The sequence below is a fragment of the Podarcis cretensis genome (genome assembly GCF_951804945.1).
Source record: "Podarcis cretensis genome assembly, chromosome: 1".
Classification (NCBI taxonomy): domain Eukaryota; kingdom Metazoa; phylum Chordata; class Lepidosauria; order Squamata; family Lacertidae; genus Podarcis; species Podarcis cretensis.
The window spans coordinates 28,296,444-28,362,854 of record NC_137170.1 but is presented as its reverse complement, the minus strand read 5'-3'; the positions used below and the strand labels follow the sequence as shown (position 1 = coordinate 28,362,854).

The window sequence follows — 66,411 nt, the reverse complement described above, 5'->3', positions numbered from 1 at the left end:
TTTTCCTCCTCTAAAAACTATGTGCGTGTTATGGTCGGGTGCGTGTTATAGAGCGAAAAATACGGTAGGTACTGCTGCAGCGGGAAGGTAAACGGCATTTCCGTGCGCTCTGACTTTCGTCGTAGTGTTCTCTTGCACCAGAAGTGGTTTAGTCATGCTGGCCACATGACCTGGTAAAGCTGTCTGTGGGCAAACGTCGGCTCCCTCAGCCTGATGAGTTCTTTGGCTTCAACCAGGGCCTTTTGACAGCAGCATTCTCAAGCATTGAGGGGTGGCTCCACCTCCTCTGTTGGATCCAAGAATTCTTCCACTAACCTCCCAAAAGAGGAAATCCTCAGGACTGGCTCCAGGAGTTCCTGCCCGCTCCTCTAGGTCCTTGACCTGTGGCATGTCTGGATCATTCTCTGAGGACTCCGTGTCTAGTGCCGGGTCATGGCTAAGCATAACGCATACCATACGCAACATTTTATTTAGCACTCGTAACTGGGCTACTTGCACTAGGTGAGAGTGCAGGAGAAGATGATGACTTCATGCCTAGTGAGCTAGAAAGGTGCCATTGCTCTGAGGAACAGCATGTTTTTGCATGTTTAACATTTCAGCAATTCAGATGGCAATTCACATCAAGTAGCAGAAGCTGTGGAAAACTGTATCTGCAAACCCTCCTGCTTCATTTAACCTCAGTTCCCTGAGATTGGGCATAATGGAAACTGTGGTTAGTTCAGTAGTTAAGAGGGGAGGTGGTAGGTGTTCAGAATTTTGGAGATTCTCTAAAGGAAGTGCTATGCACAATGCATTGGCAGTAGTCTAATGTGACTGCTACTACAGCACAGATAACAGTGTCTAGGAGAAGCACAGTTGGTGCACCAGTCTGAATCTGTGAGAGCCAATTCATGCCACTTTGGCATGGATCTAGCACTACCTCAACCCAGGGCTGACCCAATACATGTTGGCATGTACTCCCCCCGCCAGAGAAGGAGTGAGTGAAGATCTACATCAGGAACAAGGGTGGGAGGAGATCAGCAGTGCCTCCTATTTGCCATGAGGCCACTATAGAGGGGACAGATCTGGCCTCCAAGGAGCACACCGTAGCTGTTGCTGCTACTATGGCAGCAGCAGCAGCCAATGCATTCTTGGAGGCCAGATTTGCTGTCCCAGGGGATCCTGTTGCCTGAGGCAGCTGCTTCACCTCATGGGTGGGCCGGTGCTTTCCCATACCTAACTGTGAACCTGATCTTTTAGGGCGAGTGTATCATCTACAATATGCTGAACACTATCTTCCAGATCAGCTGGAATCTTACCAACAGTACCTCCGTCTTTAGTTTATTGGCCTTCATCCAATAATTAAGCAACTTAAAACATTGCTTTTGCATGTCCATTGCTTCACCTGAACCTGATGAAAATAATAAATAGAGCTGGGTTACAAAATGCGCTTGATTCAAGCAGAGACATTAACAACAATGAAGCCAATGGGTCTAGCATGTGACCTTGCTACACAGAGTCTGCATACTGGATATAATACTCCCCAGAATAGTCATAACAGGTCTTTTATGTTGTGAACCACCCTATTATCTTTGGATGAAGGGCAGTATACACATTTAATCACCATCAACAGGCAAGTGTTTGTGGGAAAAGATCCTTGTAGGCCAAAAGTTCAAAAACCACTGAATTAAATAGTTATTGCCATTGTGAATTATTAGTGTAGGTTGAAAACTGTTAGTCCACAACTAAGGCTAGTTTGCCAGTTACCCAGCACCTGGAGACAATCAGCCACGTCGTGTATCCACAGCAGTGACCAGAGGAGGAATGATGCCCCACCTGCCCCACCTGCAACAAAACATGTCTCTCCCATATTGGTCTCTACAGCCACAGCAGGCACTGCAATTCTCCAACGGTTTGACTTCACCTCCCAACAGTGCACCCTTCCATTTTCTCCCAAGACAGACGGAGGCCAGCCCAGGTTCACCTGAAATAGAGACTTCCCATCACTGCTAAATACTTCTTGTTTGCATTCCTGCGTTCTCAGCCCAGCTTGAGGAAGAGCTCAATTAAGCTGGAAATTATATGTTGTCTCCAACACTTCTCAGCCACCACACACAATTAGAGCATTAGCTAACCATCTGTTTGGGTTTGTTCATGCTGGAGATGGAACAGGCAGCAATACTTTGAGATTAACCTCCTGCTAATTCGGGGGGTGGGGTGGAGGAGAGAATCCACATAAGCATTATTACTACTTTTAGGAGTATTTTTTGAGTACTGGACAGCTAAGAACCTCAATGGGGAATCTTTAGCAAAAGCGGGTGGGGAAGGCAGACAGCTGTAGAGTGAGGTCATATTATGTCATTCTTTTCAGCATTCTTATATCCCACTCCCTTCTGTGCATTTTTCTCTCCAGGCAGGAGCAAAGTCGACACATATTCATGATTAAAAATAAAGTAAGACTGGTTGGCACAATCCAGTTGAAGCTGAGCACCTTTCAGTCACGTTCTTTTCTCTGGAAGAGGCTTAAAGCAGATGCTTAAATCTCCCATTTCAAAGAAAAGCACCCAGAAAATGCCTAGCATTAGCTGATTTGTGCCTATAGATTGTTTTGCACAGTCCTAACACATCCCAAATCACTTTTAAGAATTCAGTTCCTCAAAAGATATTAGTCACAAATACAATCTAACAACACTGGAAACCTCAGACCGGCGTAAGCCAGTCCAATAAACAGAACCAAAACAAACAGGAACACAAACTCACCCAAAGCCAATTTATTTTGAGTGGAAAGCGCCAAAGAAAACAAGACAGACAGAATTTATGGTCAGCAAATCTCAGCAATGCAAGATTATTATTTTTAAAAAACCACAAAACATTAGCATTGCCACTATCTGGCTTATGTATTTAGGCAATTGATAAACAATATACATTGATAATGTGTTAGTTTGAGCAGTTGGCTAACAGCCCTCCTTCAGGTGTGCTGGGGCTGGAAAATGTGCAGCCGCATTTCTCAAACTGTGCTCCAGAGACCACCAGGACACTTCAGTGCTGCATCCCACCTGCCTTGTCATGCCGTGGCTTTATTGTTGAGCGGTGGGTAGCAGCATTTCCCTGCATGTCCAATGCACAGGAATATGTAGGAGATGGAACTGGTGAGAGAGTAAAGCTGCACCATGCAGTGTGTCAGGGTGGGAATTAGGGATGCGGGAGAAATTGTATTCAGTTCACATTTAAAGGTGAATTTACGTAATCCACACTTTGCAAAACAAGATGCGAACCTTCAGCCTCTGAAATTCACACTTCTCCGATTTCTGCAGTGTAGTTCTCCAGACAAATAATGGGTACAAAAATGTAAAAGAATGAAATTTATTGTCTCCGCCTTTCCATTCCTCTCTCTCTTCTCTCACAATCTCTATATTGCCTATAATAGCAATGTCATGCTTTGGGTATGGCTAATTTGTCTGAACAGTTCTAGGATTTGAAAACTGAGTCTCTGTATGTTCTATTGAGAGAGGGATTTTTTTAATAAAAAAATGCAAATGCTATGGTAAAATGTGCATTGAATACATACATAGAATCATAGAACATGGTAAAAAACGTATTCAGGGAATTTGCAGGAAAACTGCATATCAAAATGCATCAAAATGCAAAATGCATCAAAATGCATCAAAATGCATCAAAATGCATTAAAATGCAAAATGCATACATTAGGATAAATGAACACTAAACGCTACTGAATTTCAATGGTGTTTTTTTTTAAAAAAAGAAATGTTTTTCTACAAGCTGATGTAGAAATGTAGAGAAGTGAAATTAAGAATGTGAAGAAACTGAAAGAAAACTGAGTTTGACATACCCGCCCATCTGAGAAGCAGAGGAAACGGATGTGGCAACAAGTGTCAGGGAAGGCAGACAGCAAACAGGAAGGAGGGAGACAGAATGACTGACTGAGGGAGAAGTTGTCCTGTGATCTGCTGCTGATCCTTTTGACCTTTCCACTTCACGCAGACTCACTCCCCACATCCTAATTCTCTCCCCACTCTCCATCTCCTGCCAAACCCAGAAGCTTCTCCACCCTCCCTTTAGGGGCAAGGGCAAGAGACAGCATTGAAGGAAGATAGAGAGCCAAAAAGGTTACTATTTTTAAAGATTAATACTAATAAACTGGGAAAAGAAAACGAAACTGGGGACAAGAGAAAGATTTCATAAGAAAAATGTGAATGTGAAAGAAGCACGTTGAAAGGAATGAAAGACACCGGCAGCTTGCGGGGGTCAGAATAAGTGAAAGCTAAGTGTGAAAAGAACAAGGAGACAAAATTACAGGAGCTCAGTTAAAAGCAAAAAAAAAAAAAAAAAAAAAAAAGCCAACCACTTTGAGAGGAGTATGTGTATATTGGGTGAGGGTGGTGGTGGTGGAGGGTAGATAAAATAAAAAATAAAATGCCCTCCCCACTCAGAACTTCTGGGTCAGCAATTCTGCATAAAATGGGGAGGCTGAGTCACAGAATGTCTCATGCAGTCTGTACTTTTCTTCAGGAAAGATGAACTGTGGGCAAAGAATTTAGCAATTTAGCAAAAGGGATTACCGTAGTTAGCAATGGGGGTGGGGGGAGGGAAAGATTCTTTAATGGCCAGCTCATTCTGCCAACCTCTTTCTGCTGCCATTTTGTTATTGGCACCGCCATTTTGTGATGGGTGGGCTTCAGTCTCATTTTAGCCAGCTCAAGTGGATCCTGGGAGCAGAAAACTAGAGAACCCCTGGCTTTAAGCATAATAAAGTGGGGGGGGGGAGGGAGGTGTTGCAGGGATGTGCATGCTACTGTTGCCCTCCAAAAGAGGCAGGCAACTGTGTGAATTAGTAAGCCATGAGTATGTGGAGAGTCCCCACATGTTTTGGAAAGCACCGTTCTAAAACATGCCTCTTCACACAGTTGCTCTCAAACTTATGGAGGGCTACAAAAATGAGAAGGGTGGAGCTAACATGTTCATTCATGTGCCTCTTTCCCTGTGTTTGCTATACACAGTTCCAGAATTCCCGAACAGAATTAAGGTGAGCTAACAGGCTTCATATTTAACAGTGCAAAAAGGCAGGTTAAGCTTCTTTTCCAGTCCAGAGCATCAATGCCTAGGGGGGAAGTAGTTAAGGAGAACAAGTCAGCAACACATCAAAGGAAGATCCTTGGAGTTTGGACAAACGGGGGTTGCCAGAGCCAGTGTGGTGTAGTGGTTAAGAGCGGTAGATTTGTAATCTGGGGAACCGGGTTTGCGTCTCCACTCCTCCACATTCAGCTGCTGGTTGACCTTGGGCTAGTCACACTTCTTTGAAGTCTCTCAGCCCCACTCACCTCACAGAGTGTTTGTTGTGGGGGAGGAAGGGAAAGGAGATTGTTAGCCGCTTTGAGACTCCTTTGGGTAGTGATAAAGCAGGCTATCAAATCCAAACTCTTCTTCTTCTTTTTCTACAGCCGTCGTTATGTCACACAGAAAAAAATATTTTAAAAGCAAATGTTTGGAGGATATGGGGCAAGTGGAACTTCTTAGCAGGCTGGCCAAGACAGAAGGGAAGGTGTTTTCTGCAAGTGCTGCTGGGAAGGAGAAGCCCCTCTTGAGATGTAAATACCGTCAACTCTCCACAAGCCCCAGGTGTAAATATGTGTGAATAATAATATTTCATGAAGACTCTAGCCTCCATTGTGCATTTCCTCCCAAAGAAACACAAACCCTGGTTAAGTGCCAAGACTCCTGCAATCTCCCCACTTGGCAGAGACTGGAGTGGCCTGAAACATTATGTCTTGAAATGAGCAAGTAGTATTGTAATTCTGCTCTACTATGAATTCCTCTTATTGTATTTCTTGGGGTGGATGAATCTTCCCATTTTGGTTTCTCTCAGGTTCCTCACTTTTCCAATCTTCAGTTCTCACCATTTCCATATCAGTTTGTGGGTTTTTTTCAAAAGTCCACCAGCATTTTAGTGTTAATTTCTTTTAATATACACACTTTTGCAAAGGAATTTCTCCCAATATAATGCATTTTGATATGCTATTTTTGTACACATTACTTGGCTGGAGAATTGCATTGCCAAATTCAGAGATGTGTAAATTTTGATGCATGGCTGTTTTTTTGCGTCTCGACATTGTTTTGGAAAGTAGGTTCATATTTAAATGTGAACTGAATTGAAATCCTCCCCTGTCCCTAGTTATAAGCCACTTTAGGTATACCTATGTAGAAAAGTGGCAATCATTACCATCACCATCTTAAAAACATCAACAACCCCAGAACAGTTCATTATTACTAGCTAAGCTTCCCCCAAATAAATTGATCTTAAGATGTGAATGAAGGAATTCTACACCAAATGCAGCATGGGATCTTTTAGAAGATATTTGCTCTCTTTTCAAGTGTCAATTATGCCTGATTTGACATGCCAAAATAAATGAAAATTGCTGGCCACAAAACCAGCGATAGGGGTTCATAACAGTCACACAGCTTTTATATAATAATAGAGCACTTGTAATAGCAATTTTCCTGTGCTCAGACAGTTTCACGTACATCACCTTTATAGCTCTTTCAACTTTGTAAGGTAAGTCATTACATTACAGTATTCCAGATTGGAGGTGATGGAGACTGAGACAGTGGCTTACCTGAGCTCAGTGAATTCACAGGTGATTTGCTCCTGTGCTTGACTGCTATCCTACTCCCTCTCAAAGCCAATCCTAAATATTCTAGGCATTTGCAGGAATCATATTACATTCTTTCTGGCAAGATTTAACAAAACCCCTTTCTGCAATGTAATTCTAAAGGTACAAACAAGGCTATACAACAGTGCTTATTTTATTGGGTGGGAGTGGGGGTGGGGAGATTGTAATAGGTATTGAATCATGGCATCTAGTTCTCATGGTGATTGGCAGATGAACAGCAACATGTACAGAGAGATGCATATAGAAGTGTGTGTGGTGATGTTTCTCCCAATCTTGGCCCCATCTCCATGCACACGGTCATATTCCTTCTGCCACACCCATTCATCAACTGTGTGCATACGAGGAATATATTCTGTTGATGCATAGCTGCATATGTGCAGGTCATGGACAGTAGGTGGAGGACATATTCCCGTTCTTCTGCACATTACTATGATAATGTGACAGCGCTCCTGACTCTTCTCTTCCTGTGCTCTCTTTACATGCAAAAAAAGCACTCTTCACAACTTCTCTTCCTCACAGTGCACCTGCTGCTTTGCAGAATATAAGGCAGGCACCCTGCCTCAAAAAATAAAAGCTCACAAAAGTCACAATCTAACATTCAACACAGGGGAAGCAACAAGAGGAGGGAAGAAGAAGAGGTAGGTGAAACAGGGAAGCAATACATAGGCGTTTCAGTCCTCCCAAGGTGGAAAAGTTGACTCAGACGGTAACACTGCAGTCCTATGCAAGTTTAGGCATACATAAAGCCCCACTGAGCTCTGTGAGACTTACTCCCTGGTATGCGAGCATAGTATTGTACCCTAAGGTTGCAATCCTATGCATATTTACTTGAAATCAGCATTTACTGCCAAGTAGGCAAAAATTTTATTGTATTGTTAGGCACTAAGTGTATCTGTTCAATTGGAAAAAAAGGGGGTGGGGATTTCTCGTTCAGCTGCGTGGGTCATAGTTTTTGTCAGAACTGCCAGTTCTTTTTAAACGTAAAAAGGAAACACAACTTCTCTTACATCATTACAGGCCAATCACAAAAGTGGCATCTTTATTCAACAAGATATAGTACAAAATGAATCTGTACATCTTTCTATTAACAGGATGTGTTTACAGTTATATTACACTTTTCCAGCCTTTATACTGCATCATCTTAAATACAAAAGAAAATTTACAAAACCCTTTATTCACTTTGTGATTTAGGCCAGCGTGAGACAAAAGGACTCTTCTCACTAGCCTTCTCCAACTGTATGCATTCAGTTGCAGCTCTCAAATCATGCCAACGCTTCAAAAAAGAAAAAGGAAAAACAGTGGAAAGTAACCTGTTTGTAGTGCTGTTTAAAATATTAAAGAATTGCTAAAGTAAGCTTCCGTTCTTATAACTGGGGTGTGTGGGTTTTAGAAACAGCAAATTAACAGGGTGCAAGCTGTTGGCCCCAATCCATCTTATGTTGGACTTTCAGCCTGATCCTATGCTTATTTACTTGGAATTAAGTTCATTCGGTTCAACAGGGCGTATTCTTAGGCAAGCGTGCATAGGATTGTAACTTAAGTTTCACTTAAATCAGTGGAACCAGTCAGTTGCACCAGGGATGTGTGGCCTAGGGGTACATGACACTGGTGTGCTGGTGCTTTGTGTGCAAGCACAACTGCCTTGGTTTATACATACCACCCAGCCTCGTGTGTAATGATCAGTCACAACTAACTTCTTATTTGTTGGTTTAAGCAAGGGCTTGTTTAAAATACCTTGTGTCAAAGAAAACCCGAACTGGGCTCAACAGTGATGGCTACCTTGAGATGATGGACTGGGTGCTCTGTATTGTCTGGTTTGTTAAAACATAGTGGGGAAACAACTCTCTTTCAATTTTTCTCATCCCCCAGTAAGTAGTTAAAATATTAGAAGGCAAGCTTCCCCCACTTTATTTCCCCAAGGATGTCAATCACAGAGTGAAGTATTTTCACACATACAGCCACATTATGGAAAAGCCGATTAAGAAGCATCTGTGACAGCTACCATGAAGAGAAAGGCAGAGCTCAGCTAACCCAAGACAGATTTGTGGTGGGACATCCATTGCTACTTCAAATATGCTGTTTATTCCTGGTTTAGTGATTTAAGACTCGAGTAAACCCTTCACTCAAACACTGTCACTTAACGTGTGAAAGGAGAAATTTCTCATACATATGGATAGCACTAATTACATCCAGGGAAGCAAAATTCCAATGATATATAATTATAGTCTCTGAAACATGCTGCTGTTCACGTTCACAACATCTGGTACAGTGACAATTTTCAGAAAAGAGATGGATTAGAAAGACATAAGTTTTAGCAGATCCTTAGCCAAGTCCATTTATGTTCTGATCTATCTTGGATAAAAGAATCACAATTTGAATTCAACAATTTGATCCATGTCAAGCAATTCCATTTAGCTTAGATAATTTAAATCCATCTGCCCCTCTAAATAGCAAGAGGATGCTCTCTAAAATCACACCCCATGACAAAAAGTTTAAAAGGCAAAGCCTGCTTTACTAGCACCAACTGAATGCAAGCAATTTTATATTGATAGATGCTAGTCTGAATTTAAAAGGAAAATTAAAAGGTTAGATCAAAACAAGAGGATGTTCAAAGATACTATATATGGATAACCTAGACCTACTGATCTTTTCTTAAATCCCTGAGTTTGCTTGATGGTTCCCCCATGTAACCTGCTATCAGCTACATCAAATCTAAATGGATGCTATTTAAATAGCTTCAGCAATGGCAAAATCCATAAGGGAAACACGCTTATTACTTATCTTGCATTTTAAAGGAGGAAAATAATTCAAAAGGGGAGATCATGTGTTTTGCTTATCTCAAGGTTTAGCTTTAGTATGGATGTGGTTATGAAGGCTATAGTTGCTACATCAAGTGGAAATTAAAGAGTTAGTCAACTATTATGTTCTTCAAGTGAATCAAAACAAATTTAAAGTGGTACAATTAGCAATTCTTTAAAAAGCTCCACAGAAGCAATAAAATGAGATAGCGGAGGGGAATATTTTGGAAATTTTGGTTATTTTGAAGAATTATGCAGTTACTAAGCTGTTCATTCCAAAGAAAGTATTGATTTTAACGTAGGAAACAACTGTATCACAATTTAGTCTCGTTTGAAATCAAGCACACTTTTCTGGATTTTACCCTGTAGCAATTAACAAATGCACGAATAGAGAGACCATCACTTGCAACTGGAGCCTTGAACATTTTCAGTTACAGCTCCCCCTTCCGAAGAGACAAGCAGTTTGCTAAAGCTGTGGCTTGCCTCCAGGGCTGTGAAAGCTACTGAAATGCCAAAGGAATACCCCCCCCCCCACAACCCTGTTGTTCCTTTGAACTGTAGCCTGTATGTAGGACCCAAATTATGGTAAGGTTTTAGTTTTCGTTTGCACCTTGTCTATCTGATGTGCACATTTTGGAAAAGAAAAAAAAAGCTTTCGGACCACCTACTAAGTTGTCCAACCTCATAATACTGTTAAGCCGCACAACACCCAGCTTCTAGAAGCTCTTCTCACAGATTCCAAGACATGTTAATGGAAGAAAATCTTGCTCAATAATATTCTAACATTTCAGAGCCATACGGTGTCTCTCTTTTAATGGAAGCCCTTGCTACTCCAACTAGGCTTGTCTACTTGCTTACTAACGAAGACTGTTGGCATTTGAACAAGGCAAGATAAAGTGCTTTTGAGAAGCATGCAACGTGCGCAGTCCAGACTCTAAACAACATTTAAATACCACATTGTTTTCAATGGTACCAACAGCTTATATAATGATGCTCTAGAAACAGACACCTGTAGTAGTTAAAAAAGGAACATGTTTCTGTGCATCCATTCAGCCAGAAAATTATCCTTGCATCTTTGCTTCATGTAGTGACTTACTAAAAGAGCAATGGGTTAAACAGCAAGTGTCCATAGTTGCCTTATAGCCAGGAACATGTTGTTTGATTTGAGGCCAAAGAAAAACATGTTGAGATTTGTTTTCGTACTACAACAGCTCTTATATGACATCAGAGTCTGGGAATCCTCTCACCCCTGAAACATATTCCTACTCTCTAAGGAGCTTAAAAATAATGTGTGCTGGAGCCAAACTGGTATAAATGGTGTGGGTGTTATTAACTGATACATTTAGAGTCGACTACTATATGCTAATTGAGTGCTTTGCATCTCACGATAGCTAATGCAACAGAAATGGTAGTAACCAATTTTTAGATATGTTAGATTGAGGTTACATTAATAACCCAAAGTTGCACAGTCTCCTACACCTACTGCAATCATCCTGTTTGGGCATTTGAAACCTGTGGGAATGCCCTCTTCACACAATGTATGCCAGCGTTGTCTTGCCATTTTCAGCTCAGTCTGAAGGGGGCTGCTTTCTATGTGCACAGGTTTTCCAACACAGGGACAAGATTGGATTCCCGCCTCCGAGGATGAAATCCTATGTGCGTCGAAGAGATGATCACACATGAGCTGTGGAATGCTGCAAATGCCTGTGTTGCCATGGGGCCAGGGCTAGTGCCATACATTCCTGCAGGGGCCCTTCATGCATTTAGAACCGAATGCTTGAATAGAATTTGCAATATCAGGTTAAGACAAAGCCGGCTCATTAGACCTGAATTATGATGGACTGGAAAAGCAACAGAAAAGAAAGACTGCCATAAAGATGCCTTCCGAGCTTAACAAAGCACTGGCTTTTTCTCCAGCCCACTGTTCGGCTAATCTTGGCATATTTGTGGAACAAGAAAAGAAAAGAAAAGAAAAGAAAAGAAAAGAAAAGAAAAGAAAAGAGGCTGAGTGAGCTTGGGTGGGGGTGGAATCCTTACACGTCTCAGACAGGCTCTTGAAGTGTACATAATTCAAAAAAATCAGAATTCTGCACACGTTGCAGAGGACTTGTTCGTTAAATTATTTGTCATTTTATAAGTGCAATCATACTTCATCCACTGCTGCTAGGAAGAATTTGCCCAAGTGGGGAGGGGTAAGTACAGATCACTGAGAATAAGTATATTCATATTTACTGGTAGTCTTTTTATCTGCTTCTTATGGACTGATATATCCAAATGAAAGCACCCACAGACACTCAAGGGTGGGAAATACTATTAAGGGATTAAGATGGTATCGAAAGAATTGGGAAGAGAACCAGAAAAATAAATCAAGTTTATCACAATTGCAAACATACTCACATGGCCTTTTTTTTACTTAGAAGAAAAGCAGAGGCTTGACTTTCTGGAACAAAGACTCGACTATAAGTTTCCTTACTGTGTAGGCCAACCTCCACCACAATCATCACCTGAACTATTGAGACACAACTGAAAAAGGGCACTGAACAATCTGGTACAGCAGGCATCACTTCTGAAGTAACACACTCATGTTTCACAAAAGCTGTTTCGTTATTCCACTGGCACTGAAATAACATTCAACTCCGCATTGAGAAAACATACATATCCCTGAAAAAAGAAAGGTAAGAGTCTTAAGCGACTTTCGGAACGCAACACTCTTTTGCACCTCCCTTGCAGATGTGGCCCATTCATGGGGTGTCCTAAAACCACGCAAAACAGTCCCGGCTGGAAAATCCAGTTCACTTTGCTGAGGCTCCTGCTATTGCGGTGGCTGATGCTCTGGGGGAGGATCCTGGAGAGGCACAGCTGGCCGGGGCCCTGCCGGCCTGGGAATTGCCTGGTGCTGCCTCTGCCTGTAAGCAATGACTGTGCCCAAGAGTAAAGCAATGATGGTCATGAGGTAAAGGTCCCACTCAGGTCCCAAGAGCTGGTCCATGTCAAGGTGTGAGAACACTTCTTTGATCTAAACAAAAAACAGACAAAGCGAGAGGCATTCAGTCCTCAGCTGCTGTCCACAATTTCAATAGCTTCCTGCCCCTTATGTGAACAAGAATGCTAAAAGATAAAGGTAAAGGTACTCCTGACAGTTAAATCTGCTCACAAACAACTCTAGGATTGCGGCGCTCATCTCGCTCTACAGGCCAAGGGAGCTGGCGTCTGTCCACAGACAGTTTTCCGGGTCATGTGGCCAGCATGACTAAGCCACTTCTGGCGAAGCCAGAGCAGCACACAGAAACGCTGTTTACCTTCCCTATTTATCTACTTGCACTGTGTGCTTTTGAACTGCTAGGTTGGCAGGAGCTGGGACCGAGCAACGGGAGCTCACCCCATCGTGGGGCCTCGAACCGCCAACCTTCCGATCGGCAAGTCCAAGTGGCACAGTGGTTTAAACCACAGCGCCACCCGCATCCCTGAACAAGAATGTTACTGAGTGTCAAACCTTGCCTTTTTGATGGACAACTTATCTGTGGCAACCTTGCAACCAGGTTATGTTCTTTCTTCAAGGACCCTGGAAAGCTGTTTAGTGTATTTCACCTCCCATGTATTACATGTGCTGCAAGTTTTATTTTTAACTCGAGTTAAATTTTATACCTGCCCACTGGCTACCACCACCTACAGCTCTGCAACACCCATGGGAACACTTCTCTCCCACTCTTCCTCAACAGGAATATAAAGTGATCAGTCTGAAAGGTGGTGGGATGAGTGCACAGCTTCAGCTTGGCATTCCTGCAGCTTACTGCTTCATGATTAAACCCCAGCTGACTGTAGCAGAGTGCAAGAGAAATATGAAGGCCCATTTCTAAGGGGTAAAAATGAAGTGCCCCAGGGCTTTCCTGAAAACAGGCCAAGTTAAGAGTCCCTATCCAATGGGAGTACTACCAGTTGAAATGAACAAGAAAAAGGAGTCATAACCCTGACCTGCACAGGTTTAGACTCTTTCTCCCTACACCCAGCTTGATGGTTTTACAGCCTAAAGACCCCATAGATAGCTGGATATTAGTAATGATGGCTAAATGGAGTCTCCCTTGTCAGAGGAGTTATGACAATGAATACCAGTTCTGGATGCTGTGGGGGAAGGGACAGCATGGGATGGAAACTGCCTTCATGCTTCACTTGTGGGTTTTCTAACAGCACCATGTTGGCTACTCCTGCAGATTTCAAAAGACTCTCCAGTATAATGATGAATAAGGGTCTTGTGAAAACATGAACAGTCTGGATTACTACCTAAGAACTCAGTCAACCAGGGTAACACCAGGATGTCAGGCACTGCAACAGGGGCAGTGGGTCAATTTTGGGTAAAAAAAGGTAAAAGGTAAAGGACCCCCAGACGGTCAAATCTAGCTGAAGGTGACTATGGGGTTGCAGCGCTCATCTCGTTTTCAGGCCGAGGGAGTTGCTGTTTGTTCACAGATAGCTTTATGGGTCAAGTGGCCAGCATGACTAATCCGCTTCCAGAGCAACAGAACACTGTGATGGAAAGCAGAGCGCACAGAAACACCGTTTACATTCCCACCGCAGCGGTACCTATTTATCTGGTGATAGGTTGGCAGGCTCCATTCTTAAGGATCAAACCTATTCTTTCTTAAGGAAATCAGCCCTGAGTGCTCACTAGAAGGACAAATCCTGAAGCTGGGACTCCAATACTTTGGCCACCTCATGAGAAGAGAAGACTCCCTGGGAAAGACCCTGATGTTGGGAAAGATGGAGGGCACAAGGAGAAGGGGACGACAGAGGACGAGATGGTTGGACAGTGTTTTCAAAGCTACCAGCATGAGTTTGACCAAACTGCGGGAGGCAGTGGAAGACAGAAGTGCCTGGCGTGCTCTGGTCCATGGGGTCACGAAGAGTCGGACACGACTAAACAACTAAACAACAACAACAGGTTGGCAGGAGCTGGGACAGAGCAACAGGAGCTCACCCCATCATGGAGATTCGAACCGCTGACCTTCTGATCAGCTAGCCCAAGAGGTTCAGTGGTTTAGACCACAGTACCACCCACGTCCCTCAATTTTGGGTATAGTCTACTTCGCTATGGGACAGAAGCCAAGGACAAACATTAACCTCCAACCTGAAAACTTCACATTGCCAGAAACTGTTCTATCTACAGGCAAGTGTTCCTGCACCTTAAAGCTGTTTCCAATTACAAATCTATACTTCAAGCCAGTCACACAGAAGAAGGGGAAGAGAGGTACTTATGACCAGGAATGCACCACCATCCAAGTACCTTCAGTATCATTCTTTTCCTATAAAAGCTCTGCATTACTTACATTGGTTTCTTGTACATACTGGAAGGCATAAATGATTCCTAGTTTGCAGAGTGCAAGGAAGACTGGAACTTGAGCATCTGGACTGGCATCAGCTGCCATGTCATAGAAGCGTTTTGCGAGGTGAATATCCTACAAAATACATACAATTAAAATATATTCGTGAACGACAAAAGCAATTAACTAGAACTTGTTGGTGCTGACTTCTAAATAACAGCAGCAAGCTGATATTCCCCCCACCCCCACCCCAATATATTGCATAATAAATATGCAAGGCACTTTCATTAATGGTGACCTTGTCTCCATTTAGTCAGATTGAAAACTCCTTCCCTCCCTACCTGCCACCCAGTGCATTATGTACAAATGCCTACAGTAGATGGCAAGAGATTCTTACAACTGACCATACTGGAAATTTTGCTGCAACAAATTTCACAATGACCATGTCTCCCAAGGTGGCTCACCTGCTTGATACCAAGTCCTTTCTCATGCATATAGCCCAGGTTGAACATAGCTTGGGCACTGTGCTGCTGCTCCGTTGCCAGGCGGTAGTGAATAAATGCTGTTTCGTAATCAACTTCAGTTCCAAAGCCATAGAAATGGTAATCGCCAAGTTTCAGTCGAGCAACAGTGTAACCTATCAGCAAAAGAACAACCACGATGAAGAGAAGATTGAGCTTTATGGCACATTTCTTTCAGTTAGCCAGGGTTTGTAGGTTTCTGTCCCAGACCAATAACCAATTGTAGAGGGAATTTCATTTCACCACAAGATTTTCTGGCACTATGGACAGAATTTGATTCTGCAGTATTTAGCTGAACACGCGTGCCCCGTTCTGCAAATGCACCCTGAGAATACGGAAATGACTAAGTTTGGGATCTAGGTGATTACAGCAGCTACTGCGCAATGAGCCAAGTGCGATGACATGGCAAAAGCAGACCCAGTATCAGTTCAGCTCTGTAATATGCAAGATTTCTTAGATCTGAATGTATTTTGCAATAGTCAGAGAAATGTGGCTGCAGGGAAGAGAGGATTCAGGTGGCACAAAGCAAGACTTTAACCTATTCACGATCTGCTTCCAGCTACTGAACAGACACAGCAGCAATACCAGTCTGATCAGGAAACTGCCACAAGGACTCCTCGTGTGTGCTATGGCCAAGGAACCAGAGAATTTGAGCTATGACTCACCTTGGGAGGCTGCTCTATTCCAGTGCAGTAAGGCTCTGGGATAAGTCTCATTCTCTTCTATTATGCTGGCCTCTTCTGAGGAATTAGAATAAATGTTGGGAGAATTAAACACACAAGTCATATTTAATTTCCAAAGGATTAAGTACCCACATGATTCAGGTGAGTAGGGGTGGGCACAGCCTCCTAGTTCTGTTGCACAAAGTTAACCAAATGATTTCTGTCATTCACATCACACAGTCACCACCCCTTGCCTGCATCTAGTCTGCCAGACCCTCACAGTGGTTGGTGACAAGAACCTACCAAAATCAGGAGCTTACACTAGGCCCCCACACACCAGCAAGCATAGATGGTGGGTTTGTGTTTTACACTTTCCTTCATGGGACTGATTTTCTGCCCCTGTGTTCCCTGTGCAAGATGCCATCCTGCATCTAACAGCCTGGGGAAAAACATATTTTAAAATAAAACAAATGTTTCTGCTCATGAAATCTTCTCTTTGGAAGCAATCCCGTAAGAGCAAGGCTTGAAAACCCTCAAATATCCAAAGGCAGCAAGAACACCTACCCTCCCTGGTTGGAGAGGAGGCTTCCCAGTGTTTCCTTACTGACCTGAAAAATGCTGAAAAACAGCAGGCCCTGGTTCTATTCTAAAAATTATATATTATATATTATAATCCTGTTTCTTCCCCTCCTCCCAAAACTGCAATGCTGGTCCAGTGGGAGAAGAATTCTCTCCATAACTGATATTTTGGCCTGTGGTTTACTTTGAATTTAGAGCCGCAAAAACACTGGGATAGAATGCCATGGTGACGGAACACACACGGTGCCTATACTAGTTTTCAATAGGAAGCTTGCTTAAGAGTGGCATGATAATGGGTCAATTTAAACAGTTACGTACGTAGCGATTACCTAAAAAGCCCAACAATCCCACTACGTTGCCCAAGATTAACACAGATCGTCTTTTCAATTGCACCCGTTCATTAAGTTTCAACAAGCAAGAGCATGTGAAATCTGTGCATTGTGACTGCTTCACATGCAAAATATTGATTTCCTGGACATCTCTGAAGAAGCGCAAGCCCAATGGTTGGTGCCCAATGAAACTAGTAGGGGGGAAGGCAGAGAGGGGCCAACAGTAGGTGGAAGGTCAAAGGCAGGCAGAGTTAACTCATTCTAGGTTTGTCCCCATCCTCACTGAGATTAAGGAGAAGGACGCTCCCTGGATGGGATGTAAGGAAGAAGGCAAGCAGGTGGGAAGTTGGCTGAGCTTAGTGGAGCAGCGTCCCATTTGCACTAATGGACCAACCTCCACTGAGTGCAAGGTCTCAGTTTGGACAGGCATTTGGGGGAAATGAAGGGACACTTTTATTATAGCATTCTATGATTTTATTCATAATGGAACATATATATATTATTCTGTTTAAGTTATAACTCATGATTTGTCAAGAAGCTGGCTGTTTCAGGTTGGTTATTTCTAACCCCAGAAGTGTATCATTACATATGAAGCGACCTTCGGTGCTAAAAATCACGGCATAGCTAATCAGCACCAAGCCAGTAATGTATACAAGATGTAGTCCAATCCCTTACTTTGATCAAGAATGAAGGCAGCATTGCTTTGTGCAACCTCATAGCCTTGTTCCGCCAACAGCAGATATTGAACAACAGCAGAATTCGTATCGCCATCTTTATAGCTGTTGTAGGCAGTCATAAGCTTCTCAGACCAACGGCCTCGTTCACACACGTTCTTAAACAGCTGCAGAGAACACACACAATACAGCTGTAACTTTTTAAGCTAACCACTTAGAATACATTGAGGAGACACAAACAGGTATTCCTGCAGACCCTTCATTTGTGAGATTCAGAATGCATCAAGGCATAAAAGGATCAGGGTGCACAGCCATTCAGCAGGGAAATGAGTGACAAACACTACATAAAAATTCATTCAGGAATTCACCTGTTGCACAAATTATCTGCCAAGTTTACTTTAAAGCAGGGATGGGGAACATGCAGCCTTCCAGATGTTGTTGGATGACAAATTCCATCTTCCCTGACCATTGGGCATGTTGGCTGGGACTGATGGAAATTGGTGTCCAACAGCATCTGGAAGGTAACAAATTCCCCATCCCAGCTTTAAAGACTTCAGATTTATATAACCATATTTTGTTGCTCTCAAGTTATTGACTTAGAAGTGTTCATCTTAAGTTATATTAAATTCAAGTGGAAAGTGTTTAACTCAGAAAGTGTTCATGTTTTTAAAGTGGACTGAAATTTAAGGACAACCTTGTACAACTAAGATGAAGAATAGACTTTATTCTTCAAAGACCAGCAATCTGCTAAAAATAATTTTTATAAATCCTTATAAAAGCATAACTGAAATAAAACTTAGACACCACTTAATTGTGAAAAACCCCTCAAAGAGGGGAAAAACCCATAAAATTATTGGTAAAACAGTTACTGTACATTCAAATAATTTAAATTAGCAATAAACTAAAAACAGGTTAAAACACATATCAACATTGTATGGATATGGGTAGACTATATAAATAAAATTATTTTTAGCATGCACTGAAAAGAGTACAGATCTAACAAAGAGGGAGGAATTCAACATCCCTCTATGTGGATTGCTCCATCAGCACAAGCATTGCAACCTGCCAAATGCAACATCTCCCTCTTTCCATCCTCCGGATGCTGTTCTGGAAGTTCTCAGAGACAATTTCAGAGGGCATGTGGGGAGAGAAGCCCCGCCGTGCAAGTGGAAGTCCTCATGTGGGCTTCTGCTGATGGAACTCATTAGCTGAATCCCACCCAGAGCAGTCAGAACACTTAAAGCAAATTCAACCCCATGAGCAAAGACGGCTGCTTGATTGTACCTCCAATGACTTTGCTAAGGCCTTGCCTGTAAGTCTGCAAAGGAAGGGAGTTAATGCTTACCTCCACAGCAGTATGACAGGAGCGCATGACACCAGTGCCAGTGGCATGCATTTGTGCCAAGTTATAGAAGGCCAGAATATGCCCTCCTTGAGAAGCCAAGTTAAAATACTTATAGGCTTGCTTATAGTCTCTTTGGACTCCAATTCCATCTGTAAAGAGAGAAGTGACAATACAGGATTAGGGGCAGCTAGAAGGATTGAAATTGATGCCACTTGGCTTACCAGTGTTCTCCCCATAAATCCAAAAGTACAAAAGCTAAATGATTGTAAAGTGTAAAAAGTAACTTTTAAATATACAACACTAGTAAATATTAACTGTTTATCGGGAAAGCACATTCAGTTCTGAAAGAGCATTAAGTATTAGGCCTTCTGGGTATTAAAAGTAGTGAGTTTCTTACAAGGATTGTACTGATTATAGTATACTGCTGTAAATGTTTGTCTGGCCATCTGCCATGGATGCTTTAGTTCAAGATCCCTTCCTACTCTACTAGTCTATGATTCTTTGTAGGAGTTTTATCTTGCCTTTCACTTCATTAACCAAGGTGGATAACCCAACACACAGCCCAATCTAAAAAAACATTTCACGCCAGAGTTCTATCAAGTTCAACAAGGCCTACTTCTTGATAAGCAGATCTGCAATCTTTAAAATAAGCAACATACACTGCCTCCAATCCTTATTCAAAGTGTGATAGGAGTCCCAATCTGCAAAAAAAACCTTGAATAAACCCATAACAAGAACCTGAGCCCTAGTGAATTAGTGGCCACAGAAACCTACCGGAAGCACACAAGCAAAACATGAGTGCGATAAGACTATCCCTGCTCATGATCCCCAGCAACTGGTATTCCAAGGAATACTGTCTCTGGCACTGAAGACCATACCCAGCCATCATTTTATGCATTTATGCATTGCATGCATTTATAAAAGTATTTCTATACTGCCACAACACAAAATGTCAAGGCCTTGTACAGAACTAAAACAAGGGTTGCCATATTTCACAAAGTGAAAATCCAGACAATCAGCAGCTCAACAAAAAATGTTGAGCTTTTTTGGGGGGGAGGTCATCCAAAAATTTGTTGAGCTTTTTTCTGCCCCCACCCCCGTGATCTTCTTAAAGGTAAAGGGACCCCTGACCATTAGGTCCAGTCGCGGACAACTCTGGGGTTGTGGCGCTCATCTCACTTTATTGGCCAAGGGAGCCGGCGTACAGCTTCCGAGTCATGTGGTCAGCATGACAAAGCCGCTTTACCTACCTGCTGGAGTGGTACCTATTTATTTACTTGCACTTTGACATGCTTTTGAACTGCTAGGTTGGCAGGAGCTGGGACCGAGCAATGGGAGCTCACCCCATCGCGTGGATTCGAACCGCCAACCTTTTGATCGGCAAGCCCTAGGCTCTGTGGTTTATCCCACAGCCACCTGTGCCCCATTCACGATCTTCTTAAATTTTTAATTTGTCCAAATGCTTATTAAAGCCATCTAAGGTGGTGACCACTACATTGCATTGTAACAAATTCCAGAGTTTTACGTGCTGTGTGCAGTAGTATTTTTCTATGTCTCTCTACACACACACACACACACACACACACACACACACACACACCCCAGTCCTGGTCAGTAACATAATATTTACTTTCCTATTGTTCACAGAAAAGAGAAAGTACTCAGGTCTGTTCTTTGAAATGGCTTCAACAAGAAGGATATCTGTTCAAATGACCAAATACAGTGGGGAAAATAAATTTGATGCCGCCGGGAGGGCGGTACTTATGTACATTATATGTCTACTGGTTTTGGCCTATGCCAAAATTGAAAATGAAAAATTACAAAGCAAGTATTTTTACTCTTAAAAACCCAACCAATTACTATTATTTTTTGAGTGCAACTGCCACCTCTTGGTCACCAAATAGTACTGCAGACTCCAAGCTGTAGATACTAAACATAAGCGTAAAGTCACTCACTGTAATACATGGAGCCCAGCTGAAGCTGCCCATCAACCCATCCCTGTTCTGCTGCCTTCTGGAAATACTTCAAGGCTAGCTCATAATTCTGCAAGAAGACAAAGGCAACTGATAATCAGGATTGTTGGAGTTCTACTTCACTTTGAAAGTTTTACCAGACACTTTTATAGCTATTACTGGATTATATTATTATTATTATTATTACTACTACAGTTAATTTATTTATTGCCTTCTCAGCCTGCATCTCAAGGCAATTTCTGCACAATATAATTAAAACAGTTAAAAACGCAACAACAAATACATTTAAAACAAAACTAAGACCCTAACAAGTGTAAACTTGTGATAAATTCCCATTTGTCCAGCTTGGAAAGTCGGTCAGAACAAAAATGTCTTCAGCTGTTTCTGGAAAGTGTGGATAATGGGCAACTGATATATCATGGCAGACAGATATTGATACTAGAAGGGGAAAGCTATATTGAACTTGAGCCCTGGCAATCTCAAGTTACTCTACGTGGGCTTCCTGTCTGGTCTCAGATCTAGCAGAAGCTCCCTTTCCTTGTGATTAAATGGGATTCTTTGTGATTTATGGGACAGCCCTCTCTCTCCTTCTTGTTCCCAACACATCCTCAAATATGACCTTCCGTTATCCAGCACTGTCACACAGAACAGCCAACCCCACTCCCCCACCCGGCTCTCTTAAGCAACTCTGTATTTTCTCCCTTGCTGCACTTTATTGTTTTGATTCTCAGAACTTCCTCATATTCTCAAAACCTACATTTTCTATGAAGCCTTTGGCAAAATCCCATATTCCTAATGCCCAAGCGTAATTAATCACAACTACATATAACTGAAATATATGTTCTTTCCCTGTTTACCTCTGCCTTTCTTTCCTGCTTGGCAGGGGGTTGGACTTGATGGCCCTTGTGGTCTCTTCCAACTCTATGTTTCTATGATTCTTCACTCCCGGGTCAAATTATGGGCTTTAAGCCCTGCCCTCTTGCACCCTAAAGCACCATGCAGAGTGATGGCACTACATAAATACAAACGGCTTTAATTTTTCAAGGCAAGGGAGTCACTTATTGTACACATAAACGGCTCTTTCCTAGAAGATTAGTACTGCCACATTAAAGTGCCAGGCAGACTTACCACTGGAACACCTCTTCCGTACAGATAAGCCATCCCTAGGCCACTCTGCCCTACTGGATTGCCCTAAAAAATGAAAGGGAATAAATTGGAATGCAATTACAAGTTTGAATCTAGATCTTCACCATGTATTTCTAACATTCCGAAGAATAAAAGAACACATGTTTTTAGGCCTTCAAAAAAGCATCACAATGCCAAGTTTAGGCCTATCGTATGTGCTCTGTAAAATTCTTGATTCCACCGAAAGCTAGGACAAATTTGATGTCAGACACTTGATAGCTTCAGGCAGTGATGAAGGTATAATTCTTGGGCTGAAGGCATGTGAAAAGGAATGAACTGTTATCTCAAAGTGCTGATTTTGACCTTCAAAGTTCCAACTAGTTTGAGAACTTATTATCTGAAGGACTGCCTACACCTGTACAAACTTATGCAGGCATTAAGATCTATCTCAGAGGACTTGTTCATGTACCTGCAGTTAAGCTGGGGCACAAGAAACAGAACCTTTTCTGTGATGACAGGCAGAATTGTGCAACTGCCTCCTTACAGAGCTGCCGATTTTTAAATGGGCCTTAAAAACTCTTCCTTTTTTCAGACACTGGCCCTGTTGGTGTTCTATTTGTTTTAAACTGCTCTCTGTCTTAGGTTATTGATTATATGTCTGCTACTATCAATTTTGTATTTTATTTCTTTTTCTGTAAACTGCCTCTGACAACATCCAAGAATGATTTTATAAATAATTCTGAAGACAGTTTGGGGGCCTATGTACCATCAGCACAAGGTGTCTTGCGCTTTATTGACTGGGACCTCAAACACTGTACTTTTATGATAACTATGAAGATTAAAATGCTCATTTAGTAGAAAGATACCATATCAGCAGCTTTCTTGAAGTACTGAAGAGCTGTCTCGTTGCTTTGAGGTACAATATCACTTCCTTCTGAATACATCTGGAAGAAACAAATGTAACTGAAAATTATTTAGAAAAAGAGACATGAGCTGAGAGATTCTTTCATGCATAATGAAACCTTAGTACACTTTACTATAACTTCCACTCTAACTAAAGCAGAAACATTGCTGCCCAACTAACTAAAGTCCTAAAACACTTAAAGGAAAAACTTTTTGGGGTGGGGGGATGTAACATAAGAGCAGCCCTGCTGAATTAGACCAAAGGCCCATCTTAAGCACCCAGGTTCACCTTTAGATTATTATTTTTTTAAGCAGTTAGCCAGTTGATTTCAGTGACAACCCAGAATAACTTCTCAAATGTACTGTGTGTCTTACCTTTCCCAAAAATGCCATAGCATGGGAGTTACCAGCAGTAGCTGCTTGATTGAAGTATTCAAAAGCTCGCTAGAGAATGGAATAAGAGAAAACATCCATAACTATTGCTACATAATTCCAGAACTTAGTTAAATGTGCTCTTTGTTGTGTTGTTTGACCTGGCAATCTTGAAAACTTGGCAATAACAACCAGCTTCACTGCTTACTCAGCCAAGTGAGCAAGTTTGTATTAGTTAACTAAATTCATAAACTGTTTACCATAACATAATGTCCTGAATCAATTTACAAGTATAAAACATGATGATACAGTAAAGAATACTTAAACCTAACTGGCGTAAAAGTACCCAATTACTGGTGCTGCCCAAGTGCTCAGGAAAATGAAAACAGTTTTTCCTGGTGCCATAACGATGGAAGAGTTGGCGCCAGGCAGGCCTCCCTTGGGAAAGCATTACAAAAGTAGGGAAAGTTACTACAAAAATGGCCTATTCTCTCATTGTCACTTTCCAGACTGTCTTTGAGGATGGTGCTCAGAGAAGGACTTCCAATGATGATCTCAGGGTCAGGGCAGAATATGGGGAAAGGTGATTCACAGCCTCAAAACCACAACTTTTAATTGAGTCTGGAAACAAATTGGCAGTCAATGAAGTTGGGCCAGAAACCAGTGTTACATGTTCAAGCCTTCTTGTCCCAGTTAGCAACCAACCTGCAGCATTCTGCACTAGCTGTAGGTCCCATGGCAGTGCCACATTTAACACAATACAGAGTTTAACCTGGATGTTTCCAGAACAGAAACAACCCAAGCCAGGCTTTGGTTCAGATACACAATGTAAACTAGATTCTCATTTCAGACAGGTTATGATCTTATATATGAAATAGCTTAAGAATACAAGAGCTGAGATACACCTCGTGCATTAACTGGAATCTTGCCCCTTGCATGTTCACTTTCCTAACTTCAAGATTACTATTAAATACTGAAATTCTTAAGTGCGTATTATCAAACAGTCATAATACAGCAACAGAACAGATAGCTACTGCTGGAATATAGTATTCCAGTTTCAGCCCAGTTACTTTTTATATGAACTGCCCTGAGACCTCCAGGTATAGGGCGGTACAGTGGTTCCCCGCAAGACAAACGCCTCGCAAGATGGAAAACCCGCTAGACGAAAGGGTTTTCCGTTTTGGAGGCGCTTCGCAAAACGAATTTCCCTATGGGCTTGCTTCGCAAGACGAAAATGTCTTGCGAGTTCCTGCGGGGTTCCCCCCCCCTTTCCTAAGCCCTAAGCTGCTTATCAGCTGATCCTCTAAAAGCCGCTAAACCGCTAATAGCGCTAATCCGCTAAGCTGTCAATGGGCTTGCTTCGCAAGACGAAAAAATCGCTATACGAAGAGCCTCACGGAACGGATTAATTTTGTCTTGCGAGGCACCACTGTATATTAATTAATAATACTATTACAATGCTTTTAATGTGCAACTAAAATTGATTGACTGTTAATTGATTACTAATGGTGCAGCAATAAAACTGCCAGCACATTTGCAAAGCTAAGCAGGGACCAAGATAGTTTCAAATAGGATGGGGGATGGCATTGCAGGACATTGGACTAGATGACCCTTCCACCTAAGACTCCATGAACCATTCACTGCATTACCAAAACAGCAATGTGGACAGGCTGCTTGGACGAGTGAAACCAACCACCTGTCTCCTGGATCCTTGCCCATCCTGGCTTATAAAAGCTAGCCGGGAAGGACTGGGCGATGGGCTTCGTGGGGTGGTGAATGCTTCCCTCCGTGAGGGAGCCTTCCCAGACCCGCTGAAAGAGGCAGTTATTAAACCGCTTCTTAAAAAACGATCTTTAGATGCGGCCACAATGGCCAACTATCGCCCAGTCTCAAATCTTCCATTCTTGGGCAAGGTGATAGAGCGAGCGGTTGCCGAACAACTCCAGGCACGCCTGGAAGAAGCGGACCATTTGGATCCCTTCCAGTCGGGATTCAGGCCTCATCATGGGACTGAAACTGCCTTGGTCGCACTGGTTGATGATCTCCGGCGGGCTAGGGACAAAGGTGAGAGCTGTTTCCTAGTTCTGCTGGATCTCTCAGCGGCGTTTGATACCATCGACCATAACATCCTTCTGGACCGTCTTGAGGGGCTGGGAGCTGGGGGCACTGTCCTACAGTGGTTCCGCTCCTTCCTCCTGGGCCGTGTTCAGAAAGTGGTGGTGGGGGATGAGTGTTCAGACCCCTGGGCTCTCATTTGTGGGGTGCCTCAGGGTTCTGTCCTCTCCCCCATGCTTTTCAACATCTACATGCAGCCGCTGGGAGAGATCATCAGGAGGTTTGGGCTGGGTGTTCATCAGTATGCAGATGATACCCAGCTCTACCTCTCTTTTAAATCAGAACCAGTGAGGGCAGTGAAGGTCCTGTGTGAGTGTCTGGAGGCGGTTGGAGGATGGATGGCGGCTAACAGATTGAGGTTGAATCCTGACAAGACAGAAGTACTGTTTCTGGGGGACAGGAGGCGGGCAGGTGTGGAGGATTCCCTGGTCCTGAATGGGGTAACTGTGCCCCTGAAGGACCAGGTGCGCAGCCTGGGAGTCATTTTGGACTCACAGCTGTCCATGGAGGCACAGGTCAAATCTGTGTCCAGGGCAGCTGTTTACCAGCTCCATCTGGTACGTAGGCTGAGACCCTATCTGCCTGCGGACTGTCTCGCCAGAGTGGTGCATGCTCTGGTTATCTCCCGCTTGGACTACTGCAATGCACTCTACGTGGGGCTACCTTTGAAGGTGACTCGGAAACTACAACTAATCCAGAATGCGGCAGCTAGACTGGTGACTGGGAGCGGCCGCCGAGACCATATAACACCGGTCTTGAAAGACCTACATTGGCTCCCAGTATGTTTCCGAGCACAATTCAAAGTGTTGGTGCTGACCTTTAAAGCCCTAAACGGCCTCGGTCCAGTATACCTGAAGGAGCGTCTCCACCCCCATCATTCTGCCCGGACGCTGAGGTCCAGCGCCGAGGGCCTTCTGGCAGTTCCCTCATTGCGAGAAGCAAAGCTACAGGGAACCAGGCAGAGGGCCTTCTCGGTAGTGGCGCCCACCCTGTGGAACGCCCTTCCAGCAGATGTCAAAGCGATAAACAACTACCTGACATTCAGAAGACATCTTAAGGCAGCCCTGTTCAGGGAAGTTTTTAACGTGTGATTTTACTGTATTTTTGGTTTTTATGGAAGCCGCCCAGAGTGGCTGGGAAGGCCCAGCCAGATGGGTGGGATATAAATAATAAATTATTATTATTATTATTACCTGATGATTTTGTTCTACGCCTCTTCCGCCATGCAGATGCAACTGCCCAAGTCCAACCTAGAACATTAATTGAAAACTTGTCATGTATATTGTAGAATAAGCAAAACATACTGCAATAAGGGAAAGGAAATACTTTGAGGAGGTGATTGCCCTTCTTCATTAAACACAATAACCTGAAGCCAGCAAGCAGTGATAAATTACTGATACATTAAAACAGGGGTGGGCAACCCTTCTGTTAAGGGACATGTTTGCTCAGGGGTCATCTGTCAGGGACCAAGTCTCAGCAGTGGATGGGGCCCTGAGTCAAAAGGAGGCAGACCGTCCTATTTTCTCCCTCTCTCCCTCCCCAGCAAGCTCATCAGAATTCTGAACTGATCACTTGCAGAGGGCCTTTGAAATTAGGCTGAGGGCCATGTGTCGTCCTAGGGCTGCAGACTGAATGTTTTAGAGCAGAGATGGGCAAACACACACATAAGATGAAGCAGTTTTGCCTAGACATGACATTTGTGTTTGAACACACCTATCTTCTTCTTTTTAAAAAATAAAATTCCTTTGAGTTCTACCCATACAATCCAAATTTCCTTTTCAATTCAAGCCACTGTTTCCTAGCCTGTTTAATACTTACCTAAATGCAATCATCAGATCTGAGAGCCAAACTAAAGAAAACCTTCCAGTACAACACGGCCTCAGATCACACACAGGCAACTGGCTTGCACTGCTTTACTAGTATGCTATGACTTGAAAACTTATGTGTTTTAGAAAAAAAGGATTCTAATGCTGGTTGTTAAGTTGGATGTCTGTAGGTTATGAGTGTAGTATTATGTCTGGTTGTTTTTCAGATACAAAGTTGTTCAGTTAATGCTGTGTCATGATGTATCTGCCAAAAATTTGGTCAATCGTGAATTTCACAGTGAACTTTGGACAACAAGAGCCTCTTGGATGGGCAAGAGGATTGGATGGATGCTTAAGAAACATAAGAAAAGGCCACTGAATGTGCGGAGGATAGAAAATGTGTCCAACTCTGAGGTGTGCTGCACAGAGCACAGGTGTGCCGCTGAATGGACGCATTCATGACTTTACAGAAGGACAACACACACATTTTAATTAAATTTGACTGTCACTCACATTTTGAAAAAGTGAAGGACACCACAATCGTCTGTGTTCCTCTACCTTTAGAGGTCATGCATTCTTCCCTAAAGCTCTCATGTGCTTACAATGCCACAGCCAAACTGGGGAACCTATGATCCTCCCAGTGTTGCTGGACTACATCTCCCATCATTCGTGACCACTGCCCACACTGGCTGGGGCTGATTGGCATTGGAGTCCATCAATATGTGGAGGAGGATCACAGACTCCTATCCCCAGTTTAGTCTCACCTACCCCAACATGTCAACCTTTTATTGTTATTGCTTTTAAAAACAAATATCATGTACCAAATCCTGTAAGCGGTTCAAAAAAATGTGAAATAAAACTTTAACATTGTTGCTGAAAATGAGTATTTAAAGATATTAAAAAACAACGATTAAAATCAACAGCAGCTGAAAAGAAATAAAACACATGTATTTTTCGTATGTCTGGACAGGCATTTTAAGCAGGCACCACAAAGAATATAGTGAAGGCATCTGCCTGATGTCAATAGGCAGGGAGTTCCAAAGTGCTGCCAAACTAATAAAAGAACCATTTCTTATAATGTGGAACAAATATTGTACGGAACCTGTAATGGTGCTAGTTCTACAGATCAGAGAGGTTGAGTGGACACATATGGGGCAAGACAATCCCCCCAAGAAAACTGGTCCCAAGCCATTAAGGCCTCTATATAGCAATAGCAACTCCATTAACTTGGCCCAGTATCCAACAGGCAATCACTGCAGTCCTTTGAGCAGAGGTGTTGTATGACAGGGTCTCATTCATGTCAGCAACTGTGCTAACTACAGCTTCCAGATTAAGAACAAGGGAAGCTCCACATAGAGTGCTTTGCAGTAATATTACTATGAAGCCAGTGACGTTGATGTATGACCTATAGCTTTCTTGCTCTTTGCTTGTATGTTGCTGTTATACCATTCTCCAAGAAGAACCATTTCCCATTCTATCTAGCCATACCTGTGCTTGAACGTCTCCTTTTTCAGCTAGGAATTGGTAATATTGTATTAAATCTTCCTCTAGCATCCCACTTGCCATTCCTGGATTTTCTACTTCATCTGGAAGACGAATTCTCTGCACCACTGTGCCTCCTGTTAGAGAGATGTCACTAGCCACTAGTGAGAGAACAAGCACCTTGGTTAGCAGTTACTCAAATGCAATTGCTCAAAAGAAACAGAGAGGAACCATTCCAGTCAGATTCAGGACTGTTCTGCACTGCACATAGTAGCACACTTGCCTTGATTCAGTGCAGAATCAAATGGCTGGCTACAGCTTCCTCTCAGTGTGCCCTAATAAGTGTACCTCAGCAGCACACATTTGCACATTTTTATGCACAAACTTAGCACCCCTTGCACATACACCTAAAAAACCCAAATGTGTGAACTTCCCCTCAAAAATATGCAAAAGCCCTATAAAAGAGGATGATGAGTTACCAAGCGTGGGTTGCAAGAGATTAAACAGAAAGCTGTAACAGAACCATACCTTGTGTGTTAGAAGTAGGCAATAAATCTGAAATGAAACCTAAATCAATATGATATTGTTGACAGTAGAGACTGAATCTCTTAAAACTAGATTGAGCTACAAAAAGTATTCTGTGCTTTTGCCACAGTGCAGATTCTATGTTCAACCTAAAAATCAGAGCTGGCACACCCATGAGGCAGGGTGAAGCAGCCACCTCAGACAGTGGAAACTTAAGATCCTGCCTGGTCCATCACTTCTGCTGGCAGTGGTGGGGCAGGCAAAGCAGAGAGGAGCAGCACATTTCTGTTTCACCTCAGGTGGAGAAATGGGATGGTCTGGCCCTGCTAAAAATGCATAATGGCTGTTGTACAAACTTCACTTTATGTTAAGAGGCTAATCTTATTTCTGTTCAAGGCACACTGAAGAACAGAAAAAGATATCCATACTTTCACATACTGACATCTACCTTGACAAGCACACAGTTCAGTGTGGACATTTTAGTTAATGGAAAATATATAAATAGATGTTTAAACAAACATACACATACCATGATTGGCTACTAGACGGTAATGTGTGAGAGCAGATTCACAACTTTGAAGGACTCCTATCCCAGCCCAGTACCGGTAGCCCTAGAAAGAAGCCACTCTTGTTATTCCAACTTACTATTAAGACGGCAAAAAAAAATCCATCACAATTTGGGAATAGTACACAAATTTAAAAAATGGATCTTGCTGTTTTATAACTGAATTTATTTCAAGCAGATGGTGACAGAGAGAAAAGGTTAAAGACAATCATCATATTCAATGTCCTAGGTTCAGATTTTGTTTTCATGAAAAATTATGAACAGTTATAATTCTGGCATTTTTGAACATGGAAGGCTTTCTTAAAAACATCCACACAGAGGTTCCCTGCATAATAGCTTGCAGCTTTGGCTTATGAGAACCCACCGAAAACCAAATTTTATTGTGTCTTTCTCATCCTGCATATGTGACCAAAATCTACCACATGCAGGAATGTCTCATTAAAAAAAAAATGAGGAAAGTTAACATGTTTGTGTAGACAACTGGGAACAAAAGGCTGACTGTGCTGTGAGCAGTCTCATGCAGGAGTAGGGGAAATGGTGGTTTGGACCAGACCACCAACGTATCCATAGCAGAGATTCAAGCAAGGCCACAGAAGTGCCATCTTCTAGAATCACCACTAGAAGGGGGAGGTGGCACAGCATTGTGAGCATTGGAGGAGACACACAGCCATGTACTCCACAGGCTTGGAGTGCCTTGAAGCAGCAGTTCGCCAAGTCCCTTCTTTGCCATTGCACAGCTGTTTCCATAATAGCTAAACCAGGGTGTGAACTTTCATCATCCTCTCACAGTGATCTCTTCCCTCACCTCTGCCCCCTGGTGGTCCAGCTGATCAGGAAAAACAGCTGAGCAGTACCAAAGAGAGCTTGAATGTGAGTGTGCTTTTGTGTGGCGTTCCTGCCCACTTTTGTTTTGGCATGCACTCCCCTGGGGTGACTCCTCAACTGTGGTCTAAGGAGAGATGTTGAGGATTCACAGCTGCACGTTCTTAGTGTTAAGTTAGGAGCAACTGCACTATTTATACAGCAGGATATGAAGCAATTATTTTATACCAAGGGACTGATTTAAAAACCTTTAGAAACAAGAGATCACCAAGGTGAAAGGGACCCTGAGGATCATCTAGTCTAACCCTCTGCAATGCAGGAATATGCAGCTCTCCAGTATGGGGACTGAACCTGCAACCCTGGTGTTATCAGCACCATGCTGCAACCAACTGAGTTATCCAGCTGGTCTCAAGTACTAAACATGGAAATGTTGCACTTAAAAACAGACTAAGCCATAAAAATAAAACGAATGCTTCAGAACGGAACACCTTGCACTTTTAGATATTGTAATATGCTTTCCTTTTGGTGTTATGCTACATTGAATGTTTTATTCAATTACTTGTGTGTTAGATGACAAATGGACTTACCAGAATCATATGCGCTATCAAATTTCCTCCAAGGGCACCAAAAGTGTAATAAACTAGTGCCTACAGGAAAAAAGCAGAGGCTGGTTAATAACACTATTTTTACTGGCATATTCATGAGAAAAAAACTTGGGGAAACATCAGTAGAATTGCCATACCTTTGCTTGGCTGGAATCAACACCAAGGCCAGAGGCATAGAGAAATCCAAGAGCCTGAAATGGAAGAACACAGTTCACAAGTGGCAATTTCAGGACTGGTTTAACTACCATTACAACCTGCTTTACAAGGTTACTGTGCTTATATATTTACTGTTAATACAAAGTATGCAGATAGCAGGATTATATCCATGCAATATACCTGACCTTTCAGGCGCAGTGCAAGGGTTGCTTATCTGGCTTGAGTAAGTCACAAGGTCTTTTTTATTATTATTATTTAATCTTTAAGGTGTTACAAGAAACTTACACAACTACTCTTTTGGAAAGTATGGATTTCTGCAACATTACGTAGCCTTTGAAGTAAAAGGATTTGAAATATTGTCCACATAACATGTTTATGTTAGTGTCAACAAACTAGGCATTTCACAACAGTAACCAGGCAGAACATTTGCAGCCCAGGAAAGGAACACCTGAATCTTAAATTTGAAAGCAACATAGTACGGTACACAAGCTAAAAGTTTATTATGGAGATTACTACCCTTAGAGTTCGTTTGTCTGTGAGCCAATCTAAAAATAGGCTTGCAGCAAGAATAGGAAGAAAACCTCACAACAATACAACCTTTATGTTCCTTGAGGGGCTAACCACCCTGCCCCGCCAACCCCAACAGGATTTTATTTTGGCTCCAACTCAGTGAAGATTAGGTGGATACCAAAAGGTGTGATATGCTTGCTGAGAGATTAAAATGGAATGGAAAGTCGGGTTTTACTAATCTCAGTAATAAATTTGCCGTTAAGGAAAAAGTATAATTTAGACAAGTAATTCTACATCACTTTAACGACCTCATTTTTACTTTCTGAAGAGGAAAAAAACCTAGCTGAAGTCTATGAAGCTCTTTAAAAATGGTATGAACATGACGCAGATGTAGTTCTTACTGAAGCCACCTGTCCTGCTTGGCTGACCCTGAGAACTGCTGCCATACCTCTCAGAGCAACTGAGCACCATCTATGTGGATAGCTGAACATGTGCTTTGATATGAGCAAACTATTTTAGGTAACACCAAATGAGCAGGCAAACCTTACATCAGCCATAGGTGCCCTGGAGGTATATGAGGCCTTATAACCCAGAAACAGTGACAGCAAAACAGGTTGATCATTCCTTTTGGCAGGTTGCATGCAAGGAGGGCTGCCAGCAAGCAGAGGAAATGCACACTCCTTAGAACAAGCCACACAATGCAAGTCATATACAATTTTACAAACGTTCAAACACTGCTTAACAAAGGAGGACACTTTAAAGTATACATACTGTTTGCCCCTTAGGAGACCCTTCTTCAGTCAGTTTCTCAAAGAGTTCTTTAGCTGACCGAACATTTTGCTTCAAGTAGTCCCCAAACAACATGGCGTAAGACACTTTTTCCATTGCTTTTGTATGATTCATGTCAGCTGCTCTCATAAGATACTGATAGGCTCTTAAAGAAAAAGAATAGGTGTGAACATAAGTAAGTAAGTATCATCTGCAAAGTGATGACACCCAACTCCAAATCCACAGACACCCAGCACCAGCGATTTCATGTTGATAGTAAGCAGCATGGGGACAAGACAAAATTTTGTAGAATCCTGTAAGGGCACAAAGTTGAGCAGGAACAATCTGCTATGCAAGGTAGGGGTAGGCATAAAATGGTGCTCCTCTCCCAACACAGTGAGATACCCCCAGAGCAGAACTTTCCAAACTTTTCATGTTGGTGACACACTTTTTAGATATGCATCATTTCGCAACACAGTAATTCAGTTTTACTGGAAAACTGGAGGTTAAACTAACCCCTTTCCAGCCCCGGGAGGAGTGTGGGGAGCGTTCAGGTGACACAACTACACACTGCAGCTGACATGCTAATATGTTGTGACACATAGTTTGGAAAGCTCTGCCCTAGAGAATACCATAGTGGAAGGTACTGAGAGCCATGGAGAGGTCCAGCAGAACCAACAGAAAAACACAACATTGCCCAGTTCATAGCATGGACCACCCACCACTGTAACAAAGTTAAGTTTCAGTCACAAAACCAGGCCAAAACCTACACAGGAAAGGATCCAAGGAGCCAGTATCATACAACAAATGTTCTTTGCTTGTTTCCTAGATAGCCAGAACCCAAGTAGTTTTAGGGTATGGAGGCAGTTCCTCCGTTCTAGCATGGAAGACTTACACATGGAAGCTCCCACTTGAGACTGTAAACAACTATCTCTAAGGCATGTCTGGTAAGAATGTAGAAAGAAGCCTTCTCAGCAGCTGTGCCCAGGTTACGGATCCTTCTTGGGCTTTTCTGCCACCTATCCAAGATCACAGTTACTCATATACTTGGATGAGACAAGTTAAACTCATCACAACAGTTATTTAAAATTTTACTTGCTCCCCGTAACTGCAACAGTTCTATGAAGTTGGATTTGAAACCACTGCATTCCTCTTTATGTATTATTTGCAATTGAAAACAAAATTTTAGCAGTATAAAATAAAGTTGGCCAGTCACATTTATAAATTTAAAAACTGGCCTAATTCTCTTTCTCTCTCACACACATGTAACTCACTCTTTCTTCTGGGCCTTTTTACTGCTTTCATTAAGGATTTTCATTCCAGTCTGGTAAACATCCTCTGCCTCTTGCATTTGTCTTCTCCTATTAGATTCTTCTTCAGCTTTTTTTTTTTTAAAGAAAAGTATAAAAAAGAATAATTAATACTTTAGCCACCAAGAAACTGCTCACACTGTTCTCAGGGCAGCTATCTCGGCTGATACAGAATGCCACAACCTACATATTTCACACTGGGTTCCTGCGCTTTTAACAAACCACTGTGCTTCATATTTCTTTGTCTTGCAGAAGGCAAAAGGGGAAAGGCTCAGAAGAAAACAAAGTTAACCATGAACTGAAAATAGTCAAAAGTATACCTAGCACAGAGTTTGGTGGTCATGTTAAAAAGAGTGACAAGCATCTTCTTGAACTCTGCAAAGTAAAATCGTATCTTCCGCTTGAAAAAAAGAAATTATGCTTACTTCCACTTTTTTCATGTAACTGTTAAGTGAAGATATATTTACTGCTTCATGGTGACCAGAGCAACTTTTATTCTCCCAGTAAGGTTAATTTACAGTTCCTTAACACCAAACTGCATGCTGCTGTCAGTTCCAAGTTTTGTCCCCACAGCTTTTTCTTAAGTAAAAAGCACCCTTTTCCAGCTACTTTCCCACCACTGTGGGGGAAACAGTGGGAAAGCAGCTAGATCAAGGGAAATTCACAAAGCAAAAAGGCAACAGTGACCTCATCTTGTTTTGTTTTCAACACTGGGTACTTGGAGGTTCCCCAAATAATCTTGCTAATCTCCTGTTAGAGCCATCTAAGCCACTGGCCACCACCAGACCTTGGGAGAGCCAAATCCACTTATTATTTTGTCTGTCCCAAATAACTTCAGCAGATGACCCCCAAGTCCTATTGTTATAAGAACAGGTATTCAATTTCTGTCTCAGCGCCATTCATTGACTTAATCTCATGCAGCTCAAGAGATGGAATCTCTTAGCATAGCTGCCATACTTACTTTCACAGAAGCCCCACTTTTGATCAGCCTTGTAGTCGTAGGTTGTTGCACACCAGAGTCTACCGTCTTCCCTTCCATCTGCAGTACATTCTGAGTATTCCTTCTCCAGAAAAAGAAAGGGGAAGTAGCATGGCTCACCATCTGCAGTTCCTCCAATGGCTGTCAAAACTAAAAACAGCAACAGCAACAACAACCCAACATATCTTGCATTATTAACATATCTTGAAGGAAGGAGCTCAACTGCTGCTAAGAGTTTGTTTTTACCTAGTGCTTTAGTTAAAATAGAACATGTGGGATCTTTTGGTATTTCCCTTTCAAAATGTAGAAATTGTCTATAAGATTGCAACCTAAATCAAAGTATCAATTTTCAGTATGGCAATCTTATCCCAACTTCCCTGGGAATAAGCCCCACTGAATTCAATAGGAGTACACATAGTTAGGATTAGTTAGAAGCTCTGGAAATTACAATAATTCAGGAAATCACACACACGAGACTGGTAGTTCACTAATTAGTAATTATCGCCTGGCAGCAAAAGGACCACATGTGTGCAAAGTTGTTTACACCATGTCTCATTGCTGTTGCATAGCGATTCAGACACATTAGGCAGCTCTGAACACTCTCACATACAGTGTACATATTTCCTGTTATTAATTATCAAGCTGAAAAGCAATTTGACATTCAGAAGAACTCAATAACCAGGAGAAACAAAGCACTGTAAAGTGAAATTCTCACTGACACACCTATTATAAGGCTACTGCTTGATTAAGTTGATTATAGAGGAAACCACTCCCACATCTACTTGAATTCAACAGGTCTTTCTGTGCTAAAGACATAGGGGAAGGCCTGCCAAACCTTTGGAGCCAGGGGGGTGGCAGAAATGGTTACCACATTTAAGGAGCAGAAGTGGAGGTAGGACCAGGAAAAGGTGCAGGTATGCAATCTGCTCATCAAACTGGAAAAAGTGCCTATATCAATCACCACTGTGCTTGTTAAAAGAGAGAAGCTCCCTGCACCTCTGCTCTGTGATGGGGGGTGTTCAATCCTAGCATCTAATGAAATCTGGGCATATGGAATTTATACTTGTGCAACTTTCTCTTCTCCTCCCACCCTACAGCTCCTGGTATGCCCCCAAACTCCTGCTCCAGAGGGCTGGGGGACCCTCTGGAGCAGACAGGGATTAGGGGGGAAGGGAGAAAGTCCTGTTGCATCTGCTGGTGTGACAATGGATATTGCCAAAGTTCCTTAACAGAAGGAGAAAACAGCTTTGGATTTGTGCAGCTTTAGGTTTTTATGAATCGTTTTCAGATGTAACACTAGTCTGAAAGTTACATAAAGTCAGTGATTATAGTTGACGTGGCATTAGGAGAGAAGTTAAAATCAGGCTACACATCCTGTGTTTATCATGCATGAAGCACATCTATTCTCAAGCATGTTATAATTAGATAGCTAAAAAGGTTTCATAACAGTTTAGTGACTACTGCTTTGCTTGCAGTTTCAAACCTCTGGGAGATTCCAGGTTCAATACACTTTATTAACACTGGATATTCTTTGCACTGAGTATCTGACAGTAATGGACAAAAACTGTCAGCCACTTGCCAGTTAAACTACAGTGGTGACTTGTGTGTATACTAGTACTACTACTACTACTACTACTACTACCCACCGCCACCAGGGAGTGGGTGGCGCTGTGGTCTAAACCACTGAACCTCTTCGGCTTGCTGTTCAGAAGGTCGGCGGTTTGAATCCGCACGACAGGGTTGCTCTGCCCCAGCTTCTGCCAACCTAGCAGTTCAAAAGCACACCAGTGCAAGTAGATAAATAGGTACCACTGTGGCAGGCAGGTAAACACCATTTCTGTGCACACTGGCACTCATCACAGTGTTCCATTGCACCAGAAGCGGTTCAGTCATGCTGGCCACATGACCCAGAAAGCTGCCTGTGGACACTGGCTCCCTCGGCCTGAAGCAAGATGCGTGCCACACCTCAGTCACCTTTGACTGGACTTAACCATACAGGGGTCCTTTACCGTTTTTTACTACTATTACTGCTACTTATAGTTATTGTTGTTATTATTATTATTATTATCACCATCATCAACAACAACAACATATATGAATCAATTTACAGATACTGTAGAGTGTGTTTCATTTTGAAACGTAAGAGTAGAATGCAGTTAACTATGATAAAATAGCCATGTAGGCTGTTCTTTGGAAATAAACAGATTTTTGCATATCTTTACACTTAAACCTCTCTAATGCTCTTCTAGATCAATGTTCTAGAGGTGGGAAATATCTGAGAGTTTTATACACATTTGCTTTCCTTGTACTCAGTTCCACGTTTAAGACCATAACAGCGCAATCTTATATCTTCAGCTGGCTTTATTCTCATATAAAGAGATTGCAACCAAAGAGGCTCTGCAGACTCACAAGCCGCTTGCCTCTTGCCACAAGCCTTCCCCTTATTAAAGCTAGAACTGGTGCAAAGCAGCCCTACAATTGAGCTATGAAAAGCAGACTTGTTCCTTAAGTAGGCTCCATCAACATTTTGTACTTTTCCTCACCATCAACTAACAAGCTGAAAAACAGCCTTCCATTCCTACCCCTAAAGTTCAAATCCTCATAAATGCCAACTGGTCTTTAAACATTTGAAGATTCTCTTTTTGCCAGTTTTGTTTAGATCAAATTTCCATGGGAGGTTGTGGACTCTCCTTCCTTGGAGTTTGTTAAGGAGGGAGTTGAGCTTTTTTTGCCCAGACACTGCTGCTGACTGCAGTATTCTGGATATGTCTGGGAAATTCTGGACGTATGGCAACCCTGGATCTTTAGCTGAGATTCCTGGACTAGATGACCCATCCAATTCTATGATTCTAAACCAACTGATTCTGTAGCCCTGTGGTGAATGCAAGGAATGAAAGGGGGTTGACTACACAGCTAAACAAAGCAGTACCACTTTAAACCTGTATCAAAAGGGACTATTTAGGTGGCGCTGTGGGTTAAAGCCTCAGCGCCTAGGGCTTGCCGATCGAAAGGTCGGCGGTTCGTATCCCTGCGGCGGGGTGCGCTCCCGCTGCTCAGTCCCAGCGCCTGCCAACCTAGCAGTTCGAAAGCACCTCCGGGTGCAAGTAGATAAATAGGGACCGCTTACCAGCGGGAAGGTAAAAAACGGCGTTTCCGTGTGCGGCTCTGGCTCTGGCTCTGGCCAGAGCAGCGATGTCACGCTGGCCACGTGACCCGGAAGTGTCTCCGGACAGCGCTGGCCTCTGGCCTCTTAAGTGAGATGGGCGCACAACCCCAGAGTCTGTCAAGACTGGCCCGTACGGGCAGGGGTACCTTTACCTTTACCTTTACTTATTCCAGCTTTATGTTCTATAATGAATAGAAACAAACTTCGACGAGAAGAATTGGATCTTCTACCACTGAAACTGATGCAACCCAAGGAATAGTATTTGTCACCATTAATGGACTGAATAAACCACATCAAGCCAGTGAAAAGCTGAGACCACAGGTCACTATTTCCTACTATTCTTGAGGAGATTTACCAGTTTTACTCTTAATTTTTTAAATTCAACTTGCGATAAGTTATAAAACTTCAATTACACAGCTCAAGCAAAAGAGTATTCTTGCAGGGAAACACAAGCCCAAAACTTATTTTTTTTATTTAGTCATTAATTCACTTTTATCTTGCACAGGGCAATCCAAAGCACCTTATAACCAACCAACCAAGATTACCTGCTTTTTGTGCTTCTACCTCTTCCAAATCCTTATTTAATAGGGATGACAGTTCTAGAGAATTTAGCTCCTCCAAAGTTCTTTCCTTTTCCTCCTCTTGGCTTCTGAAACTCTCTCCATCTTCAATGTGAGACTCAGGTTCATCAGAGTCAATGAAGATCTGACCTGCTACCACATGGGTTCCAGCTGAATGGTCTTTCACCTGTTCCTCAGAAGGCAAGGTTGTCTAGGGAATGAGCAGCAGGGAGAATTAAGTAGATAAAAGCTTCTGATCACCTATCATATGCAGATTTTTGAGAAATGCAAACAAAGCTGGGGTTTTTCATATTTAGGCATACACTAAATGCATGCAAAGAGTCAAAGGATTTGAGCATTCTTCTTATTTTGAATATGTGCCCTGTTCACTCCCTCAGACTTACTTTCAGAATCTAGTCTATTGATTTAACATGTAAACCTGCTCTCTACTCACAGCAGCTCATCTATTTCCTGCTGTACTATCCTACCCCAGCCCCAAATTTCTTTTGGTGAGATCAGATTATGACCATTTTCTTATGCAAAAGAACTTTGGTTTCTCCTCTCCATCCTCAAACCCCCGCACCCCCCCCCGCCAAGATCTGCTCTGGAGGGTATCCCAACCTGCCATAGCAGGGACATCTGGAGGGTTTGGAAGACAGAATGAAGAAGACTCTTTGCACTACTGGATGTCCATTCATGCAATGCTGGATCTTGCCCACCATTTTTTAAAATCCACGTTGAAATTACTGTTTCTGCTCCATGTCAAGGAGCAATAATAATTATAGTCTAAAGTACTTGTGTGTATGTATGTATATTTATTGCTCTTTTTACATTCCACATAATAATTCTTTTGTCCCCTGTTGGTAACTGGAATATTCATATTGGTTTTCATCAGCAAGAATCACACAGAGATTCTGTGCTCACCTTTGATTCAAAGGGCTCCTCTTGAGTTCCTTCTTCATCTGCAAAATTAAATAGTACTTTAATAGAAGTTAGATGGAACAAAGGCATGTAAATTTTATTGAACAGAACGGGAATCCCCTGGAAAGTATCAGCCACACAAAGCCTCTGTTTAAATTTGTAAATTTTTACAATTTCAAAAACAAAATATCTGAACAAATCATGCTCCCATCAAAAGCGTGGTAGAACACTTATTCTCCCATCCCAAATGTCACTCAACAGTTTAAGTTGATTGTAGATATTGGTATCTTTTATTGGCACCTGATCTCTGCAATGTATAAAATATATTCTAGAAATAATACACTGTATTAGAGACAAGCTCTTAATTTTATAGCTCTACTAATCATAAGTAAAGGTACCCCTGACCGTTAGGTCCAGTTGCGGATGACTCTGGGGCTGCGGTGCTCATCTCGCTTTACTGGCCGAGGGAGCCAGCGTACAGCTTCTGGGTCATGTGGCCAGCATGACTAAGCCACTTCTGGCGAAGCGGAGCAGTGCACAGAAACGCTGTTTACCTTCCCGCTGGAGCAGTACCTATTTATCTACTTGCACTCTGACATGCTTTCAAACTGCTAGGTTGGCAGGAGCTGGGACCGAGCAACGGGAGCTCACTCTGTCGTGGGGATTTGAACCGCCGACCTTCTGATAGGCAAGCCCTAGGCTCTGTGGTTTAGACAACAGTGCCACCCGTGTCACAGAAGAGCCAAAAAATATCATTTCATAGAAGAGCTCACAGAAAGGACACTGATAACATAAGATGAGCTTTCTGAATCAGGCTGGTGGCCCATCTAGTCTAGCATCCTGTTCTTACAGTGATCAACCAAATGCTCTGTGCTGTGTAAAGAAATACTTTCTTTTTATCTTATATTATCTGTTTTCATAAAGCTTGCAGGTTAGCAGTGAGAACTTTGGTTTCGTTTTACCTATAAAAGTTAAACCTGCTGCTTTACTTAACGTCAAGCCAATCATTTTGAGTCTTCATGGAAGAGGTGTAGAAACAGCTTGGGGGGGGGGGTAATACCACATTATTAGAAGTCACCTAGTGGCAGACAGTGCAAATCCTAAGCAGATACGATTTCATCAAGATTTTTAATTAGTAGTTCTGCTTGCACTGGAAAAAACCCTGCTTAAGAACTGCAATGACGATACAAGGTCTATTTTTCTTTGAAAATTTATTTGCTTTACAACTATGAAACTGAAGTGATTATGTATTAAATTCCATATATAAGCAGACTAATATTAAGAAGACGTATAAAGAGAGAAAATATCAGGTTACAAATAATTTTAAATGGAACCCACTGAACCACCAGAACTGGTAAGTGTATTTTCATGTGTATCTTTAAGAGTGAAGCAAGCAGTGTTTCATTCTCATTGCATCATGTTAACATCTCTCTGAAGGAACAAGCTCTATATTAAGTTGTAGACAAACACAGCTGATTGTTAGCAAATAGATGTTCTTTCCAAAGCAAGGAGAAAAACAGGTCAAGTTTATTTAGCTGGTTTTTTTTAGTACTTAAACAGTTTTTCCCTTAAGTTCAACAATTGATTGATATGTGAAACAAAAATTGGTGGAGAAGGGCTCATTGACTCTGTTACTGTTCCCAGCATTAAACTCCTAGAAAACAGATTGACATTTTATCTGCCCAACAAAAAAAGTAAATTTCTTTTAAAATAATGTGAGGGACCCTATAATTATGAGTATTGATATACGGCTATTTGGAAGCTTACTCTGCTCATATTTATTTTGACTTTCCATTATATGTTTTGGAAAGTGGTTTGTCCATCTATGGGTTCAGGTGCTTCTTGAGCCTCTGAAGGTATCATTGCCCAGTTTGATGTGACCACCCAATCTGGTGTGATGAGTCCAAACTGTGGCGTTTGAGACAACTCTGAAGAGACCATCACCCAATTTGGCACAATAGTTCCTGAAACGTAGAGGTGATCTATATTTGGTTACTATCATATGACATTTTGAATCCAGATGGTGGGCTAAAACTTTCAAAACTGAGAAGTGTCTTTTCTGCATTCTGGATAGCAATATGATATAACATGCTCATTCCCATCAGTGTTCTTACACTTGCAATTACTTGTAATGTCTTCCTGGTTTTTGTTTGAATATAGTATTAAAAATATTTTACAAAAACAACACCTGAAAATACTGTAACCATATTTGGCACAAAAGTAACAGGGCTGTGCACTGGATTCAGCCCCACACTGAAACTGGCTGATCTGGGCTTGGACCAAATTGAGTCAAGATAACCCCAGGCCAAGTCACCTTGAGCAATCTAGGACTGGGTGGGAAGGAGAGTCAGCCAGCATCTGCAAAGGGCAGCCCAGGGCTGTCTGCAAGAGGACTTTCAAGGAGTTCTGACTGAGTGTGCCTGTTCCCAGCAGGGAAACACACACACACACACACACACACACACACACACACACGGTCAAACTGAACTGAATTGAACCCTGCACAAAATAGCTGATGGGATTTGCAGGAAGAGAAAACCTAACCCCAGAATCAGGAGAGGAGAAGAGCTGGCTACTGTCCCTGTGCTGAGCCAGTGCCAAAGGACAGTCAATCTCTGGCCTCCAGAGTCATGGTGACATCTGATGTCAGTGTCAACTGAGGGGTGAGTGAGTTGGTCCAGCTTCAGTGGTTGCTTCCCATAATGCAGCAAGTGGCCCAACTGTTGGGCAAGTGGCAGTCATAGAGTGGGAGAAGGTGGCACTGGTGGCTGTGGAAACAGCTGCGGCCTAAACCACACTGAGCAGGGACATGTTGGGGGCAACAATGTGGGAATGGGGAATACCAGAATGGGGATGCCAAGCAGGCCTACTATAGAAGTCGAGCATGGGCAGCAGCACTGCAGGAATTGCACACCAAGGGTGCAGTCTTGGTAGTTGCAGGGGTCTGCTTTGCAGGGATCCTTCTTGCCTGGAATGTGTTTAAGTAGCATTCAGAAGCCCTGAATCCACCTGCTCTCTGTAGTGTGGTCAGGAGCAGGGTGAAAAGAGATGTTCCCCAGGCTAGGTTGGGAGCCTGGGTTTCGGGTTTGTGTGTGTTTGTCTCTGTTGGAGAGCTCTTTTGGGGGTGGGGAAGCAGTGGAGACATCTTGAAATGTACATTGCTGTTTAAAAACCCCCCAACAAAAAAACAAAACTGGAACAAAGATAGGCAAATTACCTCTAAAGTCAAAATAGCTACGGTCTCTGATTCCTTATTTCCAGGAAGTGCCATAAACTTTCTCAAGGTTGAAGAGACAGAAACTAGATGTTCTTGTCCCTGAAAGGCTTTTATGAGCAGACTTCCTGCTGGATCACATGACTGATGCTTTCAAAACCCATCTTGGGTATTTGTCAGCATGTTATTAGAGTATTTAAGGAAGCCTATGACAAATTGACCATACACACACTCTGGAATATCTAGAGCCAATTCCAGATTTCAGTCTTGTCTTGAGCTGTGCACTTTTGCCAACTGGTCTTTTTAAATATACTTTGAGTGAAATCTAATGAAGTCAAGTAGACCGACTGAAGTAAATGAACTTGAACTTAAGTCCATAGATTTCAAATGGCTGACTCTGAATACAATTTAGTTGGCTATCACCACAGGGTTTAACTTATGAATTGCAAAATGCAAGGACTGTAACATAAATCTACATCCATCTAGAAAAATGTGGTATTTTTGTGGGAAAGGGTTTGCATTAAAAAACCTTATTCCAAAGTTAATTACTGTATGGCAACCAAAACTTCACAAGTATTAAAATGCTTCTACCAGAAGACAGGAGGATGACACATTGCATGTTAATGGGCTTATCCAATGAAGTCATTGCATCTGCAGAACCACTTCCATTCATGTCATGGAACTTCTCCACCCACCATACACCAACTGCGGCCATCCTCACCCTCACAAATCCGTTCTGGAGATTCTCTCAACCCTCCAGAGTAGATTGGGGGATGAAGGGAAGAAGAGGGAAGGGAAGTTCCATTGCATGAGCAGAAGTTACTGTTTGGTAACTTTCCTTTTTAGTGTCTTGGTCATTGTAAAGGATAAAAAGAGAACCCTGAAACACACTTCCTGCATAAAACAACTAGCCACATTGATTGATTCCTTTCTTCTGCTTCACAGAAATGATTATCTTAAAAAATACTTATGGGAAAAGTCCAGATGGCTAGTTTAAAACAGCTAATCATATCTTTGGTTGAGATAAGTTGCCAAGTAGCACAGAAAATTGCTCACAGTACTAGTAATTCATAGCTGGCAACGTTTCCCTTTTTTAAAGGGAAATTCCCTTATTCCGAATAGGATTTCTCGCAAGAAAAGGAAAAAGTTGACAGCTATGCTAGTAATTAAAACTTCCACATTAAGTTGTTTAACAGGATGGGAAAAGAAAACGACCAATGAATCTTTAGGCTGAGATAAAACTATAAAATTGAGCTACCGTGCATATGAAAAAGGGATTAGTAAGTGTTCTGGTTTTAGCAACATACATGCAGTGGTGTTGTTGCAGTGTAAAATACATTCAAAGGTACACTATGCATTCAAAATAACCAGTTACGTGCAACCACTGCCCCTGGGTTAGCTATTCAATATGCAGACACTCTCCAACCCCTTATCTTTCCTCAGCTACATGCCCATCCAGACATTATCTCTGTACAAAGATCTGCATTAACTGCCAATCTGAAATTCAAAGGGTTACTTTTCATATATAAAACTCATAACAGCATGGAACCATTTACTTTAGGATTGCCTTACCCCATAAATGCTCACTTTGATCTGACACAAAGTGTTATTCTGCACTTATAAGGAATCACTTTCATTGTGACACTCTGGAACTCCCTGTACACTCACATTAGGCAGGTGTATGCATCTGCTGTATTGTTTTCAGTGCCTACTAAAAACTTTTTTGTTTGGGCAAGTCAATTCAGATATGTAACACTAACATGTATTTTAATACATCGTTTAATACATTTTAACTACTGATCTTATTTATAGTTTGATTTTTGCTGGATTGTTTTTAACTTTGACTTTTATTGCTAACTTTAATGCATATTTTATTTTATGTAAACCACTGAGAGGTCTTTACAATTACGTGGTTATACAAATTCCATTAAATAAATGAATAAAGTTGTGCCCCACTGACCAGTGTTATGAATCTCTGAGTGCCATCTGTTATGAGTATCCAATTCATTTGGGCTCTTTGCTGCATCACCAGCAAGTGAATTCACTGCCTCCTGCCAGCAAACCCACAGGAACAAATGAACCAGAGAGGCATATGAAGAAATCACTGGGATGCCAAAATTCACCTACATAAGTATGTGGGAGTAAAATCCAACATCTTTTCCCATGGTCCAAGCAAGGCAGCTTAGTGGCTTACCTGCTACGTGAAGTCCCCTACATTCCAATACTGTAGAGTCTAGGGTCTTCTCTCTTTTCTGCCCAAGCTTTAGACACAAGCCTTATTTAAACAGAATATGGGCTACAAGGAAACCCTTGCCCATATACACATTCCATGTGTGCACTTTGTCAAGTTTAAACGCACTTGTCTCCCTGCCACTCACCACCAATCTATTAGCATAGAACGTTAACGTCTGTTAGGGAGCGGGCAAAGGCAGGAGGGCTCTAAGTGGCAAGAATAGGTAAGTGACAGGCGTTATGCATGGGAATTAGAAGAAAACACCTTCAGTCAACTCATGAAATGTCAAATGTGCTGCTATGCTGCACAACATAAACCCACCTGAGTCAGCGTGGGTGTGTGTGTACGGGACGCGGAAGAGAAGAAAGGCAGCAATATTTCAATTTAAAAGTAATTTAGGAGACAGAAGAAAAGCAGCATTGGGCCAGCCATGTCCCCAAAGGTTGCATCTCTTGGTGCAGCCAAGTTACAACAGTCCCATTTATTCACACATCTGAAGTATCTTCGCCCCACTTGCTAGCCCGAATCAGCTCACAGAGATCAATTAACAAGACCTCTCCTTCCCTCGGGCTTACAATCTACCGCAAAACAACAAAAAGGGGATGGGAGGGAGGCGGCGGCGGCGGCGGCAGCAGCAAACTCAGGCACTAGTTTTTTAGTTTCCTAGCGATCTATGGCAGGGTAGGTGCAAGCAAGAAGCTGCATGCAGCTGCTCCTTCTCCGGGCAATGGATGAGAAGACCAGGCCGGTCTCCCCCAACTATTGCTCTCCAAATTCACCGGGAAGCACAATGCCAGGTGCCCTACGGAGCATGACATATGGCGTAGGTGAAGCCTAATTTGACAAGGCACCGTACAAGCAATTTCAATGAGGGTGATGCTGACCCTGCAAGACAGGTGGGGGGGGTGTAACGGGGGGAGATCCCCCTCCCTCGGCCTCCCTCTCAGCCCCTATGTGGTGAAGGCCGCCGCCGCCCCCCCGCCCTCTCCCAACCGCCTGTCACTCCCTCCCCCTCCCCAAACTCGGCCCCAGGAAGGCGAGGCCCCGCCAGGAGCGCCATTACTGACCAGCAGCGGCAAGGCCTGGAGCCGATAACAACAACAACAACGCTAACGCCGCCGTGGCCCACAGCAGCAGCAGCGGCGGCGCCGCGACCCGCCTGGCCGCCTCCATCCCTGTCTCCGAGGGTTCCTTCCCCCGCCGTGAGAAGAGACACCAACGCCGCTGCGCCGCGAGGGGAGCCCCGGCTCCCGCCCCGCCCACTCGAGTAACCACGCGGCCAGCCAATCGCGCGCCACCGCCTCAGCAAGCCGCCCGCGCCAAGCCGGGCTCCTAGTGGCCAGCCGCCGGCGTCGAAGAGCGCCGCGGTCCCATTGGCCGAGCCGTTCCTCGACATGGCCTGTCGGAATTGGACGAAAAGCCGCCGAGGCCGACGTTCGCGTCACTTGCCTGCCCGTCCGGCCAATCGGGTGCGGAGAAGGAAGCCGCAAAGTTCGGCGCCCAAAGAGATATAGTACGAAAAGCATATTGCTTCCGGTTTCCTATCGAAGTTCCCTACCCATGAGAGCCCGGCTAAATTAATGGAAAGCCGTGAGCCATGAAGATGCTGCTGAAGAGCACTGCATCTAACCCTCTCTTGTTTTCATACGGGCGCCTGCACTGGTGTCCTTCCACCACCTCTGCCCCTTACATGGAGGAATCGACTAAGAGCAATCTTGAACCGCAAGTAGATGTATCAAGGACATTGAGACTCTAGCCCTTTGATCTCGCGGAGACCTCACCTAACACAGGCAGGGCAACGCGAGCAGCAGGAAGGACTACAATAACCAGAAGGCATTGTGCGAAGGCGCGCGAGTGTATCGAACGCGTCTAGGATACCCTTCCCAAAGGCCACGTTAAGGAAACTACATTACCCACAATGCCTGTAAATAATTAGAGAAACGAAGCTATAGAGACACAAAAGTTTAGAGTCAAACTCCGCCGTCAGTAGAGATAAATAAGTGGAGTGATACACCCACTGTCTGAAGCTGCTTTCTCTGAAAGCCTGGTTCTGAGCTCATACCAATAACAAACTTAGTTGGTCTCTAAGGTGCTACTGGAAGGATTTTTTTTTAATTTTGTTTCGACTACGGCAGACCAACACGGCTACCTACCTGTAACTGGTTCTGATCTAGTGAGGCTTGAAGTGACACCTTTCCAGGAATAATGAATAGTGAATTATTACCTTTCCTTGTGATAATACAGCATGCTGTCGTCCCCCGCCTCCCCCTCAAGGTAGTAGCAAAGGCAGAAGTCCATACTCTTTGCTTCTTCGGTATTTTTCATGTAGGGAAATATGTCCCTCCCCTTTAGTTTTGAATAGTTCACATTTCCCTTTCAGTGAAAATGGAAATATACTATATTTCATTTTTAGCCCCTTGTCGCAGGTGGGCGGTGGGAGCTGTCCACTGAGTGCGAAGGCAGTTAGCCGTCCACTTCAGACGTTCGTGCTAAACACGCAAATATTGGAGGGAGGCAGCCAGCGCCCTATGATTTGGACTGCACGCCTAGCCCCCTCCAGCCCCTTTGGCCCTCTGAATACCAGGATGAATGCATGCAAAGGCTGATGATGTGTAATCATCCCACAAGCAAATCATTGTATAACTCATCATTGTATAACGGCCAGGATGAGCAAATCAGAACAAATGCATAATAAAGACCAGATATAACTTTACTGTGTACACTTTCCCCCCAGCAAATCAGGATGAATGCTGAATAAACAGAGGAGTACATAAGCAACTTTTATATAGGAAACACTGATCTGTGGAAACTGAACTTTAAAACCAGAAACTGCATCAGCAACAACTCAGCAGAAATGTATGTTGTGGCACACTACCCCAGTCTCCAAGCAGTGTGAGAGTCCAGGGGTTTCAGGCACTTACCCAGGGTGTGTGTTTCCTTTAGAACGAGGCATAGCACAGATTGTCTTTATGATATATGATATATTGACACAAATGTACAACCTGAGCCTATGTCGGAAGGGCTCACAGCATTAACACCCTAAGAGGGTCTTGCTTCTCACACAGTCACTGTCCCGGATCTCAGTAGAAATCAATTGCCGCTCTGCCTCTCTTACTCCCAGCCTGCTGCTTTCTCCTTCAAGCATCTAGGTCTCATCAGCCCACTCTCAACTGTTGCCTTTCACACATAAGGCTAAGCCATAGTTTAATAACCATAGCTTAACAAATCATGGTTTAACATTATGTGCAAACCAGTTCACTGTGTTAGGAAACTAATCGTACAAACTGCTGCAGTTTATCTAGTAGCACACTTCCTTTCAGAAGCTGGTGCATATTTACTGTTGCAGAGACGAAGAAGAAAACTTCAACAGTGAGGGGTTCTCGACTTTTCAACCAGTCCCTGTAGCTGGATCTTCAGTCACTATCAAGTAACAACTTCCCCCCATGCTGTGATCAAACTACAATTAAAGGCACAGCAATGAGCGCTGATCAGAAAGCTGGCAACTCCACATAGCACAACCAGAAATGAGATTTTGGCATTTAGGAACAGTGGAATGGTGTGTGTGAGATCAAATGAACGTAAAAAGAGGCCTGCTGGATGTGGCCAATGGCTCAGCTGGTCCAGCATCCTGTTCTCACAGTGGCCAGCCAGATCCTTATGGGAAGCCCCCAAGCAGGACATGAGTGCAGCAGTGACCTCCCCACTTGGTACAGAGAGGCATAGTGCCTCTGACAGTGAAGATGCTGCAGGTGGGAGAATAGAGCTGCTGCAGGTACATGTGGCTGCCCCTATTTCCATCTGTGAAGTCTTGCAGCTATTAAAGCCACAGGGACCCTGCAAGAAAAGGAGGTCTGCTTGTAGCATAGCAGCAATTTCCCCAAGTTGATATGTACAAATCAGAGGAAGAAGCTAGGTTGGTATACTGGTAGCACAGTCCTATGCATATTTACTCAGAATAAAGTCCTCTTGATTAAATGGAACCTGCTTCCAAGTGTATATGCCATAGACACTGTATGGGATTGAAGCCTATCCATTGCCTGAGGCCTAGAAAAGGCTGGTTCTCATATTTAATGCTCTCCCTAACCACTGATTATTGTGCCAACTTTTATATGAGCAATTCCCCCCATTTGTTTGAAATGAAATAGTACTGTGTCTTCTGACTCTCTTTTTTTTTTATATAATAATTTTTATTAATTTCCACACATATAATAAAGAACAATGTAAAACAGTATCACATCATACTCATCGGTTCTTACCCTTCTTTCTTTGACTTCCCCATACCTCCCCATCCCTGCATCCTTGTTTAATAATTCTTTAGCAACCCTTAAGTCCATTATCTTAGTTCCCTTTCATAAAAGTTTCTTAAGTTTTTTTATTTACTGCTGCAATTCTTTACTTCTTACCCCCTGACATCCTAACATTCCTCAATTTTGCAATTATTTTTAAGATATATTTTGAAATTCTTCCAGTCCTCTTCCACTGTCTCTTTCCCCTGGTCCCGGATTCTGCCCGTCATCTCGGCAAGTCCCATAAAGTCAATCACCTTTGTTTGCCATTCTTCCAGAGTAGGTAGTTCTTGCGTCTTCCAATACTTTGCCAGTAGAATTCTTGCTGCTGTAGTGGCATACATAAAGAAAGTCCTATCCTTCCTTGACACCACTTGGCCCACCATGCCCAAGAGGAAAGCCTCTGGTTTCTTAGGAAAAGTCCACTTAAGGACCTTCTTAATTTCATTATAGATCATTTCCCAGAAAGCTTTAACCTTTGGGCAGGTCCACCAAAGGTGGTAGAAAGTGCCTTCAGTCTCATTACATTTCCAACACTTATTATTAGGCAAATGATAAATTTTTGCAAGCTTGACTGGGGTCATGTACCACCGGTAGATCATTTTCATAATATTTTCTCTTAATGCATTACATGCAGTAAATTTAATACCGGTGGTCCATAACTGTTCCCAGTCAGCAAACATAATATCATGACCGATATCTTGTGCCCATTTAATCATAGCTGATTTCACCGTTTCATCCTGTGTATTCCATTTTAGCAGCAAGTTATACATTTTTGATAAGTTCTTAGTATTGGATTCCAACAGTTCTGTTTCTAGTTTTGACTTCTCTTTCTGAAATCCTATTTTCCTGTCCTGTTTAAACGTCTCATTTATTTGATGGTAATGCAACCAATCTCGAACCTTAGGCTTTAGTTTCTCATAACTCTGAAGTTTCACCCTTTCACCATCGTATTCTAAAATCTCATGATATTTTGGCCATTTAGAATCCATATTAAGCTTTTTAACTTCCCTAGCTTCCATTGGTGACACCCACCTAGGGGTTTTACTTTCCAACAAATCTTTGTATCTAATCCAAACTTTATACAATGCTTTCCTTACAATATGGTTTTTAAAACTTTTATACACCTTTACCTTGTCATACCATAAATATGCATGCCAACCAAAACTATTGTCATACCCTTCCAGGTCCAAAATGTCAGTGTTCTCAAGAAGTAGCCAGTGTTTCAACCAGCAGAAAGCTGCTGATTCATAATAAAGTCTTAAGTCCGGCAGGGCAAACCCCCCTCTATCCTTTGCGTCAGTTAAAATCTTAAATTTAATTCTGGGCTTTTTGCCCTGCCAGACAAATTTTGATATATCTTTCTGCCACTTCTTGAAACATTCCATCTTGTCCACAATCTGCAGCGTCTGGAATAAAAACAACATTCTAGGCAATACATTCATCTTAATAGTAGCGATTCGGCCTAACAAGGAAAGTTTCAACCTTGACCATATTTCCAAATCCTTTTTAACTTCTGACCAACATTTTTCATAATTGTCCTTAAATAAGTTCACATTCTTGGATGTTAAGTTTACCCCCAGGTATTTTACCCTTTTTGTTATTTCCAAGCCTGTTTCATTCTGAAAACTCTCTCTTTCTTCCATTGTTAAATTTTTTTCCAACACTTTCGTTTTTTGTCTATTCAATTTAAAACCTGCTACTCGACCAAATATATCAATTAGTTCTAATACTCTTTTAGTACTAGTGTCTGGCTGTTGCAAAGTCAATACTAGATCATCTGCGAATGCTCTTAATTTATAATGTCTAACTCCGACCTGAACTCCTTTAACCAACTGGTCCTTTCTGATCATGTTTAACAATACCTCCAGGACTGATATAAAAAGCAAAGGGGATATTGGGCAACCCTGTCGTGTACCTTTTTCTATAGGTATTTCTTCTGTTACCACATTATTTACAATTAATTTGGCCTTTTGTTGAGAATATATTGCACCTATACCGTTTTCAAAACCTTGGCCTACCCCCATCCCTTGGAGATTCTTTTTCATAAAAGTCCAACAAATGTTGTCAAAGGCTTTCTCTGCATCCACAAAAATCAAAACTGCTTTCCTATTAATGTCAACGTCCAACAGCTCCAAAATATCTATAATGTTTCTCACATTGTCTGACATATGTCTACCTGGGAGAAAGCCTGTTTGGTCCTTATGAATCTCTTCTGCTAAAACTCTTTTCAATCTTTTTGCCAAAATGTCTGCAAAAATTTTGTAATCCACATTGAGTAAAGATATAGGGCGGTAGTTTTTAACCTGGTTCTTCTCAGTCTCTGTTTTCGGTATAAGTGAGATGAAAGCCTCTTTCCACGATTCAGGTGCCTTTTTCCCCTTCAAAATTTCATTGCAAACTTCCTTCAATGGTTGTGTCAGCCATTCTTTCAACATTTTGTAGTATTTGGCCGTCAGGCCATCTGGTCCTGGTGATTTTCCCAATTTCATATTTTGAATGGCACCCTCTATTTCTTGTTCTGTTATTTCCTCATTTAAGATCCTTTTACTTTGTTCTGAGATTTTTGGTAAACCGTATTTTCTGATGAATTCTTCTATTTCTTGCTCGTTGATTGGCCCTTGTGCATACAATTTCTTAAAGAAGCTTTGAAAACAGTTGTTGATCTCATTGGGTTTATGGATAATTTTTCCATCCATTTCTAAACTTGTTACAGTATTCATTTTCTGCCTTTTTTTCAATTGCCATGACAGAAGTTTCCCACATTTATCCGCTGATTCAAAAGTTCTTTGTCTCATTTGCCTTATCTTCCATTCTATTTGTTGGTTCATAAGCTCCATGTACTGCATCTGATAGAACTTTATTTCTCTCAAAATCTCATGGGATTTTGGTTTAGACCTCAACTTCTCTCCTTCTTTTATTTTTTCTAAAATTTTTTCCTTCTTCTCATTTTGTTGCTTCCTCTTAATAGAATTTTGTTGAATCAGGAAACCTCGCATCACGGCTTTGCTTGCGTCCCAAATTACTCTTTTTTCCACATCTGTTTTCCTGTTGATCTCAAAGTAATCTTTTAATGTTTTAAGGGCCTTCTTGTGGATCTCTTCGTCCTTAAATAGGGTGTCATTCATTCTCCATCTAAAGGATCCAGTTGTTGTTAGTTTCATCTCCATCTTCACCGCATTATGGTCGGAGCACGTTTTTGGGCATATTTCTACTTTTTTTGTTCTTGGCGCCAGACTGCTAGAAATCCAGATTTGGTCTATTCTTGTCCATGTCATTTTTGCTTCAGAGAAGAAAGTTCCCTCTCTCTCTAGAGGGTTCTTTATTCTCCAAATATCAATCAAGTCCATTGTTTCAGTCATTTCGAAAAAGATCTTTGGTAGTCTCCCTTCTTTTGAAATCACTTGTCTCTGTGCTTTATCCATGTTTGTTGAGACAACTCCATTCAAGTCTCCCATCATTAGGATTTTATAGTCTAAAAAGTCAACTAATGTCTCATGCAACTTCCTAAAGAATTCGGCCTTCCCTTCATTTGGGGCATAAACTCCCACAATTAATATCTTTTCTCCTTGAATTTGTATTTCAATTGCCAGGTATCTTCCTTGTTCATCTTTAAATATCAATTTTGGAGCCAACTTTTCCTTTGCATAGATCACCACACCTCTTTTCTTTACTTTGTCTGATGAGATAAATTCTTGACCAAGTCTCTTATTTATCAGTAATTTCCTATGTATCCTGGCAATATGGGTTTCTTGCAAACATATTATATCTAATTGTTCTTTCTTCAAAATGTGGAAAACCTGTCTTCTTTTCCGAGGAAGGTTCAAACCGTTACAGTTCCAACTAAGGAGTTGCAGAGACATTTTGTATTTAGGTAGCTGTTCCTCCAACTGCTCCAAGCTTCTGCTCTTCCTCCGATGGTGGTAGTGAAAGTCCAAATGACAAATTTGCTATATCAGGTGGTTCCCTCTCCTCCACGGTTCCTTTCTGCAGATCCTCCAGGTACCTCTCCAGAAATTGTTCTTTGTCCTGAATTGTTTTTATTTTAATCTTCCTTCCTTTGAAGTTAAAGGACAATCCTTGTGGAAACTCCCATCTGAATGGTATAGTGTTTTTCTTCAGCAGGTCTGCTAGGCTTTTGTAATATGTTCTCACCTCTAAAATGTATTTAGGAATGTCCTTAAAGATCTGTATCTGACAATTTTGGATCACCAATGCCTTTTGATAATGCAGATTCAATATTCTATCTCTTTCTTCTTTTGATCTCAGTGTAATTAGACAGTCCCTTGGTTTTTTATCCTGCTTTCTACCCAGTCGAAAGGCTGCTATTATCTCAAGTTCCTCGTCTTCCTCCCATTCCTCCTGCCAAAAAGTTATGATGTTCTCTGTAAGAAATTTCACAAGGTTGTCCCCTTCCCCTTCAGGCACCAATCTAAATTTTAAGTTCTTCTCTTTACGTTGAAGTTCCAGTAAGGAGAGGGCTGCATCATGCTCATTCACTTTTTTAATAATAGGCCCAAACTTTTCCCTTGTCTCTTCAGCCGTTGTTTTTGCACTTTCTGCAATCTTTCGTGTTTCTGAATTTTCCTGAATTAATCTATTTATAGAATCTGTGTTAGATTTAACACTAGCTGTATTCACATCCAACCTTGTTGTCAACTCTGTTAATTTTTTAGAATTCTCTGTCGATAGCTTTGTCAATGCTTCCAGGGATTGATTTATTTTAAGTAGTGCCTGAGTCATAGGATCCATAGAAGCTGGTGTTTTTTCCTGCACAGCTACAGTTCCTGATATAGAGCCCCTTTTCTTCTGAGATTGTTTTGCTTTCTGCCTTGTTACTATCTCTTCTGTAGGGGCACTCATATCCTCAAGGTCGTTCTCACAGAGTTGATTCCCAAGTGGAAAATCCCACTGTTACTTTTCCAAGTGCAACAATTTCACATAGAACCCTCTAGAGGGAGCATTCAATTGTATCCAAATGGCAAAGATAGAAAAAAACAAAGAGGCAAGGAAGTATAACAGTAGCCAAAAGTTTCCAATATCCAAATTGTAATGTCTCTATTTTCTATGTGGCCAAAATGCAACAGGGTACGTCTAAGGTCCGGTAACTTTGTTACAAACAAGCCCCCACTTCTCAAAGTTTGACAGTCCACGTCCCGGTGTCTTATTTGGGCAGCCCGACCCCGGGGGATTTGGCAATGGAAGATCTTAATTTTCCATTAATTTTCCAGCAGGTTAACAACGTTCCAATCCCTTCCCCCCTTCTCCTGCCAATCTGGGGGGAGGTTTTAAGTCCGATGTCAGTTTGACAGCTTAAAAAAATTAGAAAGGTTCCCTTTAAGTGCAGCTTGATTTTCGTTGCTTTATCTCTTCTGCAGTTCCGGGGAGGCAGACTTCCTTAATTTTTGCCTTTCCCGTTTTCAGCCAAATTTCTTTTTTAATGTCCCGTTACTTTTTCAATCTTACTCACGGGTGCTGTAGTCAAATTCCAATTGCAGGAAGGAATCGGCGCTCTCCGCTCATGGCGACGCGGCTTCACTCCGCTAGCTGGGTGACGACTCTCAGCACCGCGCTTACCCCGATGCCGCTTAGAAGCCTTTAAAAAGGCTCCCTCACAGTACCGGGGGGCGCAAAAGGTGCCCACCGAATCTCCTTTGTTCACAGGCTCCGCGCCTGTGATTTTAGGGGTCCCCCGCTTGCCGTAGCGGGTAAGACCCGAACTAACGGAGCAGTCCTGCCTCGGAGCTCGAGGCTCGGACCGCCATTAAGCGCTGGCGCCGACCGGAAGTCCCTCTGACTCTCAGTTTTTTGGTGATTGCCAGGGGCAGGCAAAGCTCCAGGCTGCATATATTGTGGGAAATAATTATTTAATGGGAATCTATTGCTGAGAAAATAAACAAGCATCTATTAAGCTTTGTGGAACAAGATCTCATATTTGCTAAGCAGAGTAGCAGGGATTTTTATAGTTAGTGCACAGATAATTTTATTGTTTCCTCTCAATACGCTGAGCTCCTATAAAAGTGTGTGTATTAAACTGAGTGAAATTAATTAGCCGGCAGGACTGAAACACATTGTCAAATGGGCTTGAATTAACTAGTTCACAAAAGCAGAAGAATTACTACTCAGCATCCATTTTCACTGAGCAAGGTGTGGCAAGGGGAGGCAGCACAGACATAAGGTAAAACAGAAACCAGTTATCGGCAACATGGACATTGTAAGGAAAAGTTGGGGATGCTTCTCCCAAACTTTACACTTGAGCAGTTGGAGTATGATTAGCTTCATTAACTCCCACTGCCCCCCCTCCCCAATTTTTGGAGCCTAATTAACAACATTGAGGCCACTCAAGGTGGAAGAAGCCCTCAAGGTTGTATCCCTGTGGGCTCTCTGCACGACCCTGGGTGGAATCTTGTGCACTGTTTGGCAAAGATTGGGGGTGGCACACAACCTTTGTAACAGTCTTATATCTCTCTTTAGGTCAAAGCTGACCTCTCTGCCACAACTCAGGATCTTTTCAAGCCCCTGAATCACAAAGGAGCTTCTTAAATCCAGTATATTGCCTTATACCACCCTTCTCTTCCTTCAGATGTCTTTGGGAAACTTTTTTTTTTGGACAACATGATTTTTCTTTCTTCCTTCCTTCCAACCCATCAGTATTCATTGATATTAACTGATGTTTTGAATGGTGTCTTTATGGATTTTTGGTTGGTTATATCCATATTATATGTTGTACTCTGCCTCGTTATAGTCTTTATGAAAGTGTGGGTTCCTAATTCACATATAAATAAATAAGATGGGGAAAATGTCTAAGGCCATTTTCAGAATATTGCCTCTCTGAACTTTGGGATGGCTGGAACGTGAAATCTGTGACATCTCAAAAATTAAGCCAAGCCATTCCCGGGGTTCCGAAAAGTTCCATTAACTTCTCTATATGCCATTCTGCAGGCCTAATGAACTGTTAGAGATGTTCAATAAATTCCTGTCTTAAGGGGGGGCTTAGTGTGGCTTGGCAGCTAGCCTACTAGTAGTACAATTCACAGCTATCCACTAAATAACCATTTATTTTGCAAGTTCCCCGGAGAACCTCTTTAAGACTTAGGGCTACTTTTGATGTTTCTCTTTCAAAAGAATCCAGTGTGTATAACTGCACATCAAGAAATACATCAGTGTATCATAAAAACAGAGGGGACATCAGAATCCTTGGTGATGGGTCAGCTCAACAGCTCAGCTTTTTGTCTCTTAGCGATGGCCACAGGAGTACCTTAGGGAAGTTTACAAGCAGAGCATGTTGGTGACCATATTACACTCCTGATCAGGGTAGCAGTCAGACCTATGCAGTCTCTGAAAATGGAGATTATACTTCTGCCAGTCATTTTTAATGTGTATACCACCATCTGCTACTAAGCCAAGTTCAAGGTCCTTGTATTAATTTACAAAGCCCTGTGCAACTTAGGTCCAGGGTGCCCCAAGCGCTGCCTGAACCCTTATGTTGCAGCTTGGTCACTGAGATCACCTGCAGTAGCAGCATGGATCGTTCCCTGAGTTCGCGAGGCTTATCTGACAACAGTAAGAAACAGTAAGTGTGGAACTCCCTGCCAATAGAGATTCAGTGGGCACCTTCTTTTAAACTCCTGCTGAATACTTTCCTATTCCATCAGGTTTGCAGGCAATTAAGAAAACATATTTCCACAATACTGTAATTAACTGATGTCTGATTTTTACCTTTTTATATGGTTTTTATTGTACAGTTTTATGTTCTATTGTTGTAAACGGTTTTGATTTTTTAAATGAATGGTGGTATACAAATATTTAAACAAATATGTAAATAAACAAATAACCTTTGCCCCTATGGCAAAATTTGCCACTGCACATTAGGCAAGAACTATCTAAGCATCCTTGAAGAATTCAGTTTCTGTGAATTCAGTTCTGGCCTCTGCACCTCCTGGACTAACCTGTGGATTGGTGTGTACAGTGGTACCTCGGGTTAAGAACTTAATTCATTCTGGAGGTCCATTCTTAACCTGAAACTGTTCTTAACCTGAGGTACCACTTTAGCTAATGGGGCCTCCTGCCGCCGCCCCACCATTGTCGTGCGATTTCTGTTCTCATCCTGAAGCAAAGTTCTTAACCCGAGGTACTATTTCTGGGTTAGCAGAGTCTGTAACCTGAGCGTCTGTAACCCGAGGTACTACTGTACTTATGCTTTGGCTTTTGCACTTCTCCGAATTTTGCAGTGCAATTCTTGACTTTGAAAAAGTACCAAAATACATTAGGAACATGCATTTTAGGATAAACATATGGTCAGAAATGTGTCTATTGTAGTTAAATAGTAAGTTTCATGCAGATTTTTCCTTTTATTTAAAAAAATAGCAAGAGTCATGCAGAACTTGGATTGGATTCATGAATAAAACACAAGTGAAATGGATGTGGACTAGAAATAAACTGATCTGTCCATCCCTATAACCCATCTTACATTTGTGCCTTGAAAAACCCTTCCCTGAATCTTGCTTTTACAGGAAAGTGTCAATCCTATCAGATTGCCTGGGCTACCACAGCAGCTAAAAGTAAGCGCTCTCTTGATTTTGATTGTAGGGACCAATTCTTGTGAACTGACTAATTCATTAAAAAACACTATCAGGTTTCATCAGAGTCTTCCTAATAATGGACACAGCTTTTACCACCCAGTGGCAACATTTCCTGCCATCTCATTAACTTCCAGGCACAGAGCAGACTACAGTAATCCTCTCTGCTAATAACTTTCCCCACCTCAAGCAACATCGCTCAACTGTAATTTGATTCAGAAATGGACTTGCTTTCTAAAATTTTGTTAAATGCAATGTGTAGCTTTGGCGCTGAATATCCTGATGCATTGGGAAGTCAAGTCAAGCCATGCCAACCAACCAACCAACCAACCAGAGAACCCTAGGCAAAAGACTAGATGTAGAACCATTAACCTGGATCTCATTGGTGTGGGACTAGATTGCACTCTTATTACAAAGGTGTGGGGGAGCTAGAAATCCTTGTTTGCAAAGGCTAGTGAGCGGTGCAGAAGCATGGCAGAAGTAACATTACTAATTCTAGCTGCGGTTGCCAGCAGCTTGCTAGGGACTATTGGAAGAGTAAAGTCCCGGTCCGCTTTTGATCACCAGGCCAGGGATGAAGAAGTTGTGGTCCTCCAGATGTTGCTGGACTTCCAACTTCTATCAACCTCATGCAACCACCATGACCACTGGGCAGGGATGGTGGGAGTTGTCATCCACAACATTTGGAAGGCCACAGAGTCCTCATCCCTGGCCTGATGTCAGGGACTGGACAGAGGAGGGAGAGGAATGGTGAATACTGCCTCCTCAGCCTGAACCTGCCAGAGAAGAGGGAGACAGTATAGATTTACAACAGGGGTTTGTGGAAGGTCACAGCTCCGAGGTTGCAGAGGGGAGAAGCTGGGAAATATTGGGAGGGGAGCAAGAAGGAGAAGAAGCACCAGGGGAGAGACAGCTGACAGACTCAGTGTCTTTAGAAAGCATTCCAGACACACACCCCTCTCCCAGAACCCAGCGGGCATTGAAAGTAGGAGAACAGAAAGCTCAGAGGCAGAAGGCACAGATCAGCCAATGTAGGGATGATGTAGAATAGGAGAGATGGAGGGGGTGGGGCTTTACTCAGAGCAATGCCATAACCGAAATCGAGGCACCTTTTCTAAGCCTCTCTCTGTGAATATTGAATAAAAGACTTGGTAAGAGCTCTTCTTGTTTATCTGATTCTTGGCTGCCCATCATGGGAGGGCTCAGATTCCCGGAAGCCTGACACCTAGGCAAAATCTTTAAGCAATGCCCTGCCCCTTCTTCCCTTACTTGAGGTTTTTCTCCTAACTCTACTGGCCATAACCTTGTGACTGGTTAAAGGTAAAGGTACCCCTGACCGTTAGGTCCAGTCACGGACGACTCTGTGGTTGTGCGCTCATCTCGCTTTATAGGCCAAGGGAGCCAGCGTTTGTCCGCAGACAGCTTCTGGGTTATGTGGCCAGCATGACTAAGCTGCTTCTGGTGAACCAGAGCAGCACATGGAAACGCCGTTTACTTTCCCGCCGGAGTGGTACCTATTTATCTACTTGCACTTTTGGCGTGCTTTTGAACTGCTAGGTTGGCAGGAGCAGGGACCGAGTAACAGGAGCTCACCCCGTTGTGGGGATTTGAACCACCGACCTTCTGATTGGCATGCTCTAGGCTCTGTGGTTTAGACCACAGCGTCACCCGCGTCCCTTGTGACTGGTTAGTCTAAGGCAAATCTAACCCAGAAACCTGGATCCAATCTGTCTGAATCTTCCGTTGTGGAACCTCTGCTGAAAAGGGTGTGCACGAGTCTTGGAATGTCTCTGAGGCTTGTGTCGCTAATTGACTGATGCTGTTTCCACGGGAGACTGGTGATCGTCCAGAGACGACGATGGAGGCCTGCCTGATTGCCTCTGTCTCCCTGGCAGTATCCCAACACAATCCAGAATCTGGACCATGAGGACCCTAGAGACCTCATGACCTATTCCTTTAATTTTGGAATGGAGATGGCTCAGAAACTGCTCCATATTGCTTGAATAGAGAATAATAATAGGCTTGTTAAGATGTGTAAGACTGAAGATGCAATCAGGTCGAGGGTACCTTCTTTCATATGTGGTGGACCTGTAAAAGGGTAAAAGAGTATTGGGAAATATTTTATAATGAATTGAAATAAATGTTTATAAGCACTTTCCCATAACAAACAAAAACAAAACAAAACCAGATTCCTTTTTGTTGAGGATAATTCAGATGGAAATTTCCAGGTGTCAAAAAAGGTTATTTATGTATGCCACTATGGCTGCCCGTGCTTTGTTAGCCCAAAAATGGAAAACGAGCAAGGTCCCAACTAAAGAAGAATGGCAACTTAAACTGCTGGAATATGCTCAGCTTGCAGACCTAACATATAGAATAAGATAACAAGAAGAACATACATTTAAAAAAGATTGGAAAATGTTTATTGAATATATGGGGAGAAATTGTGTACACTTGAAAATGTTGGCAGCATTAAAATAAATTGAACAGTGTAAATAAGTTTTGATGGATGTATTAATGGAATACTGAATGGTATAGTTTATATAAAATATGCAGGAATTTATGTTATGCAAAATGAACCATAGAAAGAGAAGAAGGGAAGTCACTGATATTTTAAGGTTGTTTAAATGAATATTCTAAATTGTAAAACAGAAAATTTAATAAATTTAAACCAACAATAATAATGGGTAATAGTGGCCGGCAGGGTGGAGCCATGGAGCTGCCCTTCCAACATTGCTGCTGCTTTCCTAATTGGGGCCCATATGGAGCTGGGGTGAGGCTGGGCAGGGATGAGCTTGGGGGCTGCACAAATGCTCAGTGGGAGCACTAGATTGGCACTCTTGGTTTACTTTCCCCATGTACACTGAAAAATGGCAGCTCTCTTTCACCAGGAAACAAATGCTAGACCACAGCAGCAAGAGGAGGCTTCTGATGTTGCAAGAAAGGCAGCCAAATGGCATGGCCTCAAGGGTAATTTCCTAAGCCCAAGGCTTTTTCCGGTCAACCACCAGCAAGGGTCAACTCCTGCAGACAGATCGCCCACCCATCCCAGCTTCTAAGTTGTCAGTGGGTTTCTGGATGATGGGAGAGGGGATGGGGAAAGGAGAGGTCAGGTGTTGGGTCAGGGAATGCTTTCCAGGGCAAGCTGGCAGGCAAGGGCACACATGCTTCTTTCAAGTGCCTTTTCAAAGGGAGAGAAGGAGTCCTCTAATGATTTCAGAGGGCTGCGTGGCCATCTCTGAGCAGCCTATTAAGCAAGGTCGCTGTGCAGGCTCCAGAGCTGTGGAGAGATTAAACAGAGCAACAGCAGGGTGGGAAATAATTGGGACAGGAGTAATTGGAAGGACTCTGGGATCCCCAGCTGATGCCTCATTTATTTTTGTCCCATCGAATGAACTTTTTTGCCGGTTTAAAACACGCACGCACACACATTGTAATTTGCATAACGGCGACCAGCCCATCTATTTTATATGAAGGAATGGGGTTTCAGTAGTCCTCACCCACTGTTCAACCATGCTGGGACATATGCTGGCAAGATTCTTGGGCAAAAAGATATCTGTAATCTTTATCAGTATTTCTATGTATTGCAGTGAGACTAGGGTGGTTGGTTGGTCTGAATGACGATATCTCAAGTTCCCCCAACCCTGAGACTGTGGCTGCAAAAAGAGACTGCTGGAGTGGGTCAAACCCACAGGATAAGCTGAGTTTGGCAGATGCCCTTTTGTATGCAGGATTGGCACTGAAGAATCATCGGAAAGGAAATCAGCTAAGGAAGATGATGTGTCTTTGTTCTTCCAGAGTCTCCCCCTCCTTATGGTAAATGTGTCATCACGCCCTTTGTGAAGAAGCAGCAAGTTGAGAATAAGGCTACATTCACACCATACATTCAAAGCACTGGGATACCACTTTAAAGTCATACCTTTCCCCAAAGAATTATGTACCGTATTTTTTGCTCTATAAGACTCACTTTTTCCCTCCTAAAAAGTAAGGGGAAATGTGTGTGTGTGTCTTATGGAGCGAATGCAGGCTGCACAGCTATCCCAGAAGCCAGAACAGCAAGAGGGATCACTGCTTTCGCTGCGCAGCGATCCCTCTTGTTGTTCTGGCTTCAGAAATTCTGAATATTTTTTTTCTTGTTTTCCTCCTCCAAAAACTAGGTGCGTCTTATGGTCTGGTGCGTCTTATAGAGAGAAAAATATGGTAGTTTGTGAAGGGTACTGAGAGTTGTTAGGAGACCCCTATTCCTCTCACACAGCTACAATTCCCAGATTCCTCGGGAAGAGGGATTGATTGCTAAACCAACTAAAACCAGAATTTTAGTTCTTGGAGGGGAATGGCCAGGTGGGAGGAGGTGTCCTAACACCACTGGGTGTGGATCTAACATAATATGATGTGTAAAGCAGCCCTTAACATTGCTCTCCTCTCCCAGCTGCAAAACAAAAAATGTGCAGAAGTCAGAGCAGATTTAGCCCCATCGTTGGCCATCCTGCATTTATGCTAGCAGATGTTTAGAGAAACAAATTATGGGATGTAATGAGCAACGTTTTTGCAGGAAGGTTAAATTTAAGATGTTAACAACGTTCAAAGGGACATGATTGGAAGAGTAAGGCTGATATATGCCAAATACTGGAGGAATGCCCAAGAATCAGATTGAGAGAGAAGTATGTAAAATTATGGGATGTAGCCGCTTTAAGTAAATTAACATGAGCAGTATGGGTAAGACAGGGAATATAGAATAAGAATGGCTCTGAAACTGTATGGGGCTGTTTTATGCAGGGCTGGGGCACAAGACAAGATCAAGTACTGCAGTAGGAAACCGATTTCCATTACTACAGTTGTCTTATTCATTGCATTGCTTTCTTTTTTCATCTTTCAGTTTTGTTAGGCAGTCTTCCTTTCAATGTTTGCAATTATTAAAGTTAGCATGGCTTTATATTATATATTTGCTCAAAGTATTATGCAGTTTAAAGCAAGCAACGATAACACACCGACTGTGACTCGTCCTTCCCAATGCATTTCATCTCTCAACGAACCACGTGCTTGAAGCACAGGTGCCCACTAGATGGCAATGCAGCCTTAAGGGTGAGATTCCTAGCTCTTTGTGGGAAAGTGTTGGCGCTCAGCATCAGAGATGCCTTAAGGACCAATCTACAAGCACCATGTATTGTTCCAACCTTTAAATGTACCAAGTCCCCCCCCCCCGTCCCCTCCCCTCCCCAAAGCCCAAACAACAATGTGCGAGACCTGGCTTTCAAATGGACCTATTGTGTGGTTTTTAAATGGATCTCAGTCTGCCAGAAAGTTTCCAGGCTGATCTTTCCTAAATTACTCACTGACATATTTTCAGAAGCAGCTCCTGATTTTTTTGGCTCAAGGTTGCATTGCATAGGCACTGGATCCAACTCCTGGATATATGCTGCGGTTCTTTGCCTTGGAAAAATTCTCCTCCTGGGGCAATTCTGATAGTCATGGTTGATTTGTTTATGGCACTATAATTTTAGGGCCAGTGTCTTTTAATTATTATTAGCTTTGGGATTCCGTTTCAGTTTTTATATACATAACATGCACACTTTTAATGTTTGTTGTTGTTGCCTCTCTTGCACAGATGAGATATAAACCAATAGCTAATTAAACATGGTGCATGAATGTTGAGGTGGCCTTTGTAGCTCTGCTTTTAACAGCTACTTGATCTACAGCATTTCCCAAACTTGGGTCTCCAGCTGTTTTTGGACTACAGTTCCCATCATCTCTGACCACTGGCCCTGCTAGCTAGGGATGATGGGAGTTGTAATCCAGAAACAGCTGCAGACCCAAGTTTGGGGAACCCCTGATCTACAGGAACTGGCAGGTGACCAGATTTACCTGTATCTGGTGGAGCTTCAGCTGCTAAGTCTAGTTGATCATGTTCGTTTATTGCTTTATTAAATATGGATACATCACATCCCTTCCACCCAGTTTGAAAATGTAAGCCTTATTCGCTTCACAGTTAAGCTGAGGTATGTACACTTGACATACGTGTTGCATAAGTGCAGCATAGCTGTCAACCGTCCCTTATTTGGCGGGAAACTCCCTTATCCCAGCACTGCTGTCCCTTATTGATGATGCCCCTTAAATTTCCCGGGTTTCATGCTCGCCCGGCTCGGGGTCCTCTGCCGCGCGAGAGAGCGCATGCTGGCACCGTCATCCTGGTGCAAGGAGTTCCATCGGCCCTTCCCCGCCTGAGGGGGGGGGGAGGGAGAGAGACTCTCACCCACGCCGCCAGCGAGCCCGGAGGCGGCAGCGGTGGTGGCAGCTGAGGAGGCGGCCTGAGGGAGGGGATGGGGAGGGACGCAGAAGGGTGGCGCTTCTGTCAATCATGCCGGATTGACAGCATCTGTCAATCCTACCAATGTATGTAACTCTTTGCAATAGCAAAATCCCTTATTTTGGCTGCCGATCCCTTATTTTCGAAGCTGCTGGTCCCTTATTTTCAAATCTGTAAGTTGACAGCTATGATGTGCAGGTGGATAAGAGTTTGGGGTGGTGGTTTGGAGGAGCAGGGAAACCAATCAGGTAATGCACATTGGGTGAAGACATCCCCACATCTCTAGGGTGCGCAGCAAGATACAAATGTGCCTTGAAACACACCCACAGCCACATTTTTTTTGCACTTGCTTACATTTTCCAGCATGTGCCTTTTGTCCCTGGCAACAAGTGCAAGGACTGACCTCACACAATTATATGAACCCAGTGCTCCCCTTCTCAGTTTCTGAATCAAGGTAACCACCCAACATTAAGATGATAATATAATATGTAGCATGTTGAGCATTAAATATGCCATTAGAAATGTTGGCTGCTGCTTCTCTTTCCCTGGATTGTTATAATGAAGACACTTTGCTTTCGTATCCTCTCACTTTCCCACTGCTAATCCCAGACTTTCTAAAGGCTTATTGCCTTTTCAAGTCTTTGCATCTGATAAAGCAATTTCACGATGTAAGCATTTCTGAAAGTTTTGGAAGAATTATTAGCACTGGAATTCTAGCCTGAGGAGCCTTCTCTTTATCACACACCCATAGAAACAGAATGGCCAAGTACAACAGCAGCACTATATATCTAGTGCCTTAAAGCAGGGGTGGGGAGCCTATGCCCCCCAGATGTTGGTAAGCAACGCCCCAAAAACAAAACCCCAAAGCGCAGCCCAAGAGTGTTCAGCAGCCTCGTGTTTTGCAGCTGGAGTCAGTCCGGGCCCTGCCCTCCCAGGCAGGTGGAAAAAAGGCCTGCAAGGAAGGAAACAGGTCTTCAAGAACTCACAGCCAAGATGGTCCCTGAACAAATGTTAAGGGAACAAGAAATGCTATGGGTAGCAGAGACGTTATTGATGTTATTCTTGCTATGATCAACAGAACCTAAAAGAGCATAGCAGCAATTTTTTTTTGCTTCTCCCCCCCCCTCCCCATGACATGTTTTCAATGGATGGCTATATAAACTATTGTGTAAATAATCAGCCTTCTCCAAACTGGTGCCTTCCAAGTGTTTCCCATTCCAGATTGCAATTCCCATCACTTCCAGTAGGGGCGCCAACTTGGGCTCCAGGTTATAGCTGCCCAATGGCACCCATGATGTAATGCGATGTGATTGCCAAGGCCTTGCGGGGCCTCAGAGACCGTGTCTGAGGCCTCGCGAGACCTCCAACATGACTTCCGGTTTGTGTCAGAGCCCGCGCCATGGGTGCTGAGCACCCACAAAATTTTTTTGTGGGTGCTCGGGCCCCCTGGATCCCTTACAGTTGGTACCTATGACTCCCAGCCAGTATTTGGAAAGTACACACCAGCTCACTGGTGCTGACAGCAAGCCCCTTTGAAGTTGTCACCTGACCATCATGTGACTGATGACTTGATGGCTCCACCCACCTGTCAAAGCAGCCTTCATGGCATGGAGGAAGTCAGAATCTAACTTGCCAATGGGATCTAGTTCACCACCTCTGTGTTTAGCCTTCTAGCTACAGTGGTACTTCGGGTTACATACGCTTCAGGTTACAGACTCCGCTAACCCAGAAATAGTACCTCGGGTTAAGAACTTTGTTTCAGGATGAGAACAGAAATCGTGCTCCGGCGGCGTGGTGGCAATGGAGGGCCCCATTAGCTAAAATGGTGCTCCAGGTTAAGAACAGTTTCAGGTTAAGAATGGACCTCCGGAAAGAATTAAGTACTTAACTCGAGGTACCACTGTATTTTGTCTGTTGGGTGTGAACTTGCAAGAAAAATGAACTTTGGGGACATAATGTGTGGTTTTGCAAGGGAAAAGGCCAAAACAAAATGTTTTAAAGTGAACTGGTATTTTAATGGAATGGTTGTATTTTTTTTTTTTTTTATAATGATTTTTATTAATTTTCCACACATAAAAAGAAGAACAATGTAACACAGTATTACTTCATAATCATCGGTTCATAGCCTTTTTTCTTTGACTTCCCCATACCTCCCTATCCCTGCATCCTTGTTTAAAATTCTTTAGCAACCCTTAAGTCCATTGTCTTAGTTCTTTTTCATAAATATTTCTTAAGTTTTTTTTTG

General features: G+C 42.7%; 1 protein-coding gene across 1 annotated transcript; it reads right to left on the bottom strand.

Moving 5' to 3' along the window:
• Nucleotides 1–7,676: 7,676 nt before the first annotated feature.
• Nucleotides 7,677–46,262, bottom strand: SEL1L (SEL1L adaptor subunit of SYVN1 ubiquitin ligase). Its single transcript, XM_079988720.1, has 21 exons — nt 46,068–46,262; nt 39,557–39,594; nt 38,618–38,843; nt 34,889–35,056; nt 33,892–33,997; nt 32,621–32,783; nt 31,321–31,374; nt 31,166–31,225; nt 29,721–29,802; nt 28,673–28,827; nt 26,573–26,629; nt 23,268–23,336; nt 22,856–22,933; nt 21,993–22,055; nt 20,847–20,934; nt 18,892–19,040; nt 17,548–17,713; nt 15,968–16,042; nt 15,246–15,418; nt 14,788–14,916; nt 7,677–12,482 (listed from the first exon to the last, which is right to left on the bottom strand). The coding sequence occupies exons 1-21, from the start codon at nt 46,171–46,173 to the stop codon at nt 12,279–12,281; spliced, it is 2,409 nt and encodes an 802-aa protein (XP_079844846.1). The 5' UTR covers nt 46,174–46,262; the 3' UTR covers nt 7,677–12,278.
• Between the last annotated feature and the right edge of the window lie 20,149 nt (nt 46,263–66,411).

What these genes read in the sequence shown, in the direction of transcription:
- SEL1L (XM_079988720.1), bottom strand. Translation starts at nt 46,173, where the DNA reads ATGGAGGCGGCCAGGCGGGTCGCGGCGCCGCCGCTGCTGCTGCTGTGG. An exon ending in AAAGTGGGGCTTCTGTGAAA is followed by an intron (nt 33,998 to 34,888) that starts GTAAGTATGGCA and finishes AAAAAAAAAAAG; the next exon opens with CTGAAGAAGAATCTAATAGG. An exon ending in GCGTAGAACAAAATCATCAG is followed by an intron (nt 23,337 to 26,572) that starts GTAATAATAATA and finishes TCCATTCTCTAG; the next exon opens with CGAGCTTTTGAATACTTCAA.